Source organism: Mobula birostris, chromosome 26, assembly GCF_030028105.1.
Source record: "Mobula birostris isolate sMobBir1 chromosome 26, sMobBir1.hap1, whole genome shotgun sequence".
Taxonomy (NCBI): domain Eukaryota; kingdom Metazoa; phylum Chordata; class Chondrichthyes; order Myliobatiformes; family Myliobatidae; genus Mobula; species Mobula birostris.
In genome coordinates, this window is record NC_092395.1 from 13605426 (window position 1) to 13677514 (window position 72089).

The 72089-nt window shown below is 39.4% G+C and overlaps 2 protein-coding genes and 1 long non-coding RNA gene across 17 annotated transcripts; 2 read left to right on the forward strand and 1 right to left on the reverse strand.

The window, feature by feature from the left end:
* Positions 1-2412: 2412 nt before the first annotated feature.
* Positions 2413-9714, reverse strand: LOC140188017 (uncharacterized). Of its 2 annotated transcripts, none has more exons than XR_011883205.1 (4): positions 9430-9714; positions 6000-6131; positions 5639-5730; positions 2413-3149 (listed from the first exon to the last, which is right to left on the reverse strand). It is a non-coding gene; the product is annotated as an uncharacterized lncRNA (long non-coding RNA). The 2 variants fall into 2 exon arrangements; XR_011883204.1 differs by having other exon boundaries at positions 5585-5730.
* Positions 9175-20029, forward strand: LOC140188016 (cold-inducible RNA-binding protein B-like). The gene is made up of 7 exons (XM_072243908.1): positions 9175-9264; positions 14004-14108; positions 16196-16299; positions 16694-16826; positions 17295-17340; positions 17415-17482; positions 19378-20029. Exons 2-7 carry the CDS (start codon positions 14009-14011, stop codon positions 19389-19391), a joined length of 465 nt encoding a protein of 154 aa, XP_072100009.1. The 5' UTR covers positions 9175-9264; positions 14004-14008; the 3' UTR covers positions 19392-20029.
* Positions 20030-20129: 100 nt separating this feature from the next.
* LOC140188015 (cold-inducible RNA-binding protein-like) lies at positions 20130-53858 on the forward strand. 14 transcript variants are annotated; one of them, XM_072243894.1, is made up of 13 exons: positions 20130-21410; positions 22516-22590; positions 23238-23280; positions 24775-24831; positions 30751-30860; positions 31367-31473; positions 32796-32937; positions 33581-33662; positions 33798-33853; positions 37090-37158; positions 41735-41905; positions 46999-47221; positions 53583-53858. In XM_072243894.1, the coding sequence occupies exons 5-9, from the start codon at positions 30761-30763 to the stop codon at positions 33850-33852; spliced, it is 486 nt and encodes a 161-aa protein (XP_072099995.1). In that variant the 5' UTR covers positions 20130-21410; positions 22516-22590; positions 23238-23280; positions 24775-24831; positions 30751-30760; the 3' UTR covers position 33853; positions 37090-37158; positions 41735-41905; positions 46999-47221; positions 53583-53858. The 14 variants fall into 14 exon arrangements, with proteins under 14 accessions (XP_072099995.1, XP_072099999.1, XP_072100004.1 ...); XM_072243898.1 differs by lacking the exon at positions 24775-24831 and adding an exon at positions 34673-36661; XM_072243903.1 differs by lacking the exons at positions 24775-24831; positions 41735-41905 and adding exons at positions 34673-36661; positions 46255-46348.
* The last annotated feature ends 18231 nt before the right edge of the window (positions 53859-72089 follow it).

Consider the following 72089-nt stretch of genomic DNA (forward strand, 5'->3'; position numbering starts at 1 on the left):
AGCAAACATGATCGCACTGGCCACCACAGACTCGTAGAACATCCTCAGCATCGTCCGGCAGATGTTAAAGGACCTCAGTCTCCTCAGAAAATAGAGGCAGCTCTGACCCTTCTTGTAGACAGCCTCAGTGTTCTTTGACTAGTCCAGTTTATTGTCAATTTGTATCCCCAGGTAGTTGTAACCCTCCACCATGTCCACACTGACCCCCTGGATGGAAACAGGGGTCACCGGTATCTTAGTTCAAACCCCTAGCGTGCCTTCTTCATTTTTTTTCAATGTGATTGCTACACGCAAATAAGGCAGAAATTATAAACATGAAGAAGTCCACCGATGCTAGAAATCCAAAGCAACACACATAAAATGCTGGAGGAAATCAGCAGGTCAGGCAGCATCCATGGAAAAGAGTTAACAGTTGGCGTTTCGGGCCGAGACCCTTCTTCAGGACTGAGAAGGAAGGGGGAAGATGCCAGAATAAAAAGTGGGTGGGGGGAGGCTGGCTGGAAGGTGATAGGTGAAGCCAGGTGGGTGGGAAAGGTCAAGGCTGGAGAACAAGAACCTGATATGAGAGGAGAGTGGACAATAGGAGAAAGGGAAGGAGGACAGGACCAAGGGCGAAGTAATAGGCAGGTGAGAAGAAATGAAAGATCAGAGTGGGGAATGGTGGAGTTATTTGTTCACCAGAGAGAGAAATCAATATTCATGCCATCAGACGGAATATAAAGTGTTACTCCTCCACCCTGAGGGTGACCTCATCTTGGCACAAGAGGAGGCCATGGAACAGGAATGGGAATCGGAATGAGAATGTTTGGCATCCGGGAAGTCCCGCCTGTGACAGATGATGCAAAGGTACTTGACCAAGTGGTCCCCCTATTTAAGACATGTCTCATCAAGGTAGATTTGTATATTGGTAGATTGGGAGCTCACTTATGCCCCCATTGGGAGCACCAGACACAATAGATGACTCCAGAAGATTTGCAGGTGAAGACATTTAATGGGATACAGCGGAAATTTTCCAAACTGTATTTTTCCCTTCCAAGCAAAGCTTATTTTCCATCCAGCTAAATAATACAGTAGTTCTTTCAATCTTCAAATTACACTGCTCACAGTACTTTTTTTATTTGGAAAGAGCAACATGTATTATTAATCTCCTTACCTGGGATCTCTTTACAGCCAGGCAAGTAAGATGACACATCTTGAGTGTCAGTCTTTGTAGACAGAAATTTACAAAGGTAACAAAGGCCATTCAGCCATCACGTCTGTGCCATCTAAGTGAGTGATACCCTGCCTGATTCCATTTTTGAGGTCATGATATGTGCCGTTTGCCACTGGGAAACTTCAACCAGATCCTCAGGAATGGTTTCATAATTAGAGAGATTTTCCTTTGAAATTACATTAGTTTGTAAATGCAGTAAGTTTATTACATCCACCGTCCTTTCAAAAAGTAGGTTCCAACCTCCCCCCTCCCTGCCCCACAACCCCACCACACTCCTAGGTGAAATTAATGTTTTCTTCTTACTCAGTGGTTTCATACTTCCCTCCTCAACCTGGAGAAGTGTGAAGTGGTTCACTTTGGAAGGTCGAATTGAAGGCAGATTACATGTTTAATGACGTGATTCTTAGTAGTGTGGAGGAACAGAGGGATCTTAGGGTCCACGTCCATCAATCCCCTCAAAGTTGCCATGCAAGTTGATAAGGTGGTTAAGAAGGCATATGGGTCTTCATTAGCCATTGGGTTTGAGTTCAAGAACTGTGAGGTGATGTTGCAGCTCTATAAAACCCTGGTTACACCACACTTAGAACAATGCGTTCAGTTCTGGTCACCTCACTATAGGAAGGATGTAGAGAAAGTGCAAAGGAGATAGACCAGGAAACTGCCTGGATCAGAGAGCATGGTTTATGAGAATAGGTTCATCAAGCTAGGGCTTTTCTGTCTGGAGAAATGAGGAATAAGAATTGACTTGCTAGAAGTGTACAAAATGATAAGAGGCAGAGATCAAGCGGACAGCCGGAGGGCGGAAATAGCTAATATGAGGGGCATAAGTTTAAGGTGATTGGAGGAAAGTATAGCGGGGAATGTCAGAGGTAAGTTTTGTATACAGAGTGGTGGGTCCGTGAAACAACCCACCATTTAAGAAACTCCTAGATAGACACTGAGGTGATCGAAAAATGGAATGATATGTAGGAAGATAGGGTTAGATTAATCTTAGAGTAGGTTAAAAGGTTGACAATACAATGCATTTAATATTTCAGTAATATTTGAGTGTAGCCCCCCTAGCCAACCTCAGGGTCGCTCAGCTCGCTGTCGTCTAGGGAAACAGCCCTCGGCCCTGCCAAACTGGGTAATTAGTTTGTGTGGATGCTGTGTGATGTACCCCACCCCGCCCAAATAACAGACAATACACCAGATGCAATTAAAAGATTTACAGTTTATAGATATTACTCGAACTATATAATTAATAGAGAATAAAATATAAAAGGAAAATAAAAGGCACCACACTTATCAAAGTTCAGTCTCTTCGTGCACAAACAGTTGGAGCTCAGGACCCTTCTTCTTCACCCTGCGACCCCTCAGACCACCTCGACCAGCTGCCTGGGACTAACAACGGTGGTCGACCAGACGCTCCACACGTGTTCGTCTCCGTCTCTTCGCTGAACGCCCTCCTAGGGGTCCGACCCCGTTAGCGGACTCACAGCACCTGGTCCATCCTCTGACTGTCTCTCCTGCCTTCTGCCCCAAAACCCCGCGCATACAGTATCTTCAAATACTCCAAAAACATAACAACTATCCCAATTGGTTCGTGACATATTCTTATCACACTCCTAACCCAAAACAAACTGCTAGCGCAAAAACTTTCTCAGCGTTTAACATAACAAAGAAGCATTCCCAAGTATAACATAACAAAGAAGCCATTTTAATTAGCCTACGCAGTAACATAAGAGACAAAACCCCCTTACATGAGTAATATTGTAAATATATTGTTTCATTAAACATTTGTCATTTATATAAGTCATAATGGGTTATACTGTATGCAAGTAGTACGCGAATGACATACATCATTATACAACTACATTATATGTGAGTGCCTTACTAATGTAAAACGAAGTAGGCAAGTTCTCCCAGGCTCCCATGTTTTCCTTTTGATTTGTTTCTGAAATTACAAAATATAACAGTGGTGATGAGGAGGTTTTAAAATGAATCCAAGATCACTGTTAAAGTGCAACATGTTGTCTTTTTCAACAAGGGGAAGAGAGAGACATTCGGCTTTCAAGAAAGAGTGCAGCACGTGTTTCTTCACAAGGGAAGAGAGATACGAGGAAAAAGGCTGAAAACACAGTAAATTCATGGGTTCGTACACATTGAGTACCGGGCAGTGATAATAATAATAAATAAATAAAAAGCAGAAATGGCTGGCTACATTGGGAAGGTAGATGCGTTTAACTGGATGAAGAAGACTGAATGAACTGAGTGGTGTTTTGAAACAATTGAAATAGCTGATGAAAAGCAAGTGCCTGTGTTACTGAGTACAATACAGCCTACAGTTTGCTTAGAAGTTTGACTGCTCCAACTAAACCAGCTGAAATGAGCTTTGTGATATAATGAAAGTAATGCAGGAACATTTAGAATCGATACCGCTATTCATAGCAGAATGCTTTAGGTTGCTGCTGTAACAAAAGAATTTCCCACTTGGGATTAATAACAAGCAACACACACAAAATATGCTGGTGGAATGCAGCAGGCCAGGCAGCATCTATAGGAAGAGGTACAGTCGACATTTCAGGCCGGGACCCTTCGTCAGGACTAACTGAAGGAAGAGTTGGTAAGAGATTTGAAAGTGGGAGGGGGAGGGGGAGATCCGAAATGATAGGAGAAGACAGGAGGAGGAGGGATACAGCCAAGAGCTAGACAGGTGATTGGCAAAAGGGATACCAGACTGGAGAAGGGAGAGGATCATGGGATGGGAAGTCTGGGGAGAGAGAGCCCGGAGGGTGGAGAGCAGGCAAGGAGTTATAGTGAAAGGGACAGAGGGAGAAAAAAGAGAGAGAGAGAAAAAAAGGGGGAAAAATAACAAATATATTAAATAAATAAATTTGGGATGGGGTGTGAAGGGGAGGAGGGACATTAACAGAAGTCAATATTCATGCCATCAGGTTGGTGGCTACCCAGATGGAATATAAGGTGTTGTTCCTCCAACCAGAGTGTGGCTTCATCTTGACAGTAGAGGAGGCCGTGGATAGACATATCAGAATGGGAATGGGACGTGAAATTAAAATGTGTGGCCACCAGAAGATCTTGCCTTCTCTGGCGGACAGAGCGTAGGTGTTCAGCGGAACGGTCTCCCAGCCTGCGTCAGGTCTTGTCAATATATAGAAGGCAGCACCAGGAGAACCGGACACAGTATATCACCCCAGCCAACTCACAGGTGAAGTGTTGCCTCACCTGGAAGGACTGTCTGGGGCCCTGAATGGTGGTAAGGGAGGAAGTGTAAGGGCATGTGTAGCACTTGTTCCGCTTACAAGGATAAGTGCCGGGAGGGAGATTGGTGGGAAGGGATGGGGGGGGAGAACGAATGGACAAGGGAGTCGCGTAGGGAGCAATCCCTGCGGAAAGCAGGAAGAGGAGGGGAGGGAAAGATGTGTTTGGTGGTGGGAACCCATTAGAGGTGGCGGAACTTATGGGGAATTATATGTTGGACCCGGAGGTTGGTGGGGTGGTAGGTAAGGACAAGGGGAACCCTATTCCTAGTGGGGTGGTGGGAGGATGGAGTGAGAGCAGATGTGCGTGAAATTGGAGAGATGTGTTTGAGAGCAGAGTTGATGGTGGAGGAAGGGAAGCCTCTTTCTTTAAAAAAGGAAGACATCTCCTTCGTCCTGGAATGAAAAGCCTCATCCTGAGAGCAGATGCGGCGGAGACGGAGGAACTGTGAGAAGGAGACAGCATTTTTTCAAGAGACAGGGTGGGAAGAGGAATAGTCCAGGTAGCTGTGAGAGTCCGTAGGATTATAGTAGACATCAGTAGATAAGCTGTCTCCAGAGATAGAGACAGAAAGATCAAGAAAGGGGAGGGAGGTGTCGGAAATGGCCCAGGTAAACTTGAGGGCAGGGTGAAAGTTGAAGGCAAAGTTAATGAAGTCAACGAGCTCAGCATGCGTGCAGAAGCAGCGCCAAAGCAGTTGTTGATGTAGTGAAGGAAAAGAGGGGGACAGATACCAGTATTATTTTTTTAAATTAAATTTTTTTTTACCAGTATAGGCTTGGAACATGGATTGTTCCACAAACCCAATAAAAAGACAGGCATAGCTGGGACCCATACGGGTGCCCATGGCTACACCTTTAGATTGGAGGAAGTGGGAGGAGCCAAAGGAGAAATTGATCCTCTGTCCCTCTCACTATAACTCCTTGCCTGGTCTCCCCTCCCCCCTTCTCTCTCTCCCCAGGTTTCCCGTCCCATGATCCTCTCCCTTCTCCAGCCTGGTATTCCTTTTGCAAATCGACTTTCCAGCTCTTAGATCCACCCCTCCCCTCCTGTCTTCTCCTATCATTTTGGATCTCCCCCTCCCCCTCCTACTTTCAAATCTCTTACTACCTCTTCTTTCAGTTAGTCCTGACGAAGGGTCCCAGCCCGAAACGTTGACTGTACCTCTTCCTAGAGATGCTGCCTGGCCTGGTGCGCTCACGAGCATTTTTTGTGTGTGTTGCTTGAATTTCCAGCATCTGCAGATTTCCTCGTATCTGTGGGATTAGTAATGTGTTGTTATTATTATTATTATTTTTATAAAATGACCAGAGAGCAATACATTACATATTTGAGTTGAGATGTGTTCTATATTGAGTTGGAGCTCATAGTTAAGCAGGGAGGAGTGTAGTGTATATTTAGTATTTCAGTAATATTTAAAACAATAGTATAAATATATTGTCTGATTAAGCATTCTTTATTTACATAATTCATTATGGGTTATACGTAAGAAGTACCAAGTGAATAGCATATATGAGCACCTTACTAAAGCAAAAGAAGTAGACAAGTTATCCCAGGCTCCTGTGTTTTCCTGTTGATGAGTTTCTGGAGTTACAGAACACAACAGGCACAACACTGCGGGCTGAAGGACCTGTGCTGTGCTGTGAAGTTCTACGTTCTGTAATATAAAAGAAGGACCATTAACCTTAGAGCTTCTCAATAATCCCACTCCCCAGCGTTTTCCCCATAACCTACTCTCTTCCTCTCAGGTACCCATCAGAGCCCCCACCTACACTACGGACATTTGCAATAACTCATGAATCTACCGACTAGTACATTTAACGAAAGTGGAAGAAAACCAGAGTTCCAAGGGAAACCTATCTGGTTGCAGGAAGACCATGCAAACTCCACACACACTGCACGGAAGATAGGATCAAACTCTGGTCACTGCAGCTGTAAGGCAGCAGCTTGACCAATACTCACTTAAGTAAAGCAGGTTCATCCTATCTACACCTGTCTAGGCCCGTCAATTTAATTTCCTCTCAGCCTGAAAATTTCAAAGAAATCATGGATGGGAAGGATCATTGACAATGCTAAGGGTCCTGTGTGCACAGTGCTCCCGAGAAATATCTCTAATGAGTGAAAAAGGACCCCAATGATCCTCTCAGCTGTGCTTGTAATCCTTTGGAGGAACATGTGGTCAGAGGCCTTGCAATTCCCATATCAGACGGTTATGCAGCTGGTCAGGACACCCAATGGTGCTTCCGTAAACATTGGTCAAAATAAGCAGTTTTGGCATAACCTCTTTCCTATTATATTCCGCATCTCAGCTACTAAAGTAAGGTGTTCTATTTGCCCTTTTAACCACTATATCTGTCACATTATTGTTTAAGGATGCATGAACATATTGTCCAAAATCTCTCAACCTTTATAATTGTGTGTTACTTTACCCTTACCTAATATATTATTCAACAGATCTCCAGACTGATCTTAATTTGCCAGTTTTCCACAGGTCTCTTCATATTTTCCTGCGGTCTCTATCATTTGTCCTCACTGTTGAATATCTTATCAAATATTATGAACACAAGAAGGTCTGCAGATGCTGGAAATCCAAAGCAACACACACAAAATGCTGCAGGAGCTCAGCAGGACAGGCAGCATCTATGGAAATGAATAGATTGTTGACATTTCGGGCCGAGACCCTTCTTCTGGACTGAGAAAGAAGGGGGAAGATGCCAGAATAAAAAGGTGGAGGGGGAGGGGAAGGGGACTAGCTGAAGGTGATAGGTGAATTACCAAATATTATATCATCTGTAAAATTCTTAATTAAACCCTCTATATTAAAATGTAACTCACTGATATATACCAAAACCATGGTACTCTTCCATCTTTTCAGTCAATGTCAAAGTTGAGTTATTGGAATAAGCACAAGTACATGTATGCACAGGTACAATGAGAAACTTTCATTAGCATCACCAGCACCTAGCATTAGGACTACAAATTGCACAAGATAAACACAAATTATGCATAAATTATGCATGAAAGAACACGATTATAAGAATGATATGCAAGAGAAGCTTTTCACTATATTTTTGTACACGTGATAATGCTAAACCAATACCAATTAAAGGAAATGAAAAGCAAGGTAGTGCAAAGTGGTTGCGGTGTTGCCACACTGTGGTAGTGATTAGGGTGGTGCTGATTGGTTCAAGAACCAAATGGTTGAAGGGAAATAGCTGTTTTCAAACATGGTGGTGTGGACTTCAGGATTCTTGTAGCTTCTGCCCAATAGTAGTGGCGAAGAAATGCAATGGCCCGGATAGTGGAGGGTCTCTGATGATAGATATTGCCTTCTTGAGGCAGCATGCCATGTAGACATTTTTGGTGCAGAGTGGGATGTGCCCGTGATGTATTGGGCTGAACACATCACATATGAGCAGCTCATGTGGTCCTGGACTCACGCAGAGATGAGAACACATAAATCTGGAGTGACATTTCAGTGAAGGACTGAGAGTGTTTCTTTTTTTTCCTCAGATCAGGAATTAAACTGAGGTCCTGGTGGATCTAACGATCTCATGATATCATTAGACTCCAAAAGAGTGCTGTCCTATCCAACATCTAGTATACATCAATAATCACAGCTAAAGTAGAAATAAAAATAGAACCTTCTGGAATTAGTTAACAGGTCATCCAACCAGGAACAGTTTCAGAACTGATGTTAAATCTGAAACTCAGTGTTGTAGGATAGATTCTTAAACAACATGGGAAGACAGGAAGAAAGAACAAAATAATGTCTGTGTGTAATATGATGGAAGGCAGGACAGATTAAAGGACGAAAGGGAAAATGATATAATACAAATAAGCTGTAATAAGACAACTGAAAAAAAAGACAATTTGAGAGCAAGCGTAAATAGCAACAACATTACTAGAACGAGCTGTTAAGTAAAGCAATGATTGTAATGGAAATCTATTGAATTCATCATTGAATCATGAAGATTGAAGGTGTTATTTCTTGAATTTCAATCGATCTGTATAGGTGGCTGAGATCAGAATAAACAGAACAGGGAATGGTACGAGACGTAGGAGCAGAAATAGGCCGTTCAGCCCATCAAGTCTGCTCTGCCACATCATCATGGTTGATCCATTTCCCTCTGAGTCCAGGTAGTACACTTAATAAATCAGTATGGTTAGGTTAAAAAACCAAGTCTTTTACTGTATTTCGGTGCATGTGACAATAATAAACCAAATGGATTTCCAAAAAAGGAGTAATTATTTCAGAATAAGAGGTGATCCATTTAAGGTAAAAACAATGTGGATTTTTTGTTCTAAGAGGATTGTGAGATTTCAAAACTCTTTATTTCAGAGAGCCAAATTTGTGTCATTGAATATATGCATAGCCGAGGTAGTTAAATTTTAGGGGAGTCAAAATTTTGTGGATGTTGCGAAATAAATTTCAATATATTATCAGGCAGGAAAGGATTGACAAGGCCCCGTTGAGGACACTCCACGCATGCGCCCTGCGTCATGTTATTCAGTTCCGAATGCGGCGGGAAAGTAGTACCGGCACAGCGGGATAGGACCGTTTAGTTTAAAAATGCAAATCCATCCGCTGCGCCTGCGCACTGTCAAGGTTGGTGCCTGCTCGCAGGGAAAGTAGAGGGAATTACCTCGCCGCGTCTGCGCAGTGCTGACAAAACAGGACAGGAAGAAGTATTTTTCGTCCTTTCGTTCTCATTCTGTTGTTTCGGAGCGGAAGAGGTGGTGTTGTCGAGCACTGAGCCGTTTACTAATTTAAAAAACACTTAAACACGGTGAGTTCAAGGAATGAGGTTACCGGCGGTTTGGAATTAATTCAGACGGCGATTTAAATCGAATTTTCTCGTGTTTAATGGTTAAGATTTGTTTATCCAGAGCCTTAGAGTTTAGTGACGTAGAATTAGACCTTAAAATTCAAACGTCCTTGCCGCAGAGCTTACCGTGAGCAACGTCTAGGACTTAAACCGATTTTTAATGAGGGGTGGCTCAGTGTGGGAGAACGTGGCGCGCCATCCGAAGGTCGATTCGGTGTCTCAAGGCCCGGCCATTTCCGAATTTGGTTGATTACCAATAACTTACGGCGTGAAATTTATCTTGTGGTGGCAGAACACGGTATAATCTCATCAATTACAAAAATAAAAGGTAGATGATGGCATTGCTGGTGGGTTTGGTGATCCGTGCGCGCTTCTTAAAATGGCGCCGAGGCGGTAAGATGGCGGAGGAGCTGAAGCGGCTCCGCAGCTTCTGCTTCCTTCTCTCCCCCCCCCCCCCCGAGCCTCATGCAAGTCAAACATGGCTGTGTTTAGTCCCCTCCGCGCTTCTCTCTCTCACCCTCCCTTCCCCCCCCCCCCCCCCCCCAGAAGTATGCCTAATATTCGGAAAGAGTGCAGGCAAGATTCATAAGGGCGATAAGCAGAAAACATTTAGCCGGGGCGGCGCAATAGGACTTGGCCGCGCTTGTGTGGTGGTGGGGGGGGGGGGCAGGGGAGAGGTGCTGGAGGATCTTTAGTGTCAGTCAGTGTCTGTTTCAAGTCTTCTCAACCCTCCCCCCCCCCCCGTCATCTAATTTCTGAATGTACATTAAACCCATGAATGCTGACACTCTATTGGTCTGCTTATTTAATTTAACTGTTTCCCCCCCCTCTTCTGTATTTTTGGAAATTCTTGGCAATTTCTAGAGTAGGTTACATGGTCGGCACAACATTGTGGGCCAAAGGGCCCTGTTATGCGCTGTAGATATCTGTTTTATTTCATTGTACTGCCGCAAAGACATTTCACGACATAGCTAGTGATAATCAACCTGATTCTGAACTGTTGATAAATCTTTTTTTTTTCTCCCCTGCTCCAGCAGATGCTGAGATCCTCCAGGAGATAGTTGCTCCAGATTCCAGCAAGACTAGAGGGCATGAGTTGTAGGAGAGGCTGAGTTGTCCAGCACATTGTCCTGGAGTGAAGGAGGCTCAGGGGTGACTTTATAGGGGTTTATAAAATTGTGTGGTCACAGCATTTTTTCCCAGGGTGGAGGAGTGTAGAACTAGAGGGCACATGGTGAGAAGAGGCAGTTTTAAACATAACCTGAAGGGCTACTTTTTATATCAGAACAAGCTCCCAGAGGAAGTGATAGTGGTGGGTACAAAATATTTAAAATAAGTTTTAGAATTTACATGTGGAATGGTTTTGTCCAGGTGCTTGGCATTTTATTTTGAAGTATTACCTGGTATGTTGAACAATATTTGGAGGAGGCCTTTGAAGATGACAAAAATAGTGTTATGTTCCTTGTACATGTGCTTCAATTTGATTGTTTGGAAGGAGTTTGTTCTCCCTATGACCACGTGGTTTCTTCCCGGTGCTCCAGTTTCCTCCCACAGTCCAAAGATGTACTGATGGGTTGGTTAATTGATCATTGTAAATTGTCCTGTATTTAGGCTGGGGTTAAATTGGGGATTGCTGGGCAGTGTGACTGGAAGGGCTATTCCACATAGTGTCTCCAAATAATAAAATAAAAAAGTTTGTGTGCTTTCTGGCTGTGATTTTTTTTTTGTTGTCACTACAGTATGTTGAAAAGTGAATAATCTGGCTTGAAAGTGTATTGGGATGTCCGTGGGAGGGCGAAAAGTATTATGTGAATATCTTTCTGATAGTACAATATTAGGACTTGTGGCCTAGTGAATCTCCCTTGTGTACTTGGTATTAGCTGTTGGGTGCAGGTCAGTGGGACTGGGCAGAACAATAGATTGACATAGACTAGTTGGGCCTCCTGTGGGCCTGTTTCTGTGCTGTAATGTTCTATAATTCTTTGTATCTGGTTGCTGGCCCTGATTGCCTTTTGCAGGTCTTAAAAATGGCCCTTGTGTTTAACACATAATTAGATCTGCTGAAAAATACCTAAATTTATCTTATTAAAAGCTTGAAAATAATTAAATAGAAACTGCTGTCACAGTTTGTTGGGTAGAAAATGACTCGAGTAGGGAAACATTAGGTTAAGTGAGCAGCTGATTAAGTAGACAAAGCGAAACACTTTCTTAGATGGTACCATTTAAACTTAGTATGACAATAATACATTTCTTAAATCAGTTAATGGATGGCAAATTTGTGCAGATCAGGTGGGAAAAATCCAGTAACCACGTTTTCAAATGAATGGGATCCAGCCACATACCAGTTATGGTATAAAGATGGGAGGTTGGAAAGCTCCGCAAAGATGTGCTGAATCCAGCATCTGGTATGTCTGTTCCAACTGCATAACCAGCTGTGGAAATCATACACTAGATGATTCCTAACATCCATGTTAGCCTGAATTTCGAGCATTTATCAATAACTCTTGCTTTACTGTGTTTCTTGCACTTAATTTTGTTTAAATGTCGCTTAAAATAGCCATCACTAAGGAGGTAGTGCTAAGCAAACTTGTGGATATGAAGATAGGCTGCCTGGTCCTAATGGAATGCCTCCCAGGGTACTCTTAAGAAATGGCAAAGGTTATAGTTGAGGCTTTGGTGATAATTTACCAAAATTCTCTGGATTCTGTGGGTCCTGGTGGATTGGAAGAAAGCTAATGTCACGCCACTGTTCAAGGAAAAAATGTAGGCAAAAGGCAGGTAACTATAGGCCAGTTTAACATCTGTAGTAGGGAAAATACTTGAAGTTATTGAAGAAGAAATAGCGAGGCATCTGGAAAGAAATGGATCCATCAGGCATTGCAGGTCCTGTTTGTCAAACTTCCTGGAGTTCTTTGAGGATATAACGAGTGCAGTGGATAGATGGGATCAGATAGACGTTGTTTACTTTGATTTCCAGAAGGTGTTTGATAAATGCCACATTAAAGACTTATCCAAGATAAGGATGCATAGAGTTGGGGGTGATGTATTAGCATGGTTAACCAATAGAAAGCGGAGTTGCATGGGTGTTTCTCTGGTTGGCACTCAGTGGAGAGCAGTGTGCTGCAGGGGTTGGTGCTGGGCCTGCAACTGTTCATGTTATACATTGATGATCTTGGAGAAGGGACCGAGTTTAGTGTGCCTAAGTTTGCTGATGACACTAAATTGAGTGGGAAAGCAAATTGTGCAGAGGATATTGAGAGTCTGTAGAGAGAGCGAGAGGTTGTGAGTGGGCAAGAGTCTGGCAGATGGAGTACTATGTTGGTAAATGCAAAGTCATCCACTTTGTAAGGTAAAATGAAAGATCAGATTATTTAAATAGTAAAAGATTGCAGCATGCTGCGGTGCAGAAGGACTTGGAAGTGCTTGTGCATTAATCACAAAAGGTTGGTTTGCAGGTACAGCAGGCTATCACGAAGGCAAATGGAATGTTGGTCTTCATTGCTAGAGGGATTGAGTTTAAGAGCAGGGAGGTTATGCTGCAACTGTAGAGGGTATTGCTGTGGCCGCATCTGGAGTATTATGTGCAGATGTCTCCTTGCTTGAAGGATATTCTGGCGTTGGAGGCGGTGCGGAGGAGGTTCGCATAGTCGAGTCCAGAGGTGAGGTGGTGAGACTGTAAGGAGAGATTGAGTCGCCTGGAACTGTACTTGCTGGAATTCAGAAGAATGAGGGGATATCTTAATAGAAACATAAAATTATGAAAGGGATAGATAAGATAGAGGCAGGAAAGTTGTTTCCACTGGTAGGTAAGACTAGAATTAGGGGACATAGCCTCAAGATTCAGTGAAGTAAATTTAGGATGGAGATGAGGAGCTGTTTTTCCCAGAGAGTGGTGAATCTGTAGAATTCTCTGCTGAATGAAGCAGCGGAGGCTGGCTCAATACATATATATCCAACCTTGTCTTAAATATTTTTGTATAGTAGGGTAAATTAAGGGTTATAGGGAAAAGGCAGGTTGGTGGAGATGATTTTATTGAATGGTGGAGCAGGTTTGATGGGCCAGATGGCCTGTTCCCTGCTCCTATTTCTTGCATTCTAAAAGTAACATGCATTCAATTGATTGCAAAGGCTGAACAACTTGGATTAATGGTTACAGAGTTAATGTTATCTAAGCCATTTTGAATGTGTTTAAAACATATCCATATTAATGTGTATTCATATAAATTACTCATTTAATCCCTCCCAAAAGAATTTTTTTATCTTTTAAAAGCTGCACATTATTAGTATAGACTTAGGAAATGGTGACCTTCATCATGCATTCAGTTTTATTCTATCCAGATATGGGGTAAATTGTATTCTAAAGGGCAAATGCTGTGGATAAACTCAAACTGGGATTCTATTCCTGCAGTTGTATTACATTTATTAACTGGAATGGATTGAGGTAGTTGCTTCAATATTTCAGTTGTCATGTCAGGTGACAATACATATATCACTACTTCGTTTTAAGGATTTATCTGCAAGCATGTTGGTATTATACCATGTTTCTTAATCCTTTTACACAAATTAAACTTGATGTTAAAGGAGCATCAATATTCTATAGTTGGTGCACTTTAGAATGAAAGCGTAATGTTAGCAGTGGCCAGAGTTTTAACCTGGGAATTTTAAACATGTTTTGATCCAGAAATATTTTTCCTTTTCAGAAACCATGTCTGATGAAGGAAAACTTTTTGTTGGTGGGCTGAGCTTTGACACAGATGAACAATCACTGGAGCAGTTATTTTCCAAGTATGGTGAAGTTCGTGATGGTAGGTCTTAATGTTCATTTTGACCAACTTGAATGTGGCCATTCCCCTGCAAGTGTAGGGGAGTGGCTAGCTTCTGCTATGTTAATATATAATTTCATGTGTTAACTGCCAGGAAAAGGAATTCTTTCTAAATTGGGTATTTGAAAATTCAACAAATTATTGAGATAACAAGGCTAGCTGTTTGCTAGGTACCTATTGTACTCTTTAAACCTGAAATGAAGTTTCAAGCCAATAGGATCTTGTTTCTAAATTCATTTTTGGTTTGAAATCCAATTGCATTAATTTTCAGTTAACAGATCGTTAAATAATTGTAAAACCAAGTCATTTGTCTGCTGGCTGTATAGTGCAGTACAGACTAGATTGTCTGGCTCTGCATGTTTAAAATCCATGATAAGAATTGATACTTGGGCTGCTGATTTCAGTAAGACCCGCTGGGAGGGGGAAGGGAGTGCAAGAGGGTAAAAATGATTAGCTGTTCATACTGTATTTGGGTGTTAAGGATATTTATGGACAGTAAGTTAGGAGATGCAAATACATAAAATGAGTGGGAAGCACTTGCTGAGCAATATACCAGGGAGCAGATTAGATAATAGTGTGTCACCGAGTTATGAACATCGGACTTATGAACAACTCATACTTACGAGCGGCCTGCCATAAAGCCTATTATATTAAAAATTCATTGGCTTGAGGAAGGGGAACGCCATCCACCATTTTAAGTTGGATCATATTGCAGTTAACACTGAGTGTGTAACTTTGCATTTGGCTTAAATTTTTCACCATGACCCCCTTTTCCAGTCATCACTTGTCCCATTTAACCTGTCTTAGTGCGGGTGGACTTCAGCTCCCCTGTTCTGTCAACAGAACAGTGTTTCTGTTCCGTTGACAGAAAATGATCACGATTGAAAATTAAGTGGAGATAATAAAGCGATGGGAAAGAGGTGAAATGACTGGTCATTAGAAAAGCGTTACGCTACAGTCGGTCAATGATCAGAACAATTTCAAAGGATAAAGTGAGAATAATGGAGCATGCGAAAGGCCCTGCCCCGATGAAAGCTACAATTATTACTAAGCAATGCAGTGGTTTAATTATTGAAATACATAAGTTTAAGTGTTTTCTATGCATAGAAAGGTAAAATATATACTAAGAGAAGTGTTTGACTAACTGACGCTAAATAATGCCAGATGTACCTGTTCAGACTTGCGTACAAGTCAGACTTAGAGGAACAGAACTTGTTTGTAACCCGGGGACACGCTGTAGTAATAAGAGAATGTTAGGGTAATAGATCTAAGATTCCAGCCAAGGATGTTGAAGCATCTGTTGATGGGCAAAAGATGGAGATGCTGAGGAGTGAGGTGAGGGAGAAACCTCAAGATTTATTATAAATTTAAGGTGTTGGTAGGACAGCTAAGTAAAGACGAGTATATCAGTGGTTGAGCAACTGGTAGTGTAATGAATGGTGTTGATGTGGGCCAAGTAACATATTTATTGTCTTACCCTGCTGTTACACTGGTGCTGAATCATACTCAATGGCTTGAAGTAGGGTGTGGTTGTACAAGTATCAATAGAAATGAATGTTAATTTCCAGTGTTCCTCTTCAGCAACCTTTGGCAGTGATGCTGGCACCCTGTGTTTTCAAGAGCCAGTGATGTCTGATTGCTGTGAGGAGGTTACATTCATTTTTATTCAAGAGATTCTTGGTCCAATCTTAAAATATAACAGGAGCCTATATAATAACGTGATGTTCTGTATAGGAATATCTAAGGGATACTCGGGTGATATGGCTTGAAGTGCAGGTTCATGAAAAGGTTTCTGTGTAATGTGGTATTGTATTAATCCAGCCTTTAACAAATGGCTGTATTAATAAATAGGCAAAAATTATTCTATTGAAGGTTATTATTTTCTTTCAAATGGGAGATTGTTTCTAGTGTTGTATCATCAATACTCAATCCATAAACTGCAGGACGTTATGGTTATGGCAAAGAAATCACTGACAATATATATGCTAAGGTGCTTCAGAAATTAAATGCATTTATGAATTGAAAGGTAAATTCTAATACTGTTCTCTTTTCTCTTGGTATATATTCAGTCCTTGTGATCAAAGATAAAGACACACACAAATCTAGAGGGTTTGGTTTTATTACTTTTGAAAATCCTGATGATGCAAGGGACGCCATGGCCATGAATGGAAAGGTATATATTTCTAGCTAAGGGTCTTTTAAAGGCAAAGTGGTAGATGCAAGGTACTTAAATTTTAAAATTTGATCTGAACATCATCAAATGATGTGAAAGGCAGTGGCATTGTAAAAGGGTGTGTAAATTATTACATCAACCAATCTAGTTAGACATATTCCAGCTTGCTTGAAGACTGGATTGAAGTTCACCACATGAAATAAGTATGGTCTACTTATCTGCTCATTTAACCTGTTTCCCTACTGGAGTTATTTTCTGCCCAATGTCTTGCATCTATTAACATAATGTAAATTCAGTTTTGCATTTTACTGTCTGTGAAAACACTTCGTTCTTGGATGGCATCAATTAAACTGCTGTATTATGAAGATAATATATTCCTTTTGACGTTTTCCAGTCAGTTGATGGTCGGCAAATTCGTGTAGACCAAGCAGGAAAAGGCTCTGGAGGTAGAGGACGTAGTTACCAAGGTGGTCAGTCACGAAGTTATGGATTCCGTGGTGGGAGAAGTAGCCGTGGATTTTACAGAGGTAATTTTTAATGTGATGGAGACTGCTGGTCTGTGGCACTAGGCCTGTAACCTGAGGGCATGACTTCTAGCCCTGTCATTGTAATTTGAAATTGAATTGATCTTGTAGCTTGGCTTTTCACCATATAGAAATGATAATGCTGTAAGGTTATTGTAAAAGCCCAACATACTTGCTTGACTACATGCAACTCGGTTTGGTACCACGCTCTCTCACTGTCGTTAGGTCTTCCAGTGCGGGTTAACAATTACATTGCTTTTATAAAGTATGGATCCTTAAATAGCAAGTAGTGAGCACTGTGCTGTATGGAATACCAGAGGTTTGTGGATTTGGTTATCAGAATGTCACTTTGTGAACGGATTAATGTGTAATACCTATTAATACTGGTTTTGTAAGTTGAGTAAATATTTAATCCATGATTAATTTCTCACTCCAACAAAAATCAAACCATTTTGATATATTTTCCAATAGATGGTGACAGAAGTGGACGAAACAGTTACGGAAATGACTATTATAGGTAAATTCTTACATTATTGGACATTGAGCCTCATTTTAGTTTTGCATATGCTGAATGTTTTCTTTTAATTCTAGGAGCTCAGGCATGTATAGCTATAACAGTTCAGCTGGAAGGTCTTACCGAGATGACTACGACAGTTATGGTATGTCCATTTATAACAGCTTGAAAGGGTTTAATTTTACTATTTGCCTCATACATCTGAATTGCTTGATCGAATATTTTTAGTCTCCTGGTCAGCTAGACTAAGATTCAAGTAGAATTAGAATTTAGCAATGAAAATAAGATTAGAACAATTTTATGGCATATGTTTGAACATAATTACTCTTCCTCAGCTGTTATGTTCCTGAAAAACCAAGCCCTTTGTTAGCGTGCATGTCCCAACATGTTCATTCTGTGTACAAATCAGGTTCTGCTTTGTGAAAAAAAGTTGCAAATTGCATCTTCCTGGGGTAAATGACAATGCAAGTTGTTTTCATTTTAAGGTCCTTTAGTCTTTTCTTGTACTTTGGCATAGAGTTTTAAATGCAGTAAATTTATTATAACATCTATCTGAACAATCCTTCTGATCTATATATTTGCATAACACCATTTGCTGGAAAGAGTTAACATGCAAGCATCCTCTTAATTTATTGAAGGTATTATCAGTTACTGGGATTTCAGCAGCTATACTGGTCAGGTTTACAGTTATTTAGATTTGTGATTCAACTTCGTGCAGTTGCACTGAAGTTTTCTTGTCATGTATTCCTTCCTCCAAACTGAATTGGAAATTAGGAGAGAGTAACTGTATCACTTGAAGGGCTGAAATGGTGTTATTGAACTTGGAGTCAGGGGTTCCTGTGGATAGCTAGATCATTGAGTGTTTTTGAAATTTGAGATTGCTACACAGATAATGTAAAGTGAAAATAAAGTTGAGACTGGTTTTGTAAAAACAAAAATCTCCCGATCTTAATACTCTTCATTGGAAATTGTTTAAGATCATTAGACTTTAAAGTGCAAAATCCAGATTAAGTATACTCTACAGTTTTTTTGCAACTGTTCTGCTTCAAACTTCAATTTTAACAATTGTATAAAAGGACTTAGTTTTCATGCATGTTCATGAAAAATTATTGGTTACTCTGCAGCATTGATCTGGATTCTGCTTTATTGCAAATGTTTCTAAACCAATTTCCATCAGATAAGAAATATATCCAGTCAACACAAAATTCACAAATGGAAATTATTTTGTCCTCAGACTGGAAAAAAGTGTCCAATATGAATTTATTTTGTCTAGAGGGCAAGTAAGATCCTGTTTCTGTCCCATTAGTTTTGGCTGCTGGTAGCTGACAGGTCTTTGTTCAAAATGTTCTAGGTAATCAGCAGTATTGGAATTCTTGTACTACATTGGCTGATGTACTGAAATTGTGCTCTGCTACATTTTGTTGGCCTGAGAGCTCCAAGAGTTGAGCTGCAAAACTGAGCTTCTTGACAATTTCCACTTAATTATCTCCCAAGCCAGCATACAATTTTCAATTTATTTTGGTGTTGCAATTCTGTTGTATTGTGAAATTCTGCTTCAAGTTCCCAAGCTGTTTTTCTTCCAATAATAACAAAGTCTTCTGAAGGACATTCGCTTTGTAAAGGTTTCCTTTATGCAATAATACTTTAGCATTTCTTTCTCTTCTGCCTACATACATAAACTTTATTATGACTGAAGGAAATTGTTGTGGTTGTTGCCATTTGGTATCACCTTGAGAATGTGTTTCATCTGCTAGCTGCATTCTTGTCTCTTTCCCTTTCTGCCTTAAAGACTGACAAATTTAACTGAAGCTCTTATAGTAGACTTCCGTTGGAATCTTGTGCTGGCTACCCACTTGTTTTAAACATACTTATTCGACCCTTTTCAGCTCTGCTTAATGTAGCCTGTAGTTGATGAAACTGATGTTAAAACTGATGTCTGTCCATTGCTGTTTTTACAATCTGATAGAATATGGAGAAGCTAAATTAAAATAAAAGATGTATTATGAATTCTTTACATTGTCCCTGCTTCTCCTCCTCCAGCTACAAATGAATAATCAATCTCCTTGAATCAAGATCATCATCCTTTTGGCTCTTGAGTTTTGGAACTACAGAAAGCAGTTGTCTTCTGAATTACATGTTTAACATTTATCAATATTATTGACAGTAATAACTTCTGACTTGAATGTGCATTTACTTTTAGGTCAATGACCCATTGAGTCTATTTATTGCAATTTTTTTCACTTTTAGGCCTATAGCAACAAAGGCAGACTTAATCATCATTTTCCTGTTGGAATCTTGATCAGTTCTTGCCCGTCTTACCAGTTTTTCTTTGAATTTTTGATGTTTTTTCCCCTCTGCTGCCTATAATCAGTCTTAGCTGCAGAGAATTTGACTATTTGTCTTTCATTCGTCTAAATAAAATTATACACTGACTTTCCTGATGGTAAATCAACATTCAGTCGTTCTGCCTGTCATTGAAAATTGCAGTAGAATGTTTGAATCTGCTGGATCTTACATACTTAAGAGATTGTTTAGAAACAAATTACAAAAAAAAACTAATAGGCTTGTTTTTGGAAAATTATATACTGATAAAGTTGGCCATTTGTTCATGCTGTATTTCATGCTCGAGGATGAAACTTTTTTTGTATAAACTTGGCTTTTTGGAAACTGATTAAAGAACCTTGCACCATGATCTTGTTGCTTTAATCAACCGTAAGTGTTACATTGAATTGATTTGGCTGAAGTTTGTGCAACCTGGATGAAAACTAGTGGCTGAGCACAAAATCTAAATATTTATACATGCATACCTTTATTATAAATCTCAGGGTAGTGAACTTTATTTTTACTAAATGCATTACAATTTACCAGGAAGATGTGTAGAGATTTTTTAAAAAGAAAAAGATCCCTTTGTAATGAAAAATCTTATGGGTAACCCGTAGAGATTCATATTTTACGAGATCAGAAATCGGAATTTCCTACATTTGTCAGCAGCAAGAACATTTGAGCCTGCCATTTTGGAAGTGGCTATGATTTGCTTGTTTATTTTAAGTTATTTCTCTGGGTCTTGCCCTTGTTCTTCTCTCCAGCCTAGTAAGTCTTGTATTTCTTTAGCATATACAAAAAAAGTGTATTTGTATTCCTTTTAGAAAGAGAGAACATGAGAAATTGGAGTGGAAGTAGGCCATTTGGCTTGTCAAACCTGCTCTGCCATTCAATAAGCTCATAGCTGCTCTGGCCGCAAACTTGGCTTCACATACTTGCCTTTTTCCCCATAACGGTTGATTTTGCTGCTATGCAAAAGTCTTATCTAGGCTGTATTAAATATTTAATGATGTGGCCTTTACTGCTTCTGTAGGCAGAGAATTCCACAGATAGACTGATCTGGGTAAAGCAGTTTTTCCTGTTCTGAAATTTATTCCCCAGAATCTTGAGACTATGTCCCCTAGTTCTGGTCTCAATTATCAGTGGAAACCACTTTCACAACTCATGTACTCCTTTCATAATTTTGTTTTTTGGAAGGGCACTTCAGTTTAAATTCAGCAACAAACAAGGGAGATCCACTTAACTCACCTAATTAATTAGAATTAGCAGTTTTTAATTTGTGAAGTGACCAATTTTGTAGTGAGGGGAATATTCATTCATTATTAAACAATTATCTTTAAAATTAGATTAGCTTTGTATAGCTGTTCAAGGAATTTCTCAACACTATTCTGGAATAGTATCCACCTTACAATTTAGAGAGAAATTGGAACATTAGTTTGCATCAACATGCTGAAGGTTTTTAAATGGTTCGAGTTATGCGGAACTTAAATTCTTCCATATCCTTCTCCCCTTACCCAATATCTTGTACACTTACCTGAGGTACTTGCTGCTTGTGTTGACCTTTAAACCTGTGCAATATTACATTAAGATATCAATCCACATTACCTGTCAAAGATTTTCATACTTTACAAAATCAAGATTTTTGCTGGCTCTGATGAAAGTAGTGGCATTGAAGAATGACGTATTCCTCCTGCAAAGAAACTTCAGCTGGTTATGACTAATGCAGCAATGGATATAATCATAGCCTCGAGGTAACTCCTTTTGCTCTTGTGCAATGTCCACATTTCCCATTCTGTTAACCCAATTTGTTTTGAATGTTATCGTGATAGATTGGAATAAATTGAAGTGGATTTGCTTCTTGGGTCCTTTTTAGGGTGCACCTCTCAGTTCAAAAAAAAAAAATAATTTTCCCCTATTGCATGCACATAGGCCAAGTTGACCTGTTCCTGTTGAACGAAGATCAATGCAGGACTTGTATGAAATTGATCTTTTCTACACATCGTAGTCGCGAGTAACTCAACAACATGGGTCAACTATTCTGTTCAGCCGTGAGGAGAAAAAATTGTCTTCTCATGCATTTTCATCAAATATCCCAACTCCTGTGTGTAGCATGTTATTGCCAATGTTGTACAACAGGTTTCCAGACTGGTTTAAGATCCTCTGATTTCAATCTAAGTCCCTGCATCCCAAAAGCAGTGGTGCCTATGGTGTTTTAGCATTTTCTCATTGTATACTGACTACTTCTATAAATGCAGAACTTATTGGGCCTGCCAATGTTAACTTCTTATAAGTTGCAGTAGGTTGAATATTTTCACGTACTCCAAAAAACCACATTTGTGATGAGTTGGGCATCTGGAGATTTTTCAGTTCCAAGCTTAAATTCTCCTTGTCCACCTCCAATGTCACAACTAAGAGTGCATTTGTCTCGAATGTTTACTATCAGTTGCTTGCTCTCAAATGGACAAAAAGCTCCATGGCAGCTTCAGACGAGCATTCTTAGATGGTCAGTATTATCTATTATTTAGCATTCATCAATGTAATCCTGTTTGAGCAAGCCTGCTGTGTGTGGCTATCTCTGACATGAGAATACTGCTCTCATTTAAAACAATGAGCCATAATGTGCTTTGTGACATCCCAAGTTTGAAATGCACTGTATAAATGCAATTTTAAAAAAAACCTGGAGGTAAATGTTATTTAATTTAACATATTAGTTTGTACACATCCATCAGAACTTGTAACCTTTGAAAGTGTTTTGAAAGATGGTCTTTAAATTTTTTTGGCTTTTTCTGCTTATATAAAAGTGATAAATTAGTATTGGAAATTTAAGAAGTTAACACTAATTTATTCTGTTTTTAGAATAAAAAAAACCTCTGAAGAAAGATGACAGTCGTGTTTTAATTTTGGAAGAGACTTCAGTCACGATAAATGAAAGTGAGTATTCCAGTTTAGTTTTTTCTCAGTCCCAATTAAAATCATTTGATAAATTACAAAACTGGGGTTAACTTGTATTTTAATGCTTTGTACATCTTGTTTCATATTAGAATTGTGTATTAACTATCATTGTAATTTTAGTTTGAATGGCTGCATTAATTCCATCAGCATAATTGTGGGAATGTTGGGGAGGAGAGGAATATTGCTTTCAAGTAATCTCCCAAGTTGCCAAATAGGTTTTGTTCTTTGAATTTTGTTCTTTGTTCTTAGAATTGTATAAGGGTTCTGACTTGGGCAGCACAATGACAAGTGCTGGCTCTTCTCCAACTTGTGTTCCATTCTTGTCTCTGTTACCTCTGTGAAGTATGCACATTCTCCCTGCAACCTCGAGTTTCTCCCAGATGTTTGTTTCCTCCCACATTCCAAGTAACTACAAGCTGATAAGTTAATAAGCCACTGCATATTCCAGCCCCAACCTCCATTTGCTTCTGTCACCTTCTTGTCAATCTAGAAATTGACAACAATAATTAAAAAAAAAATTAAAATGAAAGCTGTGGCTCTAAAACATGAATATCTTTCCTGTTCTATGTGTCTGTTGGATGAGTATTAATTGAGCAATCTTTTAATGGTCTATTTATTTATTTCAGACTGGCCCATATGCTGGGAAGAAAGAAGAAAATTTGGAAAAAAGTAATTAGTTGCAGTTAATGTCTGTTTGGGTAACGAAGACTTCATTAGAACTGTGTTCAGTATAGTTTTTGTTTTCCTCCAATTATAAACTGAACTTGATTATAAAACTATTGTATTCATTAAATTGTGAAGTCCTCTCTAGTTTGCAAGAAAAACAAAACTTGCTACATACCCTATGACCTAAGTTTGTGTACACTTTGGATATTACAATTTTTTTCCTCCTGTTACCTCAGTTCCTCTCCTGATATATTCATTGTATTTGAGTACTACCTAATCTCATTTGAATTCTATATTGCTGATTGCTTTAAGAAAAGCAATAATGTATTGTAAATGATTTTATTAAAATGTATTTCAATTGAGTTTTCTACCAAATGTTTTTATTTTTAACAATTAAAATGATTGAAACTTAATGATTGAAATCTGAGTGACTAAAGCAAAAATGGCAGAATATTGTAGGAAACTAGGCCAAATCTCATTTGTTTATAACTTACTGAAATTAAACCTGTAATGTTTTTCTATTAAGATGTCCTTAAATTTTTGGTATTAAATTTGAAAGATTGCCAAGAAAAAAATTTTTCTAGGTTCCTGGTTGGCCAGTTTAGCAATTAAGATAGGTAACCACATGCGTGTGTACCAAAATTCCTTGATAACATTCAATTAACACACTCTCTGCAGATGTATGCTATGCAGAGAACTACACTTTTTCTGAAGGGGCATTACTTAGGCAGTCAATTTCAGAAGTGTATTCTTTCTCATGTAGGGGAAGGTTACCTTGTGATAAATTTACTGATTTTAGTTGTGCGCCTCATCTGTTACTTGAATAATGTTTCGATATTTCTTTTAATATTTCCCTTTGGGTGTTAGTGTAGCCCCATCACACTTGTTTTCTAATGACTTAGGCCATTTGGTCCAATTCCATCTTATCCCAATGTGTCCTATTTCCTTGCAGTATTACATTTCAAGTGCCTATTAATTCTCATTCTCCTGTCACTCACCTACACTAGTAGCCAATTAACTTGTCATTGCATCTTTGGAATGTGCAAATAAATCATATAATTGGGGGAAATCCACTTTGTTCAGGAATACTTTGCAAATACCACAGGTATCATTCAAAGTTGATAGTAAACCTGGGCTGCTGTAACTGTGTACTTTGTCATAGAAGATTAGAACTTGAATGTTTGGCGTCCAAGATCAGAAGGGCTAATGTAGTTAGGATTAATATTGCCTTCTCTGGGTAATTAACTAGTGTCAGCTTTGTACTGGAGTAGTTTGTCTTAATGTAAACTGGAACATGCCTTCAGCAATTCAGTTTTTATGTTTGCATTGCATTCATATACAGTGGTATGCAAAAGTTTGGGCACCCCTCGTCAAATTCTCTGTTACTGTGAATAGCTAAGCGAGTAAAAGATGACTGGATCTCCAAAAGGCATAAAGTTAAAGATGACACATTTCTTTAATATTTTAAGCAAGGTTACTTTTTTATTTCTTTTACAGTTTCAAAGTAACAAAAAAGGGAAAAGGCTTGAAGCAAAAGTTTGGGCACCCTGCATGGTCAGTACTAAGTAACACCCCCTTTGGCAAGTATCACAGCTTGTAAATGCTTTCTGTAGCCAGCTAAAAGTCTTTCAATTCTTGTTTGCGGGATTTTCACCCATTCTTCCTTGCAAAAGGCTTCTAATTCTGAGAGATTTCTTGGGCCATCTTGCATGCACTGCTCTTTTGAGGTCTATCCACAGATTTTCAATGATGTTTAGGTTGGGGGACTGTGAGGGCCATGGCTAAACCTTCAGCTTGCACCTCTTGAAGTAGTCCATTGTGGATTTTGAGGTGTGTTTAGGATCATTATCCTGTTTTAGAAGCCATCCTCTTTTCATCTTGAGCTTTTTTTGCTTTTTTTTGGTTTGCTTCCAGAATTTGCTGGTATTTAATTGAACTCATTCTTCCCTCTACCAGTGAAATGTTCCCCATGCCACTGGCTGCAACACAAGCCCAAAGCATGATCGATCCACCCCCGTGCTTAACAGTTGGAGAGGTGTTCTTTTCATGAAATTCTGACCCTTTTTTCTCCAAACATACCTTTGCTCATTGCGGCCAAAAAGTTCTATTTTAACTTAATCAGTCTATAGGACTTGTTTTCAAAATGCATCAGGCTTGTTTAGATGTTCCTTTGCAAACTTCTGATGCTGAATTTTGCGGTGGGAATGCAGGAAAGGTTTGCTTCTGATGACTCTTCCATAAAGGTCATATTTGTGCAGGTGTTGCTGCACAGTAGAACAGTGCACCACCACTCCAGAGTCTGCTAAATCTTCCTGAAGGTCTTTTGCAGTCAAACGGAGGTTTTGATTTGCCTTTCTAGCAATCCTACGAGCAGTTCTCTCGGAAAGTTTTCTTGGTCTTCCAGACCTCAGCTTGACCTCTACTGTTCCTGTTAACTGCCATTTCTTAATTACATTACAAACTGAGGAAATGGCTACCTGAAAACGCTTCGCTATCTTCTTAGCCTTCTGCTTTGTGGGCATCATTTATTTTAATTTTTTGAGTGCAGCTGCTTAGAGGAGCCCATGGCTGCTGATTGTTGGGACAAGGTTTGAAGAGTCAGCTTTGAAATTGGCATCACATGGCTTTTCCTAAAAATGACTGTGAACAAGCCATAGCCCTCAAGCTAATTAAGGTCTGACACCTTGGTAAAAGTTATTTGAGAGCTCAAATCTCTTGGAGTGCCCAAACTTTTGCATGGTGCTCCTTTCCTTTTTTTCCCCACTCTAAAATTGTACAAAACAAAAATAATACACTAATCTTAAAATGTTGAAAAGGATGTTTCACCTTTAATTTTATGACTTTTGGAGATCTGTTCATCTTCTACTTACTTAACTATTCACGGTAACACAAATTTTGACTGGGGTGCCCAAACTTTTGCATGCCAATGTATAGTGTTGAAAATGTGACTTGTAATTGTCACAGATTGTTTCTGCCGTAAAAGGGGCCTCAAATTACATGGGTCACTGGTTGCAAATGCCCCTTATTTTTATTTGCTGCTGAGCTATGCTATTAGGATGGAGTGTTTAGAATGGGATTTAGAGGCATGGAAAGAATTGGACCAGGATGCATTGATATATCTTCCTAGCCTGAGCAGTCTTGTTCAATTATTTTTTTTTATAATGGAAGCAAATTAACTTATTACAAAATGTTGCATGTGCTGTGTTTCCTGTAATATAGGAACTCAGGCTTTGAGGTAGTTTCATTAAACATGAACATGAATTTGTAAATGAGTGCATCAGAAGTGTGTATATATACTTGGTGATACTTGTTAAGGATTTGCTTTCCAGGGGTTCTGAATCACACATTTTCTCTTTCAAAACTCATATCAGTTGGTTTTACATTACAGCTCCCATAACCTGAATATGTAAAATGAGCTCACAATTTGAGTATAGTTCTGAAAAGTTCACTTTCTTTTCTTTCCATTGATGCTGAGTGACCATAAAAGTTTCCTGCATGGTTTTTTTGATTACCAATAAAGTGATATTTCGGATGTTGCATCTTTTCAAGTATAATATGCGCACATGTTTGAATCTCTATCTTGGATATTCCTATATCCTTGATGTGAGACTGCAGATACAAGAAAATCAAGGGCAATAGGAAAAATGTTGGTGTAATGCAGTAGGCCAGGTAGCATTTATGGAGGGTAATAGCTTGACCTCATCTGTATTGGGTCTTGACCTGAAACATGATGGTCCCTTTCCCTGCATAGAAGCCTGACTGTTTCTTGAGCTGATCCAGTACCCTTTTGGTCCCTTACAGCTCAAATCGATTTTAACATGTTGCTATAATGTAATTTGTTTTTGAGTTTAGCCTAAAATTGTATTGATTCCTGAAGTGTTGCAATATTTAATAGAGCACAAATATGTTGACAGTTCTTTAGAGTATTAGCAAGTTGGGGGTTAATAACAAAACAGCAGAACAGGTCCTTTTGGCCAGTGTGTCTGCTAAACATGCCACAAACATTTACCTGTAATAACTGCCTGACGTCTACCACCCTTGCCCTATATATGTCCTTAAAACTCCATCCTCTCATATTGGTGTGGCGCTCTCATCTTGAATTCTTCATTATTTGGGAGGGGGAGGAGAGGATGTTTCTCCCTACCCTGTTATTTATACCTGTCAGGTCTTCCCTTTAGCCTCTGCTATTCCAAAGAAAACCCAAGCTTGTCAATATCTCCAAGTAGCTCGTGCCCTCTAGTCCAGATAGTCTGTGCATCCAAAGGCTTGACATCCTTTACTGTATTGGGTGATTAGAATTGCCTCCAATACTCCATAGTGCCCCTAACCCACTTGATAGAACTGCAACACCACTTCCACATTGTTACGCATGATGCCTCAAACTAGTAAACTGATCCTAACTTTGTTACTGAGATTGCACGAAGGTGAAGCTGGTGATTGACATTTCTATCCATGGTTCTGTTAGTAGCATTTTAATTAATACTTCTCAGAAAGCCCTGCATTCAAAGTAAATTTATTATCAAAGTATGCTGATGTCACCATATATTATGCTGAGATGTATTTTACATACAAAGAAATTTCAAAAGAATAAGAAAGTGCACACAGATTGGCAATGTGTACAGAAAGGCATAACAGTAAAAAAAAATAGTTGGAGGATTGGGAAGCTTGAACAGAAGGAAAGTAAGTTGTAAAGATGGAATGACGAGAAGGAAGGTGCTTGGGAAACTGAAAGGTATGAAAGTGGATAAATACGCCCTCAGGGTTCTGAAAGAGGTGGCTGAAGAGATTGTGAAGGCATTAATAATTATCTTGGTAAGATTATCTGGCATTAGTAAGAATCAATAGATTATGGCATGCTTTTGAGGGCTAAAAATTGCAAATGCTACTCTTCAAGAAGGGAGAGAGGCAGAAGGAAATTATAGGCCAGCTAATCTAACCTCAATGGTTTGGAAGATGTTGCAGTCTATTGTTAAAGGATGTGGTTTAAGGATACCTGGAGGGACATGATAAAATATGAAGATAGCGTAGTTTCCTTAAAGGAAATTTTTGCCTGACAAACCTGTTGGAATTTGAGAACTAACAAGTTTGGATAGACAAAGGAGATTCTGTGGATATTGTCTTTAGATTTTCAGAAGGTCTTCGACAAGGTGCATGTGAGGCTGCTTAACAGTATGGTATTGCAGGAAAGAAGCTAGCAAGGAAAGACCATTGGCTGATTGACAAAGTGGGAATAAATGGAGCCTTTGGCGGTCTTGACTACTGTGTTCCAATGGAAAAACTTAATTTTGTTATGTCAGTGAATTGGATGGCAGAGTTGATGGTTTTGTGACTAAGTCTGAGGATGATATGAATATAGACGGTGGTGAGGAAGCAGGAAGGCTACAGAAGGGTTTAGACAATAGAATGGGCAAAGAAATGGCAGATGGAATAGTGTCCTGAAGTATGGTAGAAGAAATAAAAAGGTAGACTATTTTCTAAAATCGGAGATGCAAAGATACTAGAGAGACCTCGTGTAGGATTCCCTGAAGGTTAATTTACAGGTTGAGTTGGTGAGCAAGGCAAATGCAATGCGTTCATTTCGAGAGACCTAGAATGTATAAGCAAGGATGTAATATTGAAGGCACAGGTAAGGCCTCACTTGGGAGTATTGTGAGCTGTTTTGGGCTCTTCATGGATGCGCTGATATTGGACAGAGAAAGTTAACGAGAATGTTTGAATGAAAGGGCTACCATATGAGGATGGTTCTGGGCTTGTACTCAACAGAATTCAAAAGAATGGGGGTGGGGGAGAAACTCATTGAAACCAATCGATTATTGCAAGACCTCGATGGAGCGGATGTGGAGAGGATATTTCCTATGGCGAGGGCACAGCTTCAGAATAGAGGGACGGCCGTTTAGAACGGAAATGTGGAATTCAGCCAGAGAATGGTGAATCTGCAAATCGTCACAGTTGGCTGTGGAGGCCAAGTCATTGGGTATATTTAAGGCAGAGGTTGACACATTCTTGATTAGTCAGGGCATTAAGGGTTATGGGGAGAAGGCAAAAGATTGGAGCCGAGAAGGAAATGAATCAGTCATGATTAAATGGCGGAGCAGATTTGATGGACCAAATAGCCTAAATCTCCTCCTAATCTTATGGTTTTAAGACTGCAAATACAAAAAAAACTGAACATTGAGAACACTAGTTGTAACATCCTTCCGTGAATGCATAGATTGTAGAATCAGTGAGGTGAGGGAAGTTCTACACGTGCTTCAGGAGCTTGATTGTTGATAATACCTGTTCCTGAACTCGGTGGTGTGGGACCTAAGGCTCCAATATTTCCTTCCCAATGCCAGCAGTGAGAAGAGATAGCCGTAGGCTGGGGTGGGTTGGGGGTGATGATGATAAATGCTGCTTTCTCTTGGCAGCGCTCCTTTGTAGCAACGGTGGGATTAGCTTTCCTTGTAATAGACTAGGCTTTTCCATTGTTCGTAAACTCTTCCATTCACGGGCATTAGTGTTTCCATATCAAGCCGTGCGTTGCATTCGAGGTCAAATCGTGATAAATTTGTTAATTTGTTGCATTTAACCCAACATGGTTGCCACCATTACTACATATACATGTCCCACCTGCAATAGAGCTTGTGGGTCCAGGATAGGACTGTGTAGTCATCAAAGATCTCACCGTTAAAGGAGTGGACGTCGTCGACGGAACAACCGAAGAAGAACCCGACACGTTTAGATAAATCCCGGTCGTTGTGCCTGCCACTTTGCTGACCGAACGAAGAACGTGGTGGGGTGGGAGGGGGATTGGAGCCTGCGCAGTGCACTGGGGGAGGGGTGGGTGAGTGCCTACAAATACCAGTCGGGGTCGCTCCTATTTCCGAGCGACGGTGGTGTACATTTTGTCGTAAGTGTCCGTGGTGTTGTGCTGTAACTACGTTTTCCTTTGCTGCTTTCACGCCATTCTCTTCGGCGCAAGTTTCATTTGTGTGGTTTTTATTTTCCTCTTGAGTCGGGGATGATTGTTCAACCTGCTGCTGGGGGATGAGGCCTTTTCATCCGGGGGTCAAGACCGGGTTTGCAGCGCCCTTTCTGAAACCAAGCGCTGCCTTTGGAAAATTGTTCTGCCTTTTGTTTCGGTCCGGGATAAAAGAGCGCTGCGGAATCTGCACCCATTTACCGTTAATCGGACTTAACTGCCCTTCTGGTTTATTGTAAATCCGCAAGGTGAAGATCTCGAAGAATAAAGGGGGAGGGGGGGAGGATTTCGTTTGGGAGGGGACGTGAGGGCGATTTCCTTGTGAGAGGGGGATAAATGCCCCCTTGTCGGGATGGAACCGGGCGGGTGGGCGCCGGTCTGCGGCGGAGACCCGGATCCTGCCGCAGTGCGGCGAGCGCTCGGCGGGGGCGGGGAATGGACGTTCGCCGAGCTCCCATGCAACCGAAATTCAGCCACCACTCTTCCCCCTCCACCACCCCCACCCCCGGTAGGTGAAGTAGGATGTCGGACGAAGGAAAGCTCTTCATCGGTGGTCTCAACTTCGACACGAACGAGCAGTCATTGGAATCAGTCTTCTCCAAATATGGACAGATATCTGAAGGTTGGTATGCGCCGTCGTCTCTAAATATAATCGGTATGTGTTAACAATGCATTTATATATTATACCTGTTTGTCCTAGCTGAATTATTGACGTGGACGTGTGGCGCTGGGTTTTAAGAATAGTGATTACGGTATTTACTATATTTTGTTCCATCATATTTCGCGGCCTGACCTTGAAATTCAGCACTTTAATTCTCTTACACATAACTAGTGCGATGGATTTTTCTTGGATGGCTGTATTTAGAAATTGTATGGGCAGCAGTATATATCGTGGGGAGGCTTGTTTAGAAGCTAGGGCCCATAATAGCCTGAAGGAGTCCTGAATTTTACTTCTTTCAATTACGCATGAAACATTATTGCAGGGGAATAAACTGGAGTAGGTTTTCTATTTCAGCTTACAACTATTAAATGTTTCTGTTTTATAACAGGTTATAAAAGTTTTTTGTTTCTTGTTGGTCGTGAGGCGGCCTCTGTTAACTTGAATCGTTTTTCGCTTATCTGCTTTAGTTATTGTAATTAAAGATCGGGAGACGCAAAGATCAAGGGGTTTTGGTTTCGTCACCTTTGAGAATCCCGACGATGCAAAGGATGCTATGTTAGCCATGAATGGAAAGGTAAAATGTATACTTTGTACATTTGTTGATATTATGTATAATATTTTTTAAATTTGTTGCATTTATGAGTATCTACCTTGGCTGAATAGTTTTGTTCATACATTCCTGTGAGATACTGTTCTTTCCATTCATACTATTCCTCCATTATTTACTTTTCTTCCTATTCCTCTTACTTTCCTTTCCTATTGAATTCCATCATCAGCAGCCTTTGCCTCCACCTATCACCACCCAGTTTCTGTCTTTCTCTCCACCTTTCCATCCTCCACCTGACTCCAACTGCCTATCAACCCCTCTTCACCTGGTTCCACCTATCTACTCTTGCTCCACTATCATGGTAGATGAATTGGAAATGTTGACTGTCTCTTTGTGGATGCTACCAAACCTACTGCGTTCTAGCAGCACCTCCTTTATTTTGCCCCAGATTCCAGGTCGGTGGTCCCTTGTGTCGCCTCGCCTTTGAGGTGATTTGAATGAGATAAAAGAGCGATATTTTCCTCTTTAACCAAGAATTTATATAATTGTTTTTGATGTTTGAACTTGTGTAGGACAAATTGAAACTTGTACATTTGGACTCCAATCACGTGGAGGATTCTTTGAATTTCATTTCCTCTGTAACAGTTTCTAAATCTTTATGATATTTTTGCCAGTTTTTTCCCTCATCTGTCATCTTAATAAATGCTTTGTTTATTTTTAAACAGTATTTCCCGTGGTTTCCTGGCCTGAATCTAATTGACCATTCTCCGCAAATTTGTTTTAATTCAGGTCATGTTCCCTGTGCTGTGTACTGCATGAATTCCCTCTGCAGCCAATCAGCATTCTTGTTGATGAGCAGAACTTGTCTCGCGCTTTTTCTCTCATTACTTTCTCCAATTCTGCATTCCTCTTGAAACAGCCTTGCCTGTGCATCAGTCCAGTTCAAGACTGGCTGCTGTATCTACAGCTCTTTGGGACCCAAGTTCTGGAATTCCATACTTGCTATCATCTTTGCCCAAATTTTTGCTCGCCTTTCTATTTTCTCTCCATTTGATTAAAGGGCAGTTATTTTTCTTGTACATCCCATGAAACCACTGGGACATTCTAGTTAATATTTTTACTGAAAATGAAATTCAAATTAGCTGCTTCACTTATAATGGAGTCCACACTTCAATAGAAGTTCAAGATTGGGCACAATTTAATTCACAGGAACATGCTATAGAATCTGATTTTTCAACTGCTCTTACAGAATGTACAGGAAATTTATGAAAACTATACAAGTTGAAACTCCCCTTTGTATTTAACAATAAGACTATTGGTCAAACAATAACATTCTTCAACGATTCCAGTCTATCGATGGGCGTCAGGTTAGAGTCGATCAAGCTGGAAAGTCTTCTGGAGACCGTTCCCGAGGTTACAGAGGTGGAAATTCAAGCAGTCGTGGATTTTTCCGTGGTGGGTCTGGACGTAGAGCACGTGGATTTTCTAGAGGTATGTAACTTGATTGATTGAAAATAATTATCCTCTTTAAGTTTCCAGTTATGAAGGTTAAGTAAGTTGATTCTATTTGATTACCATTGATTTCTGCTGACTTTATACAACATTAAACTGACTGCACCCGGAGAAACCAGTGGCCACTGAAAGTTTCTAGTATGGTTTTATTTAATGTGTTCTCTTTGCCTAGAATATGCAAATGTGCATCACAGCCCTTTGTCCCACAATGTCAAATTAATATAAATCACTTCTGCCTGCTCCTGATCCATAGTTGTCTATTCTCTGCATAGATCATGTGCTTATTTGAAAGCCTATTAAACACCACTATTGTATCTACTGCCACAATCGTGAATGAGAGTGTATTCTAGGGACTCATCACTATCTGAAAAACTTAACCCTACACATCCCCTTTAAACTTCCCCTCTAAACTTCCCCTCTCACCTTAAATCTATGCTTGTTAGTGTTTAATATTTCTACCCTTAGATAGTCAGAATCTTTTTCTATGCTTCTCTTAGTTTTCTAAACCTCTATCAGGTCTTTGGTGCTCCAGAGTAAACAATCAAAGTTTGTCCACCCTCTATAGCTCTTGTTCCCAAACAATAATTGCTAAAACATCCTTGTACTTTGTATTCGTACTCAGGTGGCGGAGACAGAGGATATGTTGCACGCTATGATTCAAGAAGTGGTTACTCGGGATCAAGGGACTATTATAACAGAGATAGGTAAAACCGCTTATCATTTATTTGCATATATTCTATTCGCGTTTAGATAATTTTTGTCATCAGTGATGTGATCTGTGAAAGTTGTTATCATTGAGTGATCTGCGAAACACTACAGGAATGTTTGTTTGTCCCCAGGAGTCAAGGGAGCTATGGCGGTGGTGGCTCTTACAGGGATAGCTATGACAGTTAAGGTAGGTGCTATTAAAAATTGAAATGAACTTTTAGGCTGGGGTTGCCATTATAATGTTCTGATTAGATGTAGTTATCTTAATTTTAGGGGAAAAATGTAACGTGAAAAGCCATTAATTAGTTAACCTGCATGTGAATAGCACCCCAAAATGTTTTGGATTATTAACTATAACCTGATTACTGAATACTTGAAAAAAATAATTACATTACTGCACTGCATCATTGATAGCTCCTATTAAACTAGTCAACAGTGCATCTGTAAGGGCAAGAAAGATCTACTGATGATATGTTCTGGGCTTGAAGGTCTGTTGGGTCTCGGGGAATGAACCATTTCTTGGCCAGTAATATCATCCTTGCTACCAAGTTCCATAGGTAAACTGCAGCAGTGCACAATTTACAAAATGATCACAAATTTTAAATCTTGGGCTATTTACCTTTCCTCTAGTTGTTGCATGTGATTCATTTTGGATAGCGAAAAGGATTTGCCCACAGGTTTATGCACTCCATTTGGCACCCAACTGTTGAACCAAAATCAAAGAAGCAGCAGTGTATTCTAAATTTTTGAAAAGGGGCAGGTTCATTATCCAACTAAATTTATCAAAAAAACTTAACCAGTTCCCTGCTTATAATCCCCCTGTGTGATTGCATTGACACTGACATGGGAATGCAAATGTTTTCATTGTTCTGTTGTGCCTCATAAGTCTACTGTACAACAAAAGTGCTAAACTATGATCATCAGTCCATACCACTAATCTAAGAGTAGGAAAGGAAGCTATGATTACTGTTGCAGTCTTTAAATTGTACCTGCTTCTTGTTCTCAGCTACACACAACGAATAAATAAATCTTCTTGACTCAAGATCGTCCTTCCTATGGCTGTATTTATAAAGATTTTCGGAGCTCCGTGGAATCGTATTGTGTACTTGTATCCTCATACCTTGTAGAATTTCAGTTTGGCCTTGTTAATCACAGCCTGACAGCTTCTGGCATGAGGATGCACACTAAGGGTTGTCTCAGTAATTTTAGAATTAAACAATCTAACAAACCTAGAATTCTCAGGCACTTGGCAAAACTTATTTTTTAGTAGTATTCCCAGGTTTTAAGTTCAGATCAGTTTCTTTATTTTATGTTAACGTTACTCAAATGCTTCGCAGAAGTTTAGTTATTTCCGAATTGAAGTTGTGGAGTTGACTGGAATTTCACTGGGGGAAGAAATGCAAAAGGGGGTTAACTGTGTTCTCAGTCTATTTTTATGGTAAGCAAACTGATGTTTTATAGAAGCTGAACAAGCTGTGGTCTTTAATTAAAAATAAAGGCTTTCATAGCCACTTATTCTTGTAAAAGCTGTCATTTGAAAAGTTCCTTTAGTGTAGCAAGGTAGGAAACCAACATGGAAACAGAAGATATTTGTCTGCCACTTAAACTGCTGAAGATAAATGGCTTTGTTTTTAACGTAATTGGACATCTGTGCATCTTTCAGAAAAGTTCTGTACACTGTAAACAACGTCAGCCTTGTTCCAGATTCTTCCAAAATTAAATGAAGTTCTGAGCACTGTATCTTTATAAGATGGACATGTACTGGATGAGAAATATTTGGAAATGGCTTTTTATGTTGTATGTTCAAGTGGTTTAGAGTTGACTTTTTTTGTACTGGAAATGGGCTTCACGAAGCCTCATTAAAAGAAATATCTGACTCATAATGCTGACTTTCCTGTAGTTGGATTTTTGGGGGATGGGATAAAATAGAAGTCTAGGAAGGGATTAACTGTACTGCACTCTGTAGTGGGGAAAAGCAGTGGGTGAAGAGCCATCTTGGAACCAAATGGTGACGGGTGAGTGTTAAAAAGACCCAAGAGTCAGCAGTAGAGATAAATATCACTGTTTAATTGTAGATGAACATTAACTGCATTATCCCACTTAACCTTGACAATTAAAATATGAATAGATTTCCTGTGAAGTTATTCTAGATGCACAGTCTCACCGTTACTGTAAACTGTCAAAGTATCAGTGCAGTGTTAAGTTTATCCACACTGAAATCTCTTTACAATAAGTTGAAGGAAAACTAATGAAATACGTACTGATTATTTATCTTCCTCCCATGCCTGGCATGCACAAGATCACTACCAATTCTGATACTTATATTTAGGATGGCGCTGTGAATGATTATTCTGAACTTTTAGTCTTGAGCTTCTATTTTTTTTTTTCTAATGCATATAAACACCTAAGCAGATTTGTGGTGCTGCACTCTTATGTGCGTTTTGGAAAAGGATAAATTCTGAAGTAGAGCCTTCCTGTGCACTGCTACTAAATTGGAATAAAAATTATTTTTAATACCGTATGACAAATTTCAGAAAGAAATCTCTTTTGAAGGGCCTGTTACTTTGTGTTCCTCAAAAGCCGGTGGCTTTGCAACAATATTGAGAGCCAAGGGCTAATTGAAAACAAAATGTAAAGTTTCTATCTAAAACTAATATCTATAAAGTGATAAAAATAGTACCAGGAGCTGAAAGGTCTAGAATTAGTTATCAGAAATGCTGGGATAAATGTTATAATAGTTTAAAAAAAAAACACTGCTGCTATAATAATTTAAAAACAAAATTGGGCACATCTAAATTTTGTGCAGTCATCTTGTTCAGGAAGGTGTTCCAAGTCCATTAAAGATCTTTATAACAATTCACAACTTCTAAGGATCTTTGCTAGCATTTGGAAAGAAATGGCTTTGGAGAACGAAGTGCTGTACCACCTTCAATGAAACCTGAGATGAAAACAGTACATGGCTAAGTGCAAATGTGGATATAGCCCTAGATTTGAGGTAACTCATTTTACTCTCATGGGCAGTTTACATTGAGTTCATTCAAAACAATTCTGAAATGATATGCTTGCAAACTTTCATTTATTTCTTGGAATAGTTGTTAGAAAAATCCAACTCTTAAAATTGAGCACCACAGCAAGCCTTATAATGCTTCATTTCTTGATGCTCTGTTCATTAAGTGCTTACGATATTCTATATCAAAGGGAGCAATCTAAAATATTGCTCCCTTGTGGGAGGGAGTGGCGGGTTAAGAAATTGAATGTTATACTGTTTCCTTAAATAGGATTTGATTTGCTAGTGACTTTGAGAAAATGGTTTATTGAAAATTGTAATTACCATGTTAACATAATCGTATCCTTGCCCTCAAAGTTTGTATGTTAACCAAATTACTCCATATGTCCAAATTTAATTTTTTTTTCATGTTGCAGAATGAAATGGATGACTTCAAGTGAATAATGTTGGTAATGGTCCAGTGACAGAAGATGAATACCTATGTGGTATGGCTTTACATTTATCAATAAAATTGCTGTAACTATAGCTGGCCATTTTTTTTTTGTGGTTAAAAGGTAAAGTCTTCTGTACCCCAATGCAAGAAGCATCAGGAACAAAGGTGATGAACTGACGGCTTGGATGCATACATGGAATTATGATGTAGTGGCCATTACAGAGACCTGGCTGGCACCAGGGCAGGAATGGATTCTCAATATTCCTGGATTTCAGTGTTTTAAAAGGGATAGAGAGGGGGGAGAAAGGGGAGGAGGGGTGGCATTACTGGTCAAGGATACTATTACAGCTACAGAAAGGGTGGGTACTGTAGCAGGATCCTCTTTTGAGTCAGTATGGGTGGAAGTCAGGAACAGGAAGGGAGCAGTTACTCTATTGGGGGTATTCTATAGGTCCCCTGGTAGCAGCAGAGATACAGAGGAGCAGATTGGGAGGCAGATTTTGGAAAGGTGCAAAAATAACAGGGTTGTTATCGTGGGTGACTTTAACTTCCCTAATATTGATTGGCACCTGATTAGTTCCAAGGGTTTAGATGGGGCAGAGTTTAAGTGTGTCCAGGATGGATTCCTGTCACAGTATGTTTACAGGCCAACTAGGGGGAATGTCATACTAGATCTAGTACTAGGTAATGAACTCGGTCAGGTCACAGATCTCTCAGTGGGTGAGCATCTGGGGGACAGTGACCACGGCTCCCTGGCCTTTAGCATTATCATGCAAAAGGATAGAATCGGAGAGAACAGGAAAATTTTTAATTGGGGAAGGGCAAATTATGAGGCTATATGGCTAGAACTTGTGGGTGTGAATTGGGATGATGTTTTTGCAGGGAAAAGTACTATGGACATGTGGTCAATGTTTAGAGATCTCTTGCGAGATGTTAGGGATAAATTTGTCCCGGTGAGGAAGATAAAGAATGGTAGGGTGAAGGAACCATGGGCGACAAGTGAGGTGGAAAATCTAGTCAGGTGGAAGAAGGCAGCAAACATGAGGTTTAGGAAGTAAGGATCAGATGGGTCTTTTGAGGAATATAGGGAAGTAAGAAAGGAGCTTAAGGGGCTGAGAAGAGCAAGAAGGGGGCATGAGAAGGCCTTGGCGAGCAGGGTAAAGGAAAACCCCAAGGCATTCTTCAATTATGTGAAGTACAAAAGGATGACAGGAGTGAAGGTAGGACCGATCAGAGATAAAGGTGGGAAGATGTGCCTAGAGGCTGTGGAAGTGAGCGAGGTCGTCAATGAATACTTTTCTTTGGTGTTCACCAATGAGAGGAAACTTGATGACGGTGAGGACAGTATGAGTGAGGTTGATGTTCTGGAGCATGTTGATATTAAGGGAGAGGAGGTGTTGGAGTTGTTAAAATATATTAGGACGGATAAGTCCCCAGGGCCTGACGGAATATTCCCCTGGCTGCTCCATGAGGCGAGGGAAGAGATTGCCGAGCCTCTGGCTAGGATCTTTACTTCCTCGTTGTCCACGGGAATGGTACCAGAGGATTGGAGGGAGGCAAATGTTGTCCCCGTGTTCAAAAAAGGTAGTAGGGATAGTCTGGGTAATTATAGACCAGTGAGCCTTATGCCTGTGGTGGGAAAGCTGTTGGAAAAGCTTCTTAGAGATAGGATCCATGGGCACTTAGAGAATCATGGTCTGATCAGGGACAGTCAGAATGGCTTTGTGAAGGGCAGATCGTGTCTAACAAGCCTGATAGAGTTCTTTGAGGAGGTGACCAGGCATATAGATGAGGGTAGTGCAGTGGATGTGGTCTATATGGATTTTAGTAAGGCATTTGACAAGGTTCCACATGGTAGGCTTATTCAGAAAGTCAGAAGGCATGGGATCCAGGGAAGTTTGGCCAGGTGGATTCAGAATTGGCTTGCCTGCAGAAGGCAGAGGGTCGTGGTGGAGGGAGTACATTCAGACTGGAGGGTTGTGACTAGTGGTGTCCCACAAGGATCTGTTCTGGGACCTCTACTTTTTGTGATTTTTATTAACGACCTGGATGTGGGGGTAGAAGGGTGTGTTGGTAAGTTTGCAGACGACACAAAGGTTGGTGGTGTTGTAGATAGTGTAGAGGATTGTTGAAGATTGCAAAGAGACATTGATAGGATGCAGAAGTGGGCTGAGAAGTGGCAGATGGAGTTCAACCCGGAGAAGTGTGAGGTGGTACACTTTGGAAGGACAAACTCCAAGGCAGAGTACAAAGTAAATGGCAGGATACTTGGTAGTGTGAGGAGCAGAGGGATCTAAGGGTACATGTCCACAGATCCCTGAAAGTTGCCTCACAGTTAGATAGAGTAGCTAAGAAAGCTTATGGGGTGTTCGCTTTCATAAGTCGAGGGATAGAGTTTAACAGGTAATGATGCAGCTCCATAAAACTCTGGTTAGGCCACACTTGGAGTACTTTGTCCAGTTCTGGTCACCTCACTATAGGAAGGATGTGGAAGCATTGGAAAGGGTGTAGAGTAGATTTACCAGGATGCTGCCTGGTTTAGAAAGCATGCATTATGATCAGAGATTAAGGGAGCTAGGGCTTCTCTCTTTGGAGAGAAGGAGGATGAGAGGAGACATGATAGAGATGTATAAGATAATAAGAGGAATAGATAGAGTGGATAGCCAGCGCCTCTTCCCCAGGGCACCACGGCTCAATACAAGAGGACATGGCTTTAAGATAACGGGTGGGAAGATCAGGGGGATATTAGAGGAAGGTTTTTTACTCAGAGAGTGGTTGGTGCATGGAATGCACTGCTTGAGTCAGTGGTGGAGGCAGATACACTAGTGAAGTTTAAGAGACTACTAGATAGGTATATGGAGAAATTTAAGCTGGGGGGTTGTATGGGAGGCAGGGTTTGAGGGTTGGCACAACATTGTGGGCCGAAGGGCCTGTAATGTGCTGTACTATTCTATGTTCTATGTACCATTGCATCAGGTATATAAAAGTAAAGCTGTGAGATACCAGAGAAGACCTCCGTTGGTCAGGATCAACCATGGATACTGCGTCCTGGTTACCTAGATACACAAGCCAAGGCAGCGCAATACGGAGAGCAAGCTGTTGCCCGTGTAGTCCCCCCTCTCCACGCATCCGATGAACCCAAAGGAAGGGCAGAGATTGGTGCCAGTAGCATTGCAGGAGTTGCCAATCAATGTTCAACTCGATATAGGGCTGCCTGAGGGACTCCAGCTCCCGATTTGGATAGGGTGGGAGGGATATTGAGGGCTATTGCCTGGGTGCAGGTGGATGGGACTAGGCAGATTAATGGTTCAGCATTGACTAGATGGGCCAGAGAATCTGTTTCTGTGCTATTGTGTTCTATGATTGAAAGTGAGTCATATCTGCATGTAATGGTACATCATATTAAAGCAGAGGGGGCTGATGTGAAACTTGTGATGAGAGACTGATTAATTCTTAGGACAAGCATTCTGTCCATAAAATTGCAAAAACCAAAGAATTTTTAATGGCATAGAGGGAGACTGATAGACCTGAGTTAAGTGGTTAAATATATATAAAAAAAAGTGGTGCAATCTATATATGCAATCCCATTCCCCTTTCTCTAGAGCCTTTCCTTGCATTCCCTTCCACTCCCTATGTATCTTTTACCCATTACATTGAACCTGTTTTCAGCCCCATCTTTTAATGGAATCTGCTTCCTTACATTGGCTTAGCTATATCCATTATGATCTCTCACACTTCTGTCAAATGTCTTCTCAACTACTTTTGCTCAAGAACCATCCTAGATTTTCCAGTTGAACCTTCAGCTGAAAGCCTGGGTCTTTGTTAAGTTAATGTTTTCACTCTGAAAAATTGGCCTAGCTAATGTCTTATTAATGTTCAACGGAACCGCACTGCTTTTGAATTCGTGCCTGCATATAAACTCCAAAATAGTATGTCTTACTGATCACACTCCCAATGAAAGATCTGCAACTTCAAAAGATTTATGCACATATCCAGAAGATATTGGTCAGAATTTTATCTTCCTAGGTATACTCATATTAAATTGAAAGTCTGCTGGAATTTTATATTAAGAAAAAGAGGAGCTGGTGATCAGGGTTGAAAGAAAGAGCATGTATTAGTGTCTTCATCCTGTGAAGAACTGGAGTATTCATAATATTGTGTAGATATCTATGTGAAGGAAATAATTTATGGATATTCCCTGCAGGAAGTTTAGATATAATGGTTGGATTTGACCCTGAGACCGAGAAATTCAAAATGAAAGAGCTGCCGGAGGGGGCCGTTGGGCATAGCTGACCAACACTTTGGATGATTCTGAAACATATAAGAGGCGTATTGAAACTAAAACTAAATATGATCTTTTAACGTATCCAATTGAAAGCCAACTTTTAAAAGACAGAAGTCAATTTTATATTCACGGAGATGAAACTGGTAATCTACTGGCCAGTCAATTGAAGCCATTTATAGCCAAGCGGTAAATTAAAGAAATACGTAAAACTAATGGGACATGACAACTGACCACCTTGAAATTAATGACATTTTTAGAGAATTTTATTCTAAATTGTATAGTTAATGATAATATTGCAATGAGTAATTTTTAGATCAATTAAATATTCCTAATCTTTCATTAGATGATCGTAGGCAATTGGATCAACCCATTTCCCAGGAGGAAATTGCTCAGGCTATTCGAGAATTGCATTCTGGGAAATCCCCAGGACCCGATGGATTCTCTGGAGAGTTTTGTAAGGCTTTTTCCTCCTTGGTTATACCATACATATTCTACCCTTACAGATTCCTTTAAGGTAGGAAGACTACCGCAGTCTTTTTACGAAGCTTCCATTTCGCTCATTCTCAAAAAGAATAAGAATCCTACTGAATGTTCTTCGTATAGACCTATCTCTTTATTCAATTTTGATACTAAAATTTTATCTAAAGTGTTGGCTCGAAGACTTGAAAATATTATATCTTCTATAGTTTCAGATGATCAGACAGGATTTATTAAAAATCGATATTCCCATTTTATTATGCGGCGTTTGTTAAATGTTATGCACTCTCCACCTAAGGAAATATCGGAATGTGTGATATCTTTAGATGCGGAGAAGGCTTTTAACAGAGTTGAATGGAACTATCTATTTACATCCTTAGAAAAATTTAATTTTGGACCTAATTTTATTCATTGGATTAAATTACGCTATCTATCTCCCTCCGCTTGGGTTCTTACTAATTTTCAGAATTCTAAACCCTTTAAACTCCAACGTAGAGCTAGACAAAGTTGCCCTTTGAGCCTTCTGCTTTTTGATTTGGTATTAGAACCCTTAGCAATTGCTTTTCGAGAGAGTAAAGAAATTACTGGTACTTTAAGGAGAGGTACTATTCATAAAGTGTCGCTCTAAGCTGATGACTTGTTGCTTTTTATATCTAACGTAACAACCTCCTCACCATTTGTGTTCCATTTACTGACTAATTTTAGTCAGTTCTCAGGATATAAATTAAATTTACAGAAGAGTGAACTGTTTCCTTTAAACAATTTAATATCAACTGATATTAACCTTCCTTTTAAAATTTTAAGAAAACAATTTACGTATTTAGGAGTAACAATTACTAAGAATTATGAAGATTTATTTAAGGAAAATTGTTTATTGAATTATGTTTTTTTTAAAAAAAAACCCTTTCTAATTGGTTGCCTCTCTCTTTATCACTGATAGGCTGAATCAGTTCTATTAAAATGAATATCTTACATAAATTTATGTACCTTTTTCAAGCTGTACCTGTTTTTATTCCTAAATCTTTTTTTTGACTCTTGGGATTCAATACTTTCTTCCTGTATATGGAAGAATAAAAAACCTCGTATAAATAAAGCTCACTTTCAAAAAACCAAACAGAACATAGGATTTGCCTTACCCAATTTTAGTTTATATTACTGGGTAGTTAAGATATAAAATACTACATTCTGTATATATTACATTAACCATGACAATTGCCATACATGGGTTTCTTTGGAAGCCAACTCTGTTATAAAATTTTCCATTATTTCTTTACTTGGATCCTCACTTCCTTTATCTTTAAATAAACTAATCGACAATATGGTGGTTAGACATACATTGAGGATTTGGTTACAGTTTAGAAAACATTTTGGTTTATTGAGATTCTCCCTCTCAAGTCCCATATTTTCTAATTGTTGTTTTAAACCATCTTTAATTGACTTAGCTTTTAAAGAATGGGATATATTGGGTATTAAACGATTTCAGGATTTGTTTGATGGAGGGAATCTCCTGCAACTTTCAACGAAATTTAACCTTTCCAACACTCACTTTTTTCGATACTTACAGATTAGAGATTTTTTTAAGATCTCAGTTACATACGTTTCCTACTAGTCCAGATAAGAATATAATAGATACAATTTTTAATCTGAAACCCTTTGATAACAGTTCAATATCTTACATTTATGGCCTACTGTTTGGACTGAAAAAGGCCTCTTTAGATAAAATTAAAGGAGATTGGGAAAAGGATTTACAGATTTTTCATATCTGAAGAGAGCTGGAAGATTTTTTAAAATTGATTAATTCTTCATTATGTGCTCATCATTTATTACAATTCAAAGTGGTACATAGAGTTCATATGTCTAAAGACAAGCTGTCCTGTTTCTATGCAGATATTTCCCCTTACTGTGATAGATGTACTAATGGAGTGGCTACACTAATTCATATGTTTTGGACATGCCCAAGCCTTGAAAAATTCAGGAAAGATGTATTTCAAACTTTTTCTGCACTTCTCAATGTCAGCGTTAAGCCCAATCCTTTGACTGCCTTGTTTGGTATTGTTGAGCATAGTGCCGCAAAATTGAAGCCATCTAATTTGTGGGTATTGGCCTTTATGTCTCTTATGGCCAGGAGGGCAATCTTGCTCAAGTGGAAGGAGGCTACCCCACCCACTCATGTTCAATGGCTATCTGCTGTTATGTTGTGCCTTGATCTAGAGAAGATTCGTTGTTTGATTTCTGATTCTAAACATGATTTTCTAATGTTATGGGGACCCTTTCTGAATTATTTTCACAATCTTTTAACTGTTATTAAAGTATGGATCTGAGCCATTATTATTATAATATATGGTAAGGTGTTTTTCTTTCCTTTTACCAACCAGCTCATTTTGGTAGTGGGGGTAGATTTTTAAAAATAAAATACAATTATTTTATTTCATTTCATAATGCTCATCTTTTGAATTTCTACTGACTGTTTTGGTTGTACAAAATTACACCACAGTACTTTCTAATTTAAGAATGCAGCTTAAAGTGCAACAAAATCACAATATTGTGAGGAAAGTAAGCATACCTGGAGTTATTCAAGCTGATGCCAATAATCCTGCAGTTAACTTGTTAATATTTTTAAAGCAGTGCATTGCTATTTAATCTGCTTTTACCTACAGCAGTTCTGTGATAAAGGAACCAATATTCCTGTGTAAGCCCAGTATGTCCACAGGTTGTTCTGCGGCCTCAACTTTTACAATTTGTATGTGACTTGATTACTAAATTTGCCGATACCAAAAATAGGTAGAAAAATATCCTGTGACAAGGCTGTAAGGAGAGCACAAAGGGACATGGTTAGTTTAAATAGATAGGCAAAAAGCTGGCAAATGAAGTTAAAAAGTGAGAAACTTAAAATTGCCCGCACTGTGAAGTTTAAAAAAAATTTTAAACCATTACCTAAATAGTGGGATACAGAAAGGTCTGGGTGTGCTGGGATTGGGGTTGGGAATAATGAAGACCAATATGCATTTATTGTAAATAATTAGGGAAGATAAAAGAATATTTATTTACTACTAGGGGAATTGAATATAAAGGTGAGGAGGTGTGCTTTGTTTATCTAATGGACTGGTGAAATGAAGTGCCAGTATTAGTATTCTTGTTTAAGGAATGATGTTGTCTGGGGAGCAGTTCCAAGAAGGCTTAGGCTACACCACTACTTGTGAAATCAGAATCGGGCTTATTATCAACGACATGTATCGCAAAATTTGTTAACTTAGCAGCAGCAGTTCAATGATAATATAGAAAAAAATAAATCAGTAAATCAATTGCAGTAAGAATATACATATATTAAATATTCAAAATAGTACAAAACAAAAATAATTTTTTTTAAAAAGGCGAGGTAGTGTTCGTGAGTTCAATGTCTATTTAGGAATTGTATGGCAGAGGTGAAGAAGCTGTTCCTGAATTGCTGAGTGTGTGCCTTCAGGTTTCTGTATCTCCTTCGTGATGGTAACGATGAGAGGAAGGCATGTCCTGGATGATGGGGTTCCTTAATAATGGACGCTGCCTTTCTGAGGCATCACTCCTTGAAAACGTTTTGGATACTACAGAGGCTAGTACCCAAAGTGGAGCTGACTAATTTTACAACTTTCTGTAGTTGTTGTGTTTTTTTTCAGTCCTGTGCTGTAGCGCCCCCCCCCCCCCCCATACTAGACAGTGATGCAACCACTCGGAGTACTCTCCATGGTACAACTATAGAGGTTTTCAAGTGTTTTTGGTGACAAATCAAATCTCTTCAAACTCCTAATGAACCATAGCCACTGTCTTGCTGCCTTTATAACTGCATCAATATGTTGGGACCAGGTTAGATCCTCAAATTTTGACACAGGAACTTGAAATTGCTCACTCTCCCTGCTTCTGATGCCTCTGAGGATTGGTTCACGTTCCCTCGTGTTGCCCTTCCTGAAGACAACAATTGGCTCTTTTGTTTTACTGACGACGAGTGCAAGTTTGTTGCTGCGACACCACTCAATAAGCTGGTATATCTGGCTCCTGTACGCCCTCTCATCATCAGCTGAGATTCTTCCAACAGTGGTTGTATCATCAGCAAATTTATAGATGCTATTTGAGATATACCTAGCCACACAGTCATGGGTATAGGGGAAGTAGAGCAGTAGGCAAAGCACCTACCCCTGCAGTGTGCCAGTGTTGATCGTCAGCAAGGAGGAGATATATCATCAATCCGCAAAAATTGTGGTCTTCTGGTTAGGAAGTCAAAGATCTAATTGCTGAGGGAGGTACAAGGGGCCCAGGTTCTATAGTTTATCAGTCAGCACTATGAATAGTTGTGTTAGATGCAGAATTATAGTCAACGAACAGTATCCTGACATGGGTATTTGTGTTGTCCAGGTGATCTAAAGCTATATGAAGAATCACTGAGATTGTGAAGGATGGAAAATATCTACTCTGCCTTAGCAGATTTGGAATATTGATTTTATTGGAGGTCTGCATTCAAATTGTTCTAATGTATTACTGCAGTGTTGTAGTTGTTAGCAGATAATGAAATATTTTAAAGTTGTACAAATGCTGAGTAATGCGGAAAAGCATTCAGATTATGATTCCTAAAGGAGTGTTTTTGTTATTATTGGATAATATCAACCATAAATTAGCAATTCTGTGTCATTTTCATTTTAAGTATTGTGTAAAGTTTCAGGATTTTGTCTCTATTGCTCTGGATTTCCAGCATTTGCATTATCTTGTGTTTAAGAAATGATTTGTATGGTTATGAAGGGGCCAGGTTTAGCTGTTACTTGTAAATAGAGCCTGTTTGAATGTCTATGGGCAGAATAGCTATTTCCTGCACTGTAACTGTTTCTGAAAGCTTGGAATTGTCAGTTGGTGTCTAAATATATTGAACTAACAGTCAAAACTCTGTTTGGTTAATGGGTATACTGTATACTAAGAGATAATGGGTTATTTGAATTCTTCTGTCCTGATCATTGTTTGCCCCAAACATTAGTAAAACTTTGATAATTTTACAATTGCTGTTTGTCTTTGTGTATTTTTCTGTGATGCACTGTGGCCCTTTGCAATGAGTTGAGATTGTAAAATGCAAACTTTAAAATTTTGTTTTGGTACTTTATCCAATTGCAGATTAATAAGAAAAGAGCTGGCAATTTCTGAAAACCATCGTCCTTGGAGAGAACATTTTCTGTTTGCTATGCTACTGGCTGAGGAGTAAATCGTTAAAGGAAAAAATGTTGGAAAATGCAAGACTAGAACAGCATTGTACTTTGTGTCAAACTGCTTTTGATAAGTCAACCTATGAAGTCAACAAGGATATGTTAGTGACTTTGGACTGAATGAATCCTGTGGGGTAAGTATTTTCCTTTCTGCTGTTACTTACTGATAAAGATTTTAAATGTTCACGTGAATGCAACTTTTCTACATTTGTTAATATATAACAAATAGTTTGAAAAGTGTAACTTTTATTTTGGCATATGTAGATTTGAGGTACATTGTCAACAAAGTGTAGAATTGACATTCTGTGCGAAATGAAAGTATAGAATTAGCATGAAATCGTGTAGAGTAATTTTTTTCTCATCCCTGATTTTTATATGTAAAATTAAATATAATTTTTACAATGAGCTGTCAGTTTCAACTAGCTAGAAATCTTGGAACTGAGAAAGCAGGTTTTCAGTAAGTTAATAAGTCTGCTTTTTTTTGTAATTTATTTTTGAAGTTCATCATCAAATAAACATACGTATTTCAGATACTGTACATATATATCATGTAATCATATTTGTCACAAATCTCCACATAATATTTATCTGAGGTATACACTTATAGAAAGGAGAGGAAAGAAAGAACAATTGAAAGAAGAAAACTACGTACAGAGTAGGGAGTGATTTTTTTTTACAGCATATTCATTGACTTGTGAGAATAAAATCAGGCCTATGAGGTGTTATGTAGTTAAACCATTTTTCCCAGTATGAATCAAATTGTTCCAACTTATGATTAACAGATGCTGTTATCTTCTCCATTTTGTAAATGTCCATTGTCATTTCCATCCATACATTTAAAAGTTGGGCTCTCTTGTGATAACCATTTCCTGGTAAGGGTCTTTTTACCAGACACCAGCAGTACATTCATTAAATATTTATCTTTTTTCAACCATTCTTGAGGTATATACCCAAAATATATGGTCTTATTCTCTAAGAGAATTTCACATTCAAAGATGTCTTGTAGGGCATTATGTATCCCACTCCAATAGTCTTTGATAACAGGGCATTCCCAGAAAATATGATAATTGTTTGCATTTTGATTTCCACAATTTCTCCAGCAAACAGGGAGGTTACTATCATAATGGGATTTCTGAGAGGGTGTAAGAAAATATCTTATCACGTTTTTCTACCTGAACTCACTCCATTTCTGTGAACTGGTACACTTCCATTGATACCTCCATATTATTGTCCAGTTTTCCCTCATATTATTATCCCTCCTTCCTTCTCCCTACTTGTTTTAATGTATGAAGTCAAATGTGTTTTAAGATTTGACAAACCCTTTGACATGCTTGAAATGATTCTACTACCATTGTCTGAATTATATGCTTTTCTGAATAGCTCTATCAGATATGTACTTGCCTTGGTTACATTTTTAACGGTCCTATTGACATACTGTCGCATCTGTAAATACTGGTAAAAGTCTTGTTTTTCTAATAAGTGTTTCTCTTTGAGCATTTCAAAACCAAACAGTGTTCCTTCTTTCATTATATTGCAAATAGCTGTTATTCCTTTAGCTGTCCAGTCCTTAAATCTAGCATCCAGTTTATTCGGCATAAAATCCGAGTCATATGCACACCATTTAAGAATTGCGATGTCTCGCTCTAGTTTATGTTCTTTTATAATAGTTTTCCATTTTTTTTAAAGAGGCCATTTCACCCACTGGTTATCAATAGTATTTATGTAACTTTGTAGGTTGTTATCAGCCAAAATTGCCTTGTGGGGATGGAAAGTATCATCTCAATATTTTTCCATTGAGCGTCACATGATGAGTTACACCAGCATATCACAGCTCTCAACTGTGCTGCAAAATAATAATTTCTAAGAGAAGATAGGCCCCCTCCCCCCTTTTCCTTGGCTAATTGCAAAGTTTTGAGATGAACCCTGGGCCTTTTACCTTGCCATATATATCTTGATAGCATCTTGTTCCATTCATTGAATTGATTTTGGTTCATCTCTATTGGTAGGGTCTGAAAGAGATATAGTAGTCTGGGCAGTATATTCATTTTAATAGATTCAGTCCTTGAACTGAGACCAAGAAAAGGAATTAGGTTCCATCTTGTTATATCTTCCTTAATTTTTTTTATATATAGGCTGATAATTGCATTCTGATAATTTTGCCAAATCTTTTGGTATAATGATGCCCAAATATTTGACAGACTCTGTTTGCCATGCCTCAGGATATGTACTTTCAATTTCTCTTGGTGGGCTATAGTTATATGAAAGTTGTTGGGTTTAATGTGTGTTGATCTTGTATCCTGATAATTGACCATATTGTTCAAAGGATTGCATCAATTTAGATAAAGAGTGTGTTGGTTGCCCTAAGTAGATCAAAATGTCATCCATGTAACAGGCCAATTTATGCTCTGTCCCTTTAATAGTAATTCCCCTGATATCTTCATTTTGTCTGATGTATTGAGCTAATGATTCCAGATATAATGCGAAGAGTAGCGGTGATCGAGCTGTCTTGTGCCCCTTTCTAGGGTAAAACTATTAGATAATTATCCATTGATTTTCATCCTAGTGGTAGGATTGCCGTACAGTGCCTGTATAGTTTTAATAATTGTCATGTAGACCAAATCTATATAAAACTCTGTAAAGAAAATTTCAATTAACCGAATCAATTGCCTTTTCAGCGTCCACGCTTATCACTATTGCTTCAATTTCATTTTTTTTATATGATCCATAATGTGAAGTGTCCTTCATATCTTGTCTTTAGTTTGACATTGTTGTATAAAACCTGTCTGATCATTATGTATCAGTGTGGGTAAAAACTTCTAATCGTTTGGCAATGATGGAGGTAAATATTCTATAATCCACATTAAGAACAGATATTGGTCTAACTGACCCACATTCCATTTTATCCTTGCCTTCCTTCGGTATAGCTGAGATTATCGCCTCCTTCCAGCTGGGTGGCATTTGTGCCTTTCTTAGAGCCCAGTTCAGTGTGGGAAGTAAACGGGAGTTAACTCACTTCTAAATTCTTTATACCACTCTGCTGTATATCCATCTGCTCCTGGTGACTTGCTTAATTTAAGCCTACTAATTTGCAGTTTTTTAGTTCAGCTTCAGTTATGTCAACAGTCATCGTTCTATTTTGTTCTTTGCTTAAAGTGGGTAACTCTGAAGAATTCAGGAAGGTGTCAATTTGGGTTATGCTTCCCCCTGGTACTTTGGAATATAGAGTTTTGTAAAACATTTCAAAAGCTTCTTGAATTTCACTTGGTTAATTTTTTTTATCACTTTTGTTCTTGGATCCCTAATTCTATGAATTGTATTTTCTGCTATCTTTTTTTTCAATTTCCACACCAGTATTTTCATTGATTTAGATGCACTTTCATAGTGTCTCTGTTTCAGAAACATTAATTTTTTTCTAATTTCTTGTATAGCCAAACTATTAATTTCATTCCTAATTTTTAAAATTTCCTCTAGTGTATCCTGTGCCAACCTCAATTTGTGTTTTTTCTCTAGTTCCTTCAGCTTATTTTGCAATTCCTCTAATGTTTTATTCCTTATTTTTTTTCTTATATGAGAATATCTTTATAATTTTCCCTCTTAAGACAGCTTTCAGAGTATTCCATAGAATGGGAGGTGAAGCCTCTCCATTATCATTGAATTCTAAGTAAAGACCAATTTCTTTTTTAATTTGTTCCTTAAAATAGGGATCATTGAGTAGACTTGAATTTAGTTTCCAAATAGTATTCTTTGGTTGTAGGTCAAAATCAACAGATAACTCTATAGGTGCATGGTCACTTAGATCTATTGTCCCAATTCCACGGGTGATTATTTTGTCTTTATCTTTTCCAAATGTTATGCAACAGTCTATCCTTGTATATATGGAATGGGGGGCAGAATAATGAGTGTAATCCCTTCTGTCAGGGAAAAGGTCCCTCCATACATCAATTAGACCAATATCCTCAAAAAGAGTGTTAACTTTCTTAAGTAAGGACTTTGTTTCATAAGTTTTTCTATTGGAAGAGTCTAACTTTGGTTGTAATTGTAAATTTAAGTCTCCCCCCCCCCCCCCCACATATCAAGAGACCTTCTGTTTCTGTTACCATAATATTAGTAATTTTCTGGAAGAAACTAATATCACTTCCTGGGGGTGTGTATATGTTCAATAAAGTAACTGGATTTCCATCTATATTCCTCCTTATCAGAATATATCTGCCCCCCTTATCTCCCATTTCGAATACTTTTTCAAAATTTAGCTTGCTTGAGATGAGAATAGCAACTCCTCTTCTATGTCCTGATTTATGAGGAAGAGAAACAAATTAGTGAAGCCCATTCTCTTTAATTTTCCATGCTCATTATCACTTAAGTGAGTTTCTTGTAAATATACTACATGGGCTTGTGTTTTTTTCATTTTTGATAGAATTTTACTGTGTTTGGATTTAACAGCCCATTGACATTAAAAGAAATGAATTTTACTTTGTCTTTGGCCATGTGTATTTATCTGTTAGTATATCATTGAAATTTGCAGAATATAACCTAATTGATCTACTCCCTGAACAAGTAAGAGCCAAGAAACGCAAATAATATAAAAAAAAAAGTAACGAAGGTGTGATTCCAAGGCTGGGGTCTCTAGATGACCCTGGGTTGAGCTAGAAGAAACCTCTAGCTATGGGCGATAGCCCCTCCTACCTGTGAGTTGAGGGCCCCTGCTGCAGTACCTATAAAAGTAAGTTTAATAAAAAAAAAAAAAAATCTATGTCCATTACACAGAAATGATTTCCCTGTGTATTCCTCCCATGTATATATTCTCATTTAGGTGGGGAGGAAAAAGAGTGAATGAATGACATTTTAAAAAAAAAAAATTGAGTAATATAAAATTCACATTATAATAGGTATTTCTTGAGATAGGTATATCACTGTCTATTTTTGCTTCCATTTAGTTTCAGCACTTTTAAAGTTAGCCAAACCTCATGGCTCTTCTGGAGGAGGTGAGGGCTGTCTTCGGAGAACTCAGTCTCTTCCTAATATCCTTCTCTCGTTCTCCTCCCGTCCCCTGCTTTCTCGGTTCTCTTACTATTTCCCAAGCAGATTGGGATAACTGCTCAGCCAGGCTTTCCCTCGGTCTGACCATGCTAATGGGCAGCCTCTGTTCTTCATGTCTGTAGTCGCCTCTTCCACTGTCTGATATAGCTGTATCCCTCCTTTGTAAAACATCCTCAGTTTAGCAGGGTACAGGGTTTGGAATTTAATCTTTTCTTGCTTTAATATTTGTTTCGCTTCGGAATATTCCTTCTGTTTCTGTAGGACTGCCAGGGGGTAATCTTGATCGAAGTATATTAACTTCCTGTTCCAAAACACCCTCTTCTTACCGCAGGCCCTTTGTAGAATCTCTGCCTTGCTCTTAAATCGAAGGAATCTTATTGAGCGCGACTTACTTCCTCTGTCTTTTGGAGGCCTCAGGACGAGCGCACGATGCGCCCTCTCAATTTCAGTCTCCATATTCGGGGGAATCTCCAGCATGTCGGCAGCAACTTTTCTATAAACTTCATCATCAACAACCCCTCCGCTCCTTTGGGAACATTATAAATCCTGATATTTTTCTGTCACCATCTTCCCTCCTGGTCAAGCAATTTACTTTCCTTTTGATTTAATATTTTTATCGTCTTAATACCTGTTCCACATTTTGCACGCAATTTTCCACCTTCTCAATTCGTATCTCTGCCATCGCTATTTTCTGATTGACGTTGGCGATCTCTGACTTTATATCATTTAGTTGCTGTTTTATATCTTTTTGGACTTCCCTTATCTCTTCCAAAATCCTTATCGTATTTGCTGCTTTGCCTGAACGAGGCCCCAGCGTTAGCTTCGCCACCACGCGCACGTGTAGGAGAGCCGCTCATTGTACCTCTCTCTTCCATAGGCTCCACAGTGATCCTTCTTTTATCTCCATTCTTTTTCCCCATTCTTGCCCCCCTTATCAATTCAGATATTTTCAAAAGATCTTGTATTTGTTGGATTAATGGGGCAAAATATGCGTTTTTCCAGAGGAGCTATTGATTTAAGCTGCCATTCTGGACAATGACGTCACTGGAACCCCTTAAGGCTGCTTTCTATTTCACTTTTTACTTGTGCCCCATCTGCAGTTTACATTCATTATCTTCAATTTTCTCTTTTCATATTGCCTTGTTTGATATTTAAGATGGATCATTCAAATTTATCAGTTTTTAAGCTGCTTTTTCTTTTAACAATGTTTCTTCACAATGTGTTTTCGTAGTTTTCTTTTTAATTTTAATGAGGGGTCTACAATTACAATGTTTTTTTCCCATATGGTTTTGTGTGTAGCACCATTTTTTGTTTTCTATATTATTATCTATGTTGTTTACTAATTGAATACAACCAATTGAATAATGTGGATTTTAGCAAAATTATTTATTCAGCTGTACATTAAGAAGTTTTTTAATTGTAAAAGTTCCTTTAATGTTGAATTCATATATTTTACAGGGAGGTTACTGGCTTGTAAATAAATTGGTGGATTACTTTGGAGAGATACGAAGGTCAGAGTAAGCTGGAGATTGAACAAGAATTTCCAACTATACCAGCTGAATCAAGAAAATTCCATAAAAACAGGGAAAGTTGTATAGTTCTGGTTGTAATAAAAGTTGTATGATGCAGATTCATGAGAACTGTTTTAGCTGTTTGCATTTTTTTTTGTTTGCATTGATTTTTTTCACTGTTACATTGATGTCTTACTGAATAAACTATTCCTTCAAGCATTTATTTGGATCAGTAAATACTTGTATTTTGAACTCAATCCATTTCACCAATGTTACTGAATAATAGTCTAACACAAGATAAATGTTACTTTTCAGAGGCTACAAATTTATTTTGATAAAGATGAGACAGGTTTACTATTGAAGATTGGCAGAAAATTGCATTCTAAGCTCCTTTTTATTAAAAGAGTTGAGGTCGAGGACTTTCACAACAGTCAATATTAATGTTCGTGCATAAATGTTACAAGCACTCCCTTCATAATAAAGTAAGCTAAAATAAAATCTTACAGTAGAGTCTATTGCAATCAAATTGGTGAACTTGTAAGTCTGAACAAATGAGTTTGTTTCCAGGGACTTGAGAACAAACTTTTAGCTGATTTGGTTTAGTATTTCAGATGTTGTGTGGGAGATATCTGCCTACATAATAGCAACTGCACTTGAAATAATTACTGATTTGGTGTTCTTGGGCAGGAAAGTTATTAAAATTTGTACTTGGGTATGGAGGATGAACCCTTTATTTCCATGACAGAAGATTTAAAATGTAATAGACTTGGAAGGAGAAGTGCCGTACAAACTGGTTAAATCACTGGACAAGTGATTGATCCAGTTTCAAATGTGGTTTAACAACCTTGCGCTTTAAAAATATAGGGCTCCCAACGAATGGGAAGTGGCGGGTTCCCCCCCGCCCCTTTCACTTCATTGGCTCTTTTTACCCAGTAGAGCAGGCCTTCATCCTGAAACAGTGTAGGTAGGCTGTCATCATTAGGTAAAGTTTAAACTCCCTTACAACTTCCTCATTCTTAAACTTGGGGGGAAAAAAGCCTTGCATTGACCTGCTTTGCAGTATGCGATCTCTATACCCATCTACTTCTAATTAGTTTCTTCTTCTGTCTGAATTTCTGTAAAATTTACTTGGAGCTTTATTGTCATTGCTGAGGGCAATGAGATTGCAGTGCTACTCCATTCAGTGCAAAACGGCATACTGGCAATTCAATTACTAAAAACACAACGAGTACATTTAAAAAAGAACGTCTTTGAGTTATTTAAAATGATACCCAGGGTACAACTGGGTTAAAAACAAACAACTCTAAAAGGGAGTGGTTGCCTCATTCAAGTGATGTACATAACAATGTTATTTTAAAAAAAAAACTGATGAAGTATAAAATAGCACCAAGAATTATTGAAATTAGACTGTCGATAGTGCCTATGGACTACGTGTTTTATCACGTAAGTATTTGATTGCTTGAATTCATTCTCTCTGATCATAGTGGGAATGGAATGTGGAACAATTATAAAGTACATTGGATCTCAACTTGGGTTATGAAGAGTTCAATGGGAAAACAGCTGATTTTTTTTTTCCACTTTGCGTGTTACCGTAAATGCTTCTCTAAGTTTCCTTAACCTCTGGTTTGCTGGATCATTGTTGAGGGGAGTTAAGAGTCAATCATACTAAGAATGTAGACATATTTTGGCCGGATGAAATGGAGTAATTAGTGAAACACAAGGTTTTATGATAATCCAGTGGTTTCATGTTTGCTACTGAATGTAAATTCCCTTAATTGCCATTGTGAACTTCAGTCTCTGCATAATGGTTCAGACAATATGTGAAAACTTGCCACTGGAATCTAGAGTCAGGTTTAATAATACTGATATATAATGAAGATTATTGTTTTGCAGCACCAGTTAAGTGCAATCTTTTTAAAAAAACTAAAATCATAAGTAATAATGTGTACTATATATATTAAAGAAGTAGTACAAAAAGAACAGATTAGTGAGGTAATATTCATTATCTGTGTATAAATCTGATGGTGGAGGGGAAGAAACTGTTCCTAAAATACTGAGTGTGTATCTTCAGGCTCCTATATCTCCTTTTTGATGGTAGCAATGAGAAGAGAATGTGTCCTGGGTGGAGGGGATCCTTAATCATGGGTGCTGCCTTTTTGAGACATTGTCATTAGAAGACGCCCTTGATGCTGAGAAGCTAGTTCCCCTGATGAATCAGGCTCAGTTTGCAACCCTCTGCAGCTTTTACTGAATTGGGCTACCTTACCTGCAAAATGAGACCTTTTGAAATATGATCTTATTACTTTTAGCCTGTTCTGTGTCAATGTACAACACCCCCATCTATCTCCTTATCAGAGGAATTGAGAAAGTCACAGGAGCATATCCAGCAGCCCCAGATTTTGCCATTTCAGGAGTATCTACACAATAACCCTGGGAATCTGGCTGTTCAATCTGCTATTGATGTGAGAAAATCAGTATCATTGTGCCCACCAAGAAAATAATCATGGTATGTGAGGAATACAGAAATTCAGTAGGCAGATCCAATCTGCTTGCTCAATATTTATCTCATGCAATCTCCAAACGGGCATAGGGATACCTTTCTTTCTCTTGCTTCAGATACTTAATGGGCTGCAGATGAGTCATCAACCTTATTTTCAACTGCCATCTGTTTGAAAGGAATCAGATGGTGTGAATGAGTTAGGCCGAGGGTTTCTCAAGGTTATAAAATTGTTTTGATGAGCAGTCTAAAGAAGTAGTTGGTTTGGGCTACGGACAAGCATATAGCTAGTGCCTTTTCATCATTTTACTGCTGTTGAATTAGATTTGGGATAATATGTGTCATCTCAATGGCGTCTTGAGTAGTTTTGAAATCAAAAAAAGCAATAATTATTATTATTAATATTATTATATTATGGGAGACCGCTTTGCTGAACACCTACGCTCTGTCCGCCAGAGAAAGCAGGATCTCTCAGTGGCCACACATTTTAATTCCACATCCCATTCCCATTCTGACATGTCTATCCACGGCCTCCTCTACTGTAAAGATGAAGCCACACTCAGGTTGGAGGAACAACACCTTATATTCCGTCTGGGTAGCCTCCAACCTGATGACATGAACATTGACTTCTTTAACTTCCGCTAATGCCTCACCTCCCCCTCGTACCCCATCTGTTACTTATTTTTTATACACCTTCTTTCTCTCACTCTCCTTTTTCTCCCTCTGTCCCTCTGAATATACCCCTTGCCCATCCTCTGGGTTCCCCCCACCCCTGTCTTTCTTCCCGGACCTCCTGTCCCATGATCCTCTCGTATCCCTTTTGCCAATCACCTGTCCAGCTCTTATCTCCATCCCTCCCCCTCTTGTCTTCTCCTATCATTTTGGATCTCCCCCTCCCCCTCCAACTTTCAAATCTCTTACTCACTCTTCCTTCAGTTAGTCCTGACGAAGGGTCTCGACCTGAAACGTCAACTGCACCTCTTCCTAGAGATGCCTGGCCTGCTGCACTCACCAGCAACTTTGATGTGTGTTACCTACTATTACCACTAGCTGGCACCAAAAGACCACAGTTTCTTATTTTTCATAGGAACCTAAGGAAGGAAAGTCTGCCCTGAGCAATAATATCAAGATAATGACAAAATATTCAGGCAGCACTTGGGAAAAAAAAATATTACCTAAAAATTTCCTCTTGGTTTAAAATATGCTTTTAACATGTCAAATGTACAGGTACTCCCCAGGTTATCAATGCTTGACTTGGAGACATTGGTATTAATGAGTGAGTGGGAGACTGGTGGGGTGCAGTTTTTGGTTTCTGTGGGGCTGCAGGGATCTTAAACCAGGTGGAGGAGGGTACTTCTGTGTGTTTTCTCTTCCCAACCCACCCCACAAAGTTCAATATGGTCGAGCCAAGCAGAGCTGGGTTAGGGTTGCAAACAATTGTTTTTTTTTCCCCATTACTTGTATATTATAAATTATATCATATCATATCATATATATTTGTAAGTGGATTCCAGTTAATTGGGACACATCAGGACCAGGATATTTTGGCCCAAATAGGTAGTGAAACAGATGTTTTTTACTCTCAGCAGTTTCTGGCATGCTTGAACTCGCAGCAAGCAAAACAGTAACAAATTGTCTTACTGCTTATTTCTCACCAACAAAAAAAGACACCCAAGTTTGGTGAAAAAAAATAATGCCTTTTGAACAGACAAACGCACAACTGGTGCTATTTAAAAACTTTGCTCAAGTACACGTGACTGACATTAGTTAGAATCTTCGGTAACAGTCTTCTGTCCCAATGAAGTGGCAGTGTCCCAAATAAACGAGGAGAATCCTGGCTATTTTCTCGATTAGATTTTGTTCTTTGAGGGTTGTCCCAAGTAAGTGCCCCAATGAATCTATAGGCTTTTTAATGTATTGCATTGTATGTACTGCTGCTGCTGCAAAACAGATTTGACATCAATGCCCCAATATTAACCATGATTCTAAACTAAATCATGTCATAAACTGGAGACTATGGCCATACTCATATTTTTTAAACAAGTTGTATTCACAAAATCACCTTAAATATGACTTTTCAAGGTTCTATTATATCATTGCAAAACCCAGGAAGATCAAGCTTGAAAGGAGCTATATTCAACTGATCAATCCAAATAAAGCCATCTTCCTCCTGAAATTCAGCTTTGAATGTTTTACTCACGATACTTCAACCTTCTTGGTTTAAATGCTAACAAACATTTTTTTTTGCTTTGCATCTTGTCACCTCTCACAAAATTCGAGCTCCATCCAAAGATCTGAGTGCAGTCTTAAGATGATGTGAAAAAATGCCGTACATGTGGCATTTCTTTCCAGATGAAATGATAATTAATTTTATTTTAAGATATGGCAACCAGGATTAACTATAGCTGTATACACAAAATGCTGGAGGAACTCAGCAGGCCAGGCAGTATCCATGCAAAAGAGTAAGCAGTTGACATTTTGAAACATTAACTATTTACTCTTTTCCATAGATGCCTGGCCTGCTGAGTTCCAACAGCATTTTGTGTGTGTTGCTTGGATTTCCAGCATTTGCAGATTTTATTTTAACTATAGCTGAATAGAATCAAGATTGTTTAGTATTATTTCCAGTCCACAAGTGTAAAGGAGAACAAAACAATTGTTGCTCTGGATCCGATGCAGCACAAAGAAACACAGTAAGATAAAGAACACAATAATAATTAAAAACAAAACACAATAAATAAAGCATAAGGGAGCAAATATCGTGGGTATGGTGAAGGCAAAACTGTTGGTGTGAAGTTGAAAGTAATTTTGGGATTCTTATTCATAGGCCATAATATATAAGAGCCAAATAAAGCAATTTAGCCCTTCAAGTCTTCTGAGCCATTCAAGCATTGGCTGAAATTTCTGCCAGTAATTCAATCTTTCTCCACTAGGTTGTGCTGTATGCAGCCTTCTCCATCCATCTCAAGGAAAATAAATGAAAGTTTCTGGTATGTACAAATAATCTTGCCAAATACACTGCAAAAAAGATTACAGTTTGTACGTTTATAATGATGCACCAAACTCATCGGTCTAAAAATTGTCTGATTTTAAAACGAAAACAATTATGGGTTGTAATTCCTTCATGTAAATACTTCAAATTAGAACGTATTTTAAATTTTATAATAGTTTATGATCTTTCAACTTGCCTCTCATTCTTATTCTATCTTTATTTAGAGTTAATAGTGCTACTATATGATGCTGTGTACAATTTGAATTCACCCCAGTTGTCTATAAAAACTTTTTTAATGGAAGGAATAAACCTGATTTTTATTTTAAAACTTCCAAGAGGACCATGGCATTATCGCCGGGTTTGGAGGGTTGCTTGCCTCAATGACTTGGAGAGCTATGTTGGCTGGAGTCAGGGATTTATGCTTTGGCTCTTAGTAGGATCACCCATGCCAAACAGGTCAAAGGGTCAAGGCCAGAGTAAGGGTGGTCCACCAGTCCTCCAAGTTTGTGGGTTCAGCTCAGGGCTGACAGCCCTGGCTGATAAAACAAAACTGTTATGAAAATAACAATGAAGAATCCTTTCTACATCTGAATGTGATGATAATCCTGAGACTGCACCCTGCACTTGCATGACTGACTGTGGTGAAAGTCAAGAGGAAGCTATTGACACGATGAAGGAAGCCCTGAACACCACTATGGATGATAGCAAAATGGAGGGCTATGTAGGAGGGAAAGGTGAGATTAATATTAGAGTAGGTTAAAATGTCGGCACAACATCGTAGGCTGAAGGACCTGTACTGTACCATAATGTTCTATGTTCTAAAGGATGTTGATTTCCAAAGGCTTCTCTTCTGTGTTCTTTTCATGACACTTCATTCGTAAGGCCAGTGATGTTGTGGGGATGGAACTGGACTCTCTGACGGTGGCGTCTGAAAAGAGGATGCTGTCCAAGTTGCATGCCATCTTGGACAATGTCTCCCATCCAATGCATAATGTACTGGGTGGGCACAGGAGTACATTCAGCCAGAGACTCATTCCACCGAGATGCAACACAGAGCGTCATAGGAAGTCATTCCTGCCTGTGGCCATCAAACTTTACAACTCCTCCCTTGGAGGGTCAGACACACTGAGCCAATAGGCTGGTCCTGGACTTATTTCCTGGCATAATTTACATATTACTATTTAATTATTTATGGTGCAACTGTAACGAAAACCAATAAAGTATGACTATGACTATTTGCTTTCACTTTGTTCTCACTTTGGCTGCCAATAGAGTAATCCAGTCATGACAGGTGGGTGCATGGGTTGGAAAAGATTTCTTATCGGTTCTTGAACAATTTCTGTGCGTCATCATTACAGACTTGCCAACAGCTGGCTCTTTGATCTAGTTTATTTGTTAAAGTATCATCCTTGAACTTGTGCTGGCGGTGACAGTGGAAAAATAACTTTTGTTGCAGATATGGTTTTGGAATAAATTAAGTTTGTAGGGTCTGAAATTCTTTTCTTAGTGTCTATTAAGGATGATGGAAGCGAGGCACTGAAACCTGTTCTATCTTGAATTCAGAAGCATTACAAGATTTTTCAATGAGCGGAGGAGTTTAAACAAGGGGTTAAAATGTTTGTCCTACCCACAAACAGGAACAAGCAGGGAATATAGAATAAACTAAGAATTTGTGCAAATAAACAAAGCTTGGGGTTTGAAATTCCCATGCTTAAATGAAAAGAATAGAACTTATCTGGACTGGAGCCTTCTTTTTCTCAAGATAATTGGGAAAAGAAGGTGAGCAAAAGCATTTTTGTGCAACAATTTGGTAGGTAGAAATAGACTGCCTGATTGGTTGATAGAATAAGTTCAAATCGAACTAAATATATTCAATGTGATAAAGAAAATATTCAGGAATATAGATAAAGAGTTGGAAGTTGGGCTAACCGGGTAGTATTGGTATTGGTTTATTACTGTCACATATGCCAAGATTTAGTGACAATCTTGTCCTGCATTCTGTTTATACAGAATAAATTATTATACAACACATTGAGGTAGAATAAGATAAAGCAATAACAATGCAAAATGAAGTATAAAAGCTACTGATAAAATGTCGAGCTGGTAATCAATAAAGATAAATGGCTAGCAAAGAAGGAATATAATAGAAAGGGACAGGGGACCATGGATGAAAGGGAAACCAGGGGGAGGTAAGGCATAGGTGAGGAGATGAGAGAGTAACCAGAAAGGGGAATGGCAAAAAGAGAAGATGGGAGGGAGGAAAAATTACTAATATTTGTTTTGGAAGTTCCATTCCCCAGCTTCATTTGGCGGTCTGTGGAATCTTTGAGAATTGGTTGAGGTGTACTGTTGACCAGACTACATAACACACCTTTAAATCCTTCATTAGAAAAGTGTTTAGACTATCAACAGAACATATTAAGAATTCACAAACAGACACCGAGCACCTCTGAGCTAATTAACATTGGTTAAAACTCAGTATATGTGATAAGAAGATTAGTTGTTGGTGATTTCTTAATCCTATGGGTTTGCAAGAGTTAACCATTGCTACAAATCCTAGCTACACAAATGAATTCCGCAGCTAACATATTACATTTTAAATGAATTCCTTAACTTCATTTTTCTGAGGAAATGGGAAATAGTTTCCATCCATTACCAACATAGTGAGTTACTTATCCGTATAAACGGGCAACTTTTTTGTGGTGACTGGTGTAAATGGTTTTAGATGATACGAGTGGGCTTGGAAAGGTTTTTTTGGTTTTAGAAGAAATGTTGACAATTAATTGAACCACAAGGAAGGTACTTTGAATCTGTAATCTACAAAGGACATTGGGTGGCCCAGGAGGTACAAACTATAATCCTCCCTTTGAATCTCAAACTTGAGTGATTATTTTGTTTACTCATTCTCTAAGGGCAGTATTGTGGAGGTGGAGCTGGAGGACAGTATTGCTTCTCCTCTGAGAGCATTTACGCAGTGAGCATATCTACACGGACTGCTCTTGCAGGAAAGCAGAATCCATCATCAGGGACTCCCATCATCCAAGTCATGCTCTCTTCTCACTGCTGCCATCAGGAAGAAGGTATAGGAGTCTCAGGGCCCACACCCCCAGGTTCAAGCGCAGTTATTACCCCTCAACCAGCAGGCTCTTGAACAGAGGGGACAACTTCATTCACCCCAACACTGAACTGTTCCCACAACCTATGAACTCACTTTCAAGAACTCATCATCTTATGTTCTCAATATTTATTGCTTATTTATTATCATTATTATTGCTTAATATTTACTGTGACACCTGCAAGAAAATGAATCTCAGGGTTGTTTTGGTGACATATATGTACTTTGATAATAAATTTACTTTGAACTTTGAGCAAAAAGAAACAGGCAAGAGGTAACACAAACAACAGAAAATCTGCAGCTGCAATGCACACAAAATGCCGGAAGAACTCAGCAGGTCAGGCAGCATTTATGGAAAAGAGTACAGTCAAGCTTTCAAACCAAGACCCTTCTTCAGGACTCATGAAGTATCTCAGCCTGAAACTTTGACGGTACTCTCTTCTATTGATGCTGCCTGGCTTGCTGAGTTCCTCCAGAATTTTGTGTGTGTTGAACAGATAATTGGAGGTGGGTTATGTGCTGGGCAAGACCAGCAGATGTTGCTTGTTCTGGAACTGCTGTGGTCCTCATGGTGTAAGAACTCCAAGGACAGAGTTTCAGGATCTTGACCCAACAATCTTAAGTGGTGAAGAATATAGAACAGTATGTGCCCTTCGGCCACAATGTTGCACTGACCAATATAAACGAGCCTCCTCCATGATCAATCTAATCCTTCCTTCTTAGAACCCTCTGTGTTCCTTACATCCGTGTGCCTATCTAAGAGTATTTTAAATGTCTCTGTTGTATTAGTGTCTACTACCACCCCTAGCAGTGCATTCCAGGCACTTACCACCCACTTGCTTCTGAGATCCCCTCTAAACTTTCCTCCACCCACCTTAAACGAATAAGGTCTGGTATTGTTTTGTGTAACCATATACAGCAGCATGCAAAAGACTGGGCACCCCTGGTCAAAATTTCTGTTACTGTGAATAGCTAAGCGAGTAAACGATGACCTGATTTCCAAAAGGCATAAAGTTAAAGATGACACATTTCTTTAATATTTTAAGCAAGTTTACTTTTTTATTTCCATCTTTTACAGTTTCAAAATAACAAAAAAAGAAAAGGGCCCGAAGCAAAAGTTTGGGCACCCTGCATGGTCAGTACTTAGTAACATCCCCTTTGCAAGTATTGCAGCTTATAAACGCTTTCTGTAGCCAGCTAAGAGTCCTTCAATTCTTGTTTGGGGGATTTTCACCCATTCTACTTTGCAAAGGGCTTCCAGTTCTGAGAGATTCTTGGGCCATCTTGCACGCACTGCTCTTTTGAGGTCTATCCACAGATTTTCAATGATGTTTAGGTCGGGGAATGTGAGGGCCAGCTGGTGGCGTAGTGGCATCAGCGCCGGACTTCGGGGCGAGAGGTCCCGAGTTTGAATCCGGCCAGTTCCCTTGCACGCTCTCCATCCGTGCCTGGGTTGAGTGTCGAGCTAACAACTCGACCTCGTTTAAAAAAAACCTGGAGAGGGATGGGCTCCGCCCAGGTTTCAGATGCCGTACGATGAGCATACCAAAAAAGCTTGTCACGACAGCACCCCAACGACTCTACCAGGCATGAACATCGACTTCTCTAACTTCCGCTAATGCCCCACCTCCCCCTCGTACCCCATCTGTTACTTATTTATATGCACACATTCTTTCTCTCACTCTCCTTTTTCTCCCTCTGAATATACCCCTTGCCCATCCTCTGGGTTCCCCCCACCCCTTGTCTTTCTTCCCGGACCTCCTGTCCCATGATCCTCTCATATCCCTTTTGCCAATCACCTGTCCAGCTCTTGGCTCCATCCCTCCCCCTCCTGTGTTCTCCTATCATTTTGGATCTCCCCCTCCCCCTCCAACTTTCAAATCCCTTACTCACTCTTCCTTCAGTTAGTCCTGACAAAGGGTCTCGGCCTGAAACGTCGACTGCACCTCTTCCTAGAGATGCTGCCTGGCCTGCTGCGTTCACCAGTAACTTTTATGTGTGTTGCTTAACAGTTAAGCATCAGTCAATGTTTCCACGGATGCTGCCCGACCTGCTGAGTTCCTCCAGCTTGTTGTGAAAGTTTTCTTCTGATGACTCTTCCATAAAGGTCATATTTGTGCAGGTGTCGCTGCACAGTAGAACAGTGCACCACCACTCCAGAGTCTGCTAAATCTTCCTGAAGGTCTTTTGCAGTCAAATGGGAGTTTTGATTTGCCTTTCCAGCAATCCTACGAGCAGTTCTCTCGGAAGGTTTTCATGGTCTTTCAGACCTCAACTTGACCTCCACCATTCCTTTAACTGCCATTTCTTAATTACATTATGAACTGAGGAAACGGCTACCTGAAAACACTTTGTTGTCTTCTTATAGCGTTCTTCTGCATTGCGGGCATCATTTATTTTTATTTTCAGAGTGCTAGGCAGCTTATGGAGGAGCCCATGGCTGCTGATTGTTTGGAACAAGGTTTGAGGAATCAGGGTATTTATAAAGCTTTGAAATTTGCATCACCTGGCCTTTCCTAACAATGACTGTGAACAAGCCATGGCCCTAACAAGCTAATTAAGGTCTGAGACCTTGGTAAAAGTTATCCGAGGGCTCAAATCTCTTGGAGTGCCCAAACTTTTGCATGGTGCTCTTTTCCTTTTTTTCCCACTCTAAAATTGTACAAAATGAAAATAATACACTAATCTTGCTTAAAATGTTGAAAAGAATGTTTCATCTTTAACTTTATGACTTTTGGAGATCAGTTCATCTTCTATTTACTTAACTATTCACAGTAACAGAAATTTTGACCAGGGGTGCCCAAACTTTTGCATGCCACTGTAAGTCTCCTTTACCTATTCTGATATATGCCAGCAAGTTCATTCTAAGCCACAGGAGCAACAGGTAGTATCCGGAGTGCATCGAGTTGTCACAATCATTGACAAGAGGATACAAAATTGGTGCACAAATAGTGAACAAGGTTGAAGAACAAATAACTTTGGTCCCATAGTTTTTCTTTTTTTTTTGGAAAGCTCAGTTTCACTGGCAAACCACCCCAAGATGTTGAAAGTACAGAATTGTCATTTAACTGTTCAAAATTTTATAGAAAAGCACAGTCAGTACTTATAAATTCAAGGAAAGTTAAATGCAAACAGTCATATTTTTAATCACATTGAAATCATATAACTTCAAAGCACTAGAAAAGGTGAACTTTGGCAGTGATCTTCCAGAGCAATACCAAATAATTCCATTGTCCTGTTTTCTCCCCATAGATACACAAAATAGACCATTGCTTTCCCATAGAATATCAATAAATTGTATCCCATGCTCTAAATATTCACTATCAGTAAAACTTCTTGATCCAGTTCCTCATGCTAATGGTAACATTATCAAGTCACTGGCTTCTCCTCAAGCAGAAGAAGTAATCTCGTTCCATACCCTCTGATTAGAAACCTGTATAAATTTTGCTGGTCAGAAAAAAAAATAAGTGAATAGAATTGGAGGTGGTTATTTTGTGAGACTGTCCTTGCAGCCCTCAGTTTTGTGAACTTTTTGATCAACTGATTCTTGCTCTGGGATAACTTAATCAGAGCAGTTGAATGTGGACACAAGGAGTTTCAGCTAACAACCTGCTAAACCTGAGACCTTTCTCAGACAAGTAGCTATGTGTTATGTAAAGTGGCAGGCTTGCACGAGGAGGCTCAGTGCCTGGGTCTCCTGGTTTCACCGGTTTGAATCAGTCAGAGTTGAAAAGAACAGGGGGAATGAGGCTGAGGGCAGAGACCATAGAACAATGCTGTTGTAACCCTGGACCAGAGCCAGTGAGAAGTGACTCAGGTAGGTCAGGTGACCTTGAGCCAATGGGATGGAGATGCATCAACTGAACTGATGAGGAATACTGTAAGAGTTAGAAGCTTCAAATGCAAAGGAGCGACAACTCTCCAGAGACCAGCCACCACTGATGTGGAGTACCCACAGACACATGGAGATTACATTGGGACTACACAGCCAGCATAGACTCCTTTGTTAGGTATTACCTTTTCTATTCTTTGACTGTTCATGGAGGGTCAGAAAAACTTAGTAGGTGTGCACACAGATATTTGGTTGTGTAAATTCACGGGCTCTTCGTTTAAGACAATGAAGGTACTTGTTGGTAAATACAGATATCTCAGTGCCTCTCTGATCATTATTACTAAAGGGAAAATCCTTGTAACACTTTGAGTTCCACTGCCAAACTTCCTCTAACTTGTCCTACTCTTTGGAAATAGTCTGAGCATCTCAAATTTTGTCCCCAGTCAATAGTGCTTAAAGTACTACAATGTTACTTCTATGCATTATAAACTGGTGTGGACACTTCCTAAATGGTGAGTGTGCCTTCTTTCCCACCCACTCAGGCTTGCCTGAAAGGAACTTACATAGTCGTGTTGTAGTAGTGTGATCATGCAAAAATGGGGTTGTCTTTCGATGTGGCCTCAGGTGGCTGTGGAGGCCAATCCAGGATCTGTATATTCTGGTGCAGTGTGGGCAAGAGTAAGTGGTGGCTGTGCTTAGTGCTTGGGTCTTTTCATTTTTTCAGCCTCTCCCTTTCCAGCTGCTGTTTGTTCTCTACTGTACCGTGGAGGTTGTTCTCGTGTAGCGTTTACATACTGTTGAACTTACATCCTGTTTGATATGTATAGACTCATTCTGGCCTATAAAACTCAAGGACTCTATTAGCTACCATTGCCAAACAATGACAGTAATAGAAAAACACTTAACCAGAACCAGAAATATTCAAATATTATTATCTTTCAGTAAAAACGTTAAACAAGTGAAGAAAGCGGTTTAGACAGCTTCAACCTTTATCCTCCTTCGTGCTCTATGATTAGATAATAATTACAAAGTTCAATATTCAAATTTTACATATTGAAATGGATTTATCTCTTCCTTTTTATTTAAGCCACCAGTTTCCAAATTTGTGGTCTGTTTTCAGTGCAGCCTGTGTGCACTGGGTGGGTGGGCAAACATCAGCGAACTCTGCCAATGTTAGTGCATTTCTAATTGCGGCTTGGAAAACGTTTGTCAGCTTCAATCCTTGTGCTCTCTTCTTCCCTCCCACTAAGTTAAAATATTGATAATTGTGCGGTCACAGGACAAAGCGAGACACAGATCTCATGAACGTGTCACTGTAGAGTCCTGGTTAGACCTTACATTGAGTTCCACTTTTTTGGATTTTGGCCTCTTAGAAAACAATGGATCAACTAATGGAGCTGAAGATTTATTTATAGGAAATGTTCAGGACTCATATGCCCTGCAAAAGAAAGCAAACTAGAGCATCGACTTTGAGCACCATGGTAGCATAGTGGTTAGCAGGACACTTACAGCTCGGAGGCATTCCGGAGTTCCGAGTTCATTTCTGGTGCTATCTGTAAGGAGTTTTTACATTCTTCCTGCAAACCACATGGGTTTCCTCCTACAGTCCAAAGACACACACCCATTAGTTGGTTAATTGGTCATTGTAAATTATCCTGTGATTAAGCTAGGGTTAAATAGTTGGCTTGGTGGGTGGTGGAGGACCTTTTCCATGCTGTATCTCTAAATAAAATAAAATCCAATAAATAAAATTATCCACTGTCCTGCATATTATAGTCAATTATTGTATTTAACCTCTTGCTTTCACGATGATTCACTTGAAATTCTCCAAGCAAGCACTTGAATTACCAAGGCATAGAAGGCTGTAGATCAGGTGCTAATAAATGGAAATAGTTGGCATGGTAACGGAGATGGTTGTCATGGATATGCTGGTAATGGAGATGGTTGTCATGAACATGGTGGTAGTAGAGATAGTTGGCATGGCTACAGTGGTAGTGAAGATGGTTGCTATGGACACAGTGGTAGTGGTGCTGGTTGCCATTGATGTAGTGAACTGAAGGGCCCGCTTCTGTGCTTTAGGACTCTGTAGCTCTAAACCCAAACAAAAGGAAGCAAGGGGCTATCACTGATAATGCTACAACAGGGCATAAAGTGTGACATTAATTGTGGAATGAAATGTTTGCATACAGTACGGCATTTTGGTGTTAATCCATTGTTGGCACCAAAACACAAACAATAATTCAGCCCCGGAGACTGCGGGGACATTGCTAATGAGGCAGAAGGTTTACTTATGGAACACAGAACATGATAGCAGAGCAACCAACCCTTTGGCCTGCAACGTTGTGCCAAACCAAATAACTTAGTAATCAAGTGGGGAACTAATCTCTTCTGCCTACACAATGCCAATATCCCTGCATTTCCCTCATATTCATGTGCCTATCTAAACGTCTCTTAGAAGTTCCTAATGTACAGTATATGCCTCTACCATCACCCCAGGCAGTGCATTCCAAGCACCCACCACTCTGTATAAAAAAATTGCCTCTCACATCTCCTTTAAAATTACCCCACTCACCTTAATTGTCCTCTGATACTGGACATTTCAACCATGGCAAAAGCATACTGTCTGTCTACTCTATCACAATCTTATAAATTTTTATCAGATCTCCCCTCAGCTTCCAAGGCTCTGCCACTCCAGGGCTAAATGCTAGATAGATTTGTAATTATCTTAAATGTCACTACTTTCAAGGGAATGTGCTGACATAAACATTTGGTATTGACGTGCAATGAAAAATATCAGTCACACATTTTGCAAGTATTGAGAGTGAACCAAAACGAGGGGAAGTTTAGGACAAGTCATACTGAGTCATACTAGCGCTTCAGAGCATGCGGTCAGAACACAGAAAAAACTGTAGTTGGATAGGGATTGCTGCTTTGTCATGGTGATAAATCCTACCTCTGCTGGGACATGTTCTATTTCTTTTTAGAAAGAGAACGAATGTACCCTGTAAGAAGCAGAAAGTCTAGAAGTGAAAATGAACTGCATTTTAGTAATGATTAATATGTTGTATGACAAGAACTAGAAGAATGGAATAAATTTTACAGAGTGAACTCAAGACTTACTTGTTTGACATTTAGTTCACAGAACCAGCGAAAGTTTATAAAACAGGAATTATTGTGCCCGTTCTGCTACGACTGTACGACTGTTCTAGTCTTTGTGTACAGTGCTGTGTTTTCTTTGTTCCCGGTATATAAAGACATAGAAGTTTAAAATAGAGAAATACTGTAGTTTCATAAAGTTCAAAGTTCAAAGTAAATTTATTATCAAAGTATATATATGTATGACACCATATATGACTCTGAGATTCATTTTCCTGCAGGCATGCTCAGTAAATCCAAGTACCATAACAGAATTAATGAAAGACTCTACCCAACATCAATGTGCAAAGGGAACAATCTGTGCAGATACAAAAGATAGACAGATAGATGAATTTAAATAAATGAATCAAAGAATAAATAAATATCGATAAATAGATAAGCAATAAGCATCAAGAACATGAGATTAAGAGTCTTTGAACGTGAATCCGTAGGTCGTGGGAACAGTTCGGTAATGGGGCAAGTGAAGTTATCACCCTTTGGTTCAAGAGCCTGGTGGATGAGGGGTAATAACTGTTCCCAAACCTGATTGTGCGGGTCCTGAGGCTCCTGTACCTTCTTCTCGATGGAGCAGCAAGAAGACACCGTGGCCTGGGTGGTGGGGGGCCCTGATGATGGATGCTGCTTTCTTGCAAAAGCGCTCCATGTAGACGTGCTTAATGGTGGGAAGGCCTTTCTCCATGGCGGACTGGGACCTATCCACTACTTTTTGTAGGATTTTCCTTTCAAGGGCATTGGTGTTTCCACACCAGGCTGTTATGCAATCAGTCAATATACCCTCCACCACACATCTATAGATGTTTGTCAAAATTTTAGATGTCATGCCAGATCTTCACAAATAGGGACTCTGCTGTGAGGCTGTGCTTTCTTCATAATTGCATTTAAGCGCTGGGCCTAAGACAAGTCCTTTGAAATGATAGCACTGAGAAATTTAAAGTTGCTGACCCTCTCCAACACTAATCACCTGATGAGGACTTGATCATGGACCTGCAGTTTCCTCCTTCTGAAGTCAACAATCAACTCCTTGCTGACGTTGAGTGAGGTGTTGTTGATCAGCCAAATTTTTAATCTTCATCCTATATGCTGATTCAGTACTATGTTTGATTTGGCCAACGACAGTCGTGTCGTCAGCCAACTTAAATGTGACATTGGACCTGTGCTTAACCTTACAGTCATAAGTATAAAATGAATAGAGCTGGAGGTCTAAGCACCCGGGCTCTAATGCACCTGTGCTGGTGGAGATTGTGGAAGAGATGTTGTTGCCAATCCAAACTGACTGGGGTCTACAAGTGAGGTATTGCACGAGGAGGTATTGAGGCCAAGGTCTTGAAGCTTCTTAATCAGTTTTGAGGGGATGATAGTATTAAATGCCAAGCTGTAGTCAATAAAGAGCATCCTGATATATGTATCTTTGCAGTCCAGATGTTGTAGGGTTGGTATCAGCTATGGACCTCTTGTGCTGGAAGGAAAATTGTAATGGACCCAGGTCGCTTCTCAGGAAGGAGTGAATGTAAGTGCTAATGGATGATAGTCACTGAGGCAGGTTACCACGTTCTTCTTAGGAACCAGTATAATTGAAGCCTGCTTGAAGCAGGTGGGTACCTCAGACTGCTGAAGTGAGAAGTTAAAGACGTTGAAGAACACTCCAGCCAATTGATCAACACAGGTCTTAACTACTCAGCCAGGTGTCCCATGTGGGCCAGATATTTCCTGTGGGTTCACTTTCCTGTAGGATGCTCTCACATTGGCCCCGGAGACTGAAGTTATAAGGTTATCAGGGATTGTGGGAGTTCATGAAGGTTCCTTCATGTTTTGACGGTCGAAGCAAGCATAGAAGACATTGAGCTCATCTGGAAGTGAAGCCTTGTTGTCACCCAGTCAGTGGTCCCCAACCTCCGAGCCGCGAAGCATGCAGCGGTGCAGTGGTGGCTGGAACACACCCAGCCCATCTTTAAGAAAAATGCTGAAATAAACAAATAAACAAATGATTAGGTGCTGCCCGGCACGTAAATATCCAACTTGGCTGACATTTACGTGCCAGGCGGCACCTAATTAATTAGCTTGTTTCTTAAAGATGGGCTGGGTGCATTCCGGCTACCGCTGCACCCCTGCATGCTTCGCGGCCCGGTATCGGTCCGCGGCCCAGAGGTTGGGGACCACTGACCTAAGTTACTTGGTTTCACTTTGTAAGAGGTAATGGAATTCAAGCCCTGCCACAACTGTCGAGCATCCTTCAGTGATTCAAGATTAGTCTGGAATTCTCACTTCGCCTGTGAGATGGCTTTCCAGAGATGAGATCGTACCTGGACCTTTTGTACCTGATATGGCCACCGGACTTGAATGCACTGATCTGGCCCTCAGTAGACTGCAGGTGTCATGATTCATCCACGGCTTCTGGTTGGAGAAGACTCTGAATGATTTCGTGGGGAGACATTCATCTATGACTGTTTTTATAAAGCCTGTGACAACTGTGGTGTATTCATTCAGGTTCTCTAATGAGTCCTTGAACACAGCCCAGCCCACTGACTTGAAGCAATCCCACCACCACTCCTCTGCCTCCCTCAAACCTATTTGTTCCTTACTATAGCAATTTGTAATTAATCCCTCCCATATTATCATACTTCCATTCTGATGAGTCCTTCCATTCCCTCCGATAATAGACCCAGTCAGAACAAGATGCACTTATGTAGGAACCACAATGGAAATATGAACCCAAACATCAATACAGCAGGAGGGAAATTAGGAACTAAGCCAGTTATTATAGTAAAGGTTCTTGCTGGTTAGTAGCCAACTTGGCCAAAGAATGCTTACTTCATGACAAGCTAAGATGAATTTAGGAACGATTTTGAAAAGGGAATATTTTCA

Coding starts and splice junctions, on each gene's coding strand:
- LOC140188016 (XM_072243908.1), top strand. CDS start 14,009: ATGTCTGATGAAGGAAAACTTTTTGTTGGTGGGCTGAGCTTTGACACA. Junction 14,109..16,195: donor GTATGGTGAAGTTCGTGATG/GTAGGTCTTAAT, acceptor GTATATATTCAG/TCCTTGTGATCAAAGATAAA. Junction 17,341..17,414: donor TACGGAAATGACTATTATAG/GTAAATTCTTAC, acceptor TTTTAATTCTAG/GAGCTCAGGCATGTATAGCT.
- LOC140188015 (XM_072243894.1), top strand. CDS start 30,761: ATGTCGGACGAAGGAAAGCTCTTCATCGGTGGTCTCAACTTCGACACG. Junction 31,474..32,795: donor TGTTAGCCATGAATGGAAAG/GTAAAATGTATA, acceptor CAACGATTCCAG/TCTATCGATGGGCGTCAGGT. Junction 33,663..33,797: donor GACTATTATAACAGAGATAG/GTAAAACCGCTT, acceptor GTTTGTCCCCAG/GAGTCAAGGGAGCTATGGCG.